Below are 72,089 nucleotides of genomic sequence, written 5' to 3' on the forward strand. Positions count from 1 at the left end.
TTAGTGAGTCCTGTGAGATCTCTAGATGACTCTCTTTCTACTCTATAACAACTGATTTAGAATAGCATTCATAATAGAATAAATATCCTAGGCATCTATGGTGGCTTGGCTAGTCTGCTAACATCCCTTCTACACATACTGGCTGGTAAACCTGGGCACGTTTCTCAGCCATGTTTTTGCCAGTTTCCTCACCTGTAAGATAGACATTATTATCACCTTTTTATAAGTTTTATTATAAAAATGAAAAAATATTTCTAATAAACTGGGGGAAAAAAACATATATATGCATAGGTCCCAATGTTTCATACCTTGAGTAACACAACCTGCATCTACTGCTACAATTATACTGAATAATAATGATGCAATCCAGGCAGTTGGATTCCAGAGTCTGAATCCTCAGATAATAAGCTATCTTCTTCTTTGGAAAGTTGAACCAATAATCATCATCTTTAATATACATAGCTTTGTTCCATACATATCCAATATCTTGGTGCAGATTGCAGGATTTCTAATATAGGATTTGAGCTAACCATAGTCTCTAAGTTACTTCTTTGGAAATAGTCATGGTATCAGACTGTTTATTATCTCTTGGTTCTCATAAAATTATAGAGCTTGAAATAAATTTCAGTTGTTTAGATTTCCAACAAATGTGATTTATTTCTCAGTAGATTCTATTAAGAAACAGAAGGATAAATATCATATCCTAACTTCTATTTCAGAACAAGCACTGTAGGTAAAGTAATTTCCTGTTGTTTGCCAAATATAAATTTGGAGTTCATGCAGTGAGTTGATGGTAGTTCTAGAGCTAGATTTGCAAATGTTGAACTGTCAGTGGGACAGTTAGAAAAACTGCAGCCTATTAAAAAAAAAAAAAAAAAAAGACCTATTAACAAATTTAATGTAGTTATTTCAGTCAGAATCCGAACCAGTTAAATGAATCTCCTTTAACTCAATGTAATGTTGGCTTTTATTTTACTGTTTTTGTGACCCCTTCAGTAGATATTTTAATTCATGTCAAAAAATGTGATTTTATTAGATATTATAACCTATTAATGATTGCAGCCATGAAATTAAAAGACACTTACTCCTTGGAAGGAAAGTTATGACCAACCTAGACAGCATATTAAAAAGCAGAAACTATACTTTGCCAACAAAGGTCGGTCTAGTCAAGGCTATGGTTTTTCCTGTGGTCATGTATGGATGTGAGAGTTGGACTATAAAGAAAGCTGAGTGCCGAAGAATTGATGCTTTTGAACTGTGGTGTTGGACAAGACTCTTGAGAGTCCCTTGGATTGCAAGGAAATCCAGCCAGTCCATCCTAAAGGAGATCAGTCCTGGGTGTTCATTGGAAGGACTGATGTTGAAACTGAAACTCCAATACTTTGGCCACCTGATGCAAAGAGCTGACTCATTTGAAAAGACCCTGATGCTGGGAAAGATTGAGGGCAGGAGGAGAAGGGGACAAAAGGGGATGAGATGGTTGGATGGCATCACCGACTCAATGGAAATGGGTGTGGGTGGACTCTGGGAGTTGGTGATGGACAGGGAGGCCTGGTGTGCTGCAATTCATGAGGTCACAAAGAGTCGGACACGATTGAGCGACTGAACTGAACTGGATAACCTGTTTGTATTAGGAATTATATTGAATGTTTGAATTGAGTATAGTGATGCATTAGCCACGGCATTCCATTTCTGGTAATATTGTTAGCTAATTAAAATGAATGAAAAAAGAAACTAACCTTTTCTAAAACAATGTATCCCATATAAAAAAAGATGTATGCTATAATAATTTTAACACATTGACTTGATGTCTTGTTCCAGTTCAGTTAGAATCAAAATCTTGAAAGTTTAGTTTCTACCATATAAGTTATTACATTAGTTTTAATTATGAAAAAACAAGGAAATTATGTCCAACTGAATAGCAGCATGTCAATCAGCTGCAAAGGACTAAAAATAAGAGTGTTTTACTCTTTCTTTCTTGAGTTTACTTTATGATTATAACTGGGGAATCATGACTACTTCAAAGATATTAATATATATGTAAGCATTCTATGCAAATTTAAAAACTTAATTTTTCCCCAATTCTACAATATGAAAAATGTAAGAATACTGAAGACCTGAGTTCACTGTAACTTCATTTGATTAAGAAAGAAATCATGAGAACCTATTATTTATAATGTGATATTTCAGTCATTTAGGGTTTTAAAGATTAATAAGATATATCAATTTTCCTCAGCAAGCTTAGAAACATGTGGAGATGATAGATATGTAGCTAACCAGCACATTCAGATCCTTTATTTTAAGCTTTTGAACAAAATATTTGGGACACATCTTTTGGATGTGCTAATGAAAAGAAAAATTTAACATGAAAAAAAGTGGATTAATTTCCTCTTCTTTGATTCTTAACCTAACTCCCTAGCTCATACCTTCACCCATGTTTTTGCTAACTTTACCAAATGGCAACAATTTCCTCCTAATCGTGGAAACTCAGGTTTAAGGAATGGTCCAAGTTTCCACTTTTCCTATTAATAAGCTTCCCAACAATTTAACTGAATCCTATCATGTTGGCTCTTGAATATCTCTCAAATTTCACTTCAAATAGCCATCTCTAGAGTTCATTTCTTACTTTACACAGGTCCTTTTCCTGAATCTCCAGAGACTAATGCAAATGCTTCCTAAGCAATCTCTCTGGTCAATGTATATCTTACCTCTTTCACATCAATTACTGGGAGAGTAATCAATGAAAATTACAAATTAAGCCATAGGTTTTCTTTCCATAAAACATTTAAGTAGAACATCTATGATCTAATTACTTTTATTTCTCTTGTCTACTCTACAATCTCTGTAATTCACACCTTCATTTGCATCTCAAACTTTAACTTGTTGAAAGGCAATGACAAAGCATGTTCAAAATACTGTACAATTGCACTCATTTCACATGCTAGCAAGGTTATGCTCAAAATCCTTTAAGCTATGCTTTAGCAGTACATAAACTGAGAAATTCCAGATGTACAACCTGGTTTTTCAAAAAGGCATAGGAACCAGATATCAAGTTGCCAACATCCATTGGATCATGGAGAAATCAAGAGAATTCCAGAAAAACAAGTATTTCTGCTTAATTGACTACGTTAAAGCCTTTGACTATGTGGATTACAACAAACTGAAAAATACTAGAGATGGGAGCATCAGATTACCTTACCTATCTTTTGAGAAACCTGAGAAAATGCAGGTCAAGAAGCAAGTCAGAACCGGAAATGGAACAACAGACTGGTTCAAAATTGGGAAAGGGGTACAAGGCTTTATATTGTCACCCTTTTTTATTCAACTTATACGAGAGGACATTATGCAAAATGCCAGGCTGGATGAATCACAAGCTGGAATCACTGCTGGGAGAAATATCAACAACCTCAGATATGCAGATGATACCAATCTAATAACACAGAGAGAAGAACTAAAGAACTCCTTGACGAGGGTGAAAGAGGAAAGTGAAAAAGCTAGCTTAAAACTCTACATTCAAAAAACTAAGATCATGGCATCCAGTCCCATCACTTCATGGCAAATAGATGTGGAAAAGTGGAGACAGTGGTAGATTTTCTTTTCTTGGGCTCCAAAACAACTTACAGATGGTGACTGCAGCTGTGAAATTTAAAAACGCTTGCTCCTTGGTAGGAAAGCTATGCCAAATCTAGACAGCATATTAAAAAACAAAGACATCACTTTGCCAACAAAGATCTGTATGGTCAAAGGTATTGTTTTTCCAGTAGTCATGTATGGATGTGAGATTTGGACTATAAAGAAAGCTGAGTGAGATTTGGACTGTAAAGAATTGATGCTTTTGAACTGTGGTTCTGGAGAAGACTCTTGGGAATCCCTTGGACTGCAAGGAGATCAAACCAGTCAATCCTAAAGGAAATCAATCCTGAATATACATTGAAAGGACTGATGCTGAAGCTGAAGCTCCAATACTTTGGTCACCTGGTGTGAAGAGCCAACTCACTGGAAAAGACCCAGATGCTGGGAAAGATTGAGGTCAGGAGAAGCAGGTGACAGGATGAAATGACTAGGTAGCATCACTTACTCAAAGGACATGAATTTGAGGAAATTCTGGGAGATAGTGAACGACAGCGAAGCCTGGTGTGCTGCAGTGTATGTGGTTGCAAAGAATTGGACATGACTTAGTGACTGAACACAGAAATAGTAGCCTGGGGTAGTCTCCTATTCCCCTAATGAGGGCCATGACAGCTGACACCAGTGCTCTGGAAGCTTTCGCCTGAGTACGAGGCCTCACTTGCACTTAACTCTCAGGCAATCCAAATTTTTTCATTATTCAAAGCAACTGAAGAAGTAAGCAGTCGGAAAAGAGATGTGTACAGGGTGCCATATCATAAACTCCTTTACAACTATTAATATATTGTTGATTTCAAAAATAATATGACCTGTATGATGAAAAGTTCTGGAATTTGAAGGAAAATCATCATTGACTAGTACTTGGGCCATTTTTATAAAGGTTCCAGATGTGCTCTATACAAATGTGGATCATCTATTTTTTGAATTTAGGGATTTACTATAGCAGACTTCCCAAGTGGTGCTAGTAGTAAAGAATCTGCCTGCCAAGGCTGGTAGATGTAAGTGACATGGGTTCAATCCCTGGGTGGGAGAAAATTTCCTGGAGTAGGGCATGGCAACCCAGTCCACTATTCTTGACTGGGAAATCACATGTACAGAGAAACCTGGTGGACCACAGTCTATAGGGTTGCAAAGAGTCAGACAGAACTGAAGCGACTTAGCATGCACTATTATATCAAATTTGACTTTGTTCTCCAAAGTATTTGTCTGCTGGATCTATGAATACTTATAAGAGCTGATTAGTACATTCCATTATGATCATGGATTACCCATTTCTCCATTCCTCTGCCCATGTTTTGTATATATTTTTATATTCATACACAATTATGGTTGTTACATCTTCTTAAATAATGTTTTTTAGCATTTTATCATTTTTTTCATTTTCTCATATCAGTGGGAATATTTGTCTGTAACACATTTTACCAGCATTCTTGGCTCACTTCTTTCACTCCAGCTCACTATTCCCTATCTGCTCACATATTCTCATTTTCTCAGTTTGAAGCCATTCTATTCTAGTGAGGTCTGGAGGTAGTGAAATTTCTTCTTCTTTGCAAATATATTTATTTCATCCTCACACTTGGGGAAAAAAGAAACTTTAGTTGGCTATAGGATTTTAGATTGAGAGTTGTTTTCCTCCTGCACTTTAGATACATCAATTTATTTCCAGCTGGCACACAGTTTTGCTAATGAAACATCTATTGTCTAGTTTATTAATAATCCTGGGTAGGCAGTTTATCTTTTTCCTCTAGAAATATAAAAATGATTCTCTTTATCCTGGTTAAACTGCAGTTTTGTAAGGTGAGACTTTTTTTTTAATTTGAAACTGCAAGTTGCCTTTTCACTTCCTTCATAATGCCTTTGAAACACAATGTGGCTTTATTTGAAGTTTGATGAGGATCAATTCATATTTTTTTCTTTTGTTGAGTGTGCTTTTGGTGCCACATTCAATAAATCATTGCATAACTGAAGGTCACAAAGATGCATGACTATGTTCTCTTCTAAGTGTTTATAGTTATGCTTTTAACTTTATGTCCCTGCTCTACTCTGAGCTAACTTTTGTATGTAGTGTGTAGTAGGGTTCCAACTTCATTTTTTTTTTTTTTTTTTTGGAATGTAGATATCCATTGGTCCTACAACTATTTGTTGAAAGGATATATTTTACCCATTGAATTTTCCTGTCAAAATGGTCAAAAACCAACTGATCATCAATAAATGAGTTTATTTACAGACTCTCAATTCTATTTTGTTGATCTTTCATCCATCTAATGCAAATACAATACTGTCTTGATTATTATAGCTTTGTTGTATGTTTCAAAATCAGGAAGCATGAGTCTTCCAAAATGGCTGTCATTTTTAAGTTTGTTACCTTATCTGAGTCCCTTTCATTTTCATATAAATTTTGGGAACAACTTGTCAATTTCTGCCCAAAAAATAGATGGGATTTTGATAAAGATTTCATTGAATTACTAGTGACCTACTGTAGAGTAGTACATCATTTGGACAGTATTGCCTATTAAGTCTTCCAATTAATCAACACGAAACATATCTCTATTAGGTCTACTTTTTTTCAACAATGGTTTGCAGTTTGCTTTTCATGAAACTGTTGTACATTTGTGTTCAATTTCTTCTTTTTGTTTTTTGATGCAAATGTAAATGAAATTTTCCTAATTTAATTTTTTCTTGATCACTGTTAGTTTATAGAAATACAATAGATAGTCTCTGGAAACACAACTGATTTTTATATCAATTTTTACTTATACACCTTGCTAAACTTAATAGGTCTAAAATTTATTTTGAGGATTATCTATGACTTTTATATAATATCATCTCATTGGTAAACAGAAATTGTTTTGATTCTTAGTTTCCAATATGAATGATTTTTAAATTTTTCTTGCTTACTTGCCCTGGCTACAAGTTTCAGTTCAATGCTGAAGAGAAGTACCAAGAGGAGAGATACTTGTTTTGTCCTTAGCTAAAGCTTTAGTCACTTGACCATTAAGTATGATGTCAGCTGTGTTTCTGTTTTTTTGTTTTGACCATAAATAATATTTATTAAAGAATGTCTCTTCTGTTTATACTTTATTGCCATTTCTTCTAATGATAAAATGGTTTTGGATTTTGTCAAGTGGATTCCATATATCTACTGAGATGACCCTGTAGTTTTCTTATTTATTCTATTACTCTTTTGCAGTACATTAATTGATATTTGTACATAGAACCACCTTTTCATTAAGGAATAATTGGTCATAGCATATCTTTATTTTTACATGTTGCTAGATTCTGCTTGCTATCTTAAAGGACTTTTGCATTCACATTCATATGACATATTGGTCAGTTGTTTGTGCTCATTGCACTGTCTTTCTTTTTTGTTGTTGTTATCAGGATGATTTTGGCCTCACATAATAAGTTGGAAAATGATTCCTCCTCTTCATTGTATTTTGTAGCTTGTGAAGAATTCGTGTTAATTCCTCTTTAAATGTTTGGTTAAATTTAGCAGTGAAGCCTGGGTTTGGCTCTGCATTATAGGAGTATGCTTTATTCTTAAATCAATAACCACCCACTCACTCAGCAGTTCATCCATTTGCAATGCGGGAGATGTGGGCAAGAGACTTGGGTTCAATACCTGGGTAGGGAAGATGCCCTATAGAAATGAAACGGTAACCTACTTAAGTACTCTTGCCTGGAAAACTCCAATCCATGGGGTCATGAAAGAGTTGGACATGCCTGGGCTACTAAACAATGACAACAATCCTTCATAATTGTAGGGCTATTCAGATTTTTTTGGACTTCCCTGGTAGCTCAGCTGGTAAAGAATCTGTCTGCAATGTGGGAGACCTGGGTTTGATCTCTGGGTTGGGAAGATCCCCTGGAGAAGGGAACAGCTACCCACTCCAGTATTCTGGGCTGAAGAATTCCATGGGCTGTATAGTTCACGGGGTCACAAAGAGTCGCCTGAGCAACTTTCACTTTTCAGATTTTCTATCTCTTAAGAAAGTTTGGATTATTTTGTATTTCCAGGAATCCATTTATTTAGATTATCTGATTTTTGACACACAACTGTTCATTTTATTTCCATAGAATGTCATTTTGGAAAAGTTGGAAATGGCTTTCCTAAATCTAACTTTTGGTCTAGTGAGAAGTTTATCAAACTGTTGATCTTTTCAAAGAGACAGCTCTTCAGTTCACTGAATGTTTCCACTAGCTATCTACCCTCCATTTCATTTTTCTTTACTATAAACTTCAAAATTTCCTTCTGCCTGCTTGATTTGAGTTTCATCTTTATTTTAGGTTCTTACTATGGAAAGTTAGGTTATTGAGTTGTCATATTCCTTCTTTGTAATATAGGCATATACAGCTACAAATTTCCCTCTGTGTACACTAGCATCCTCTCCAGAATTTTTGGTATATTTCTTTTATATTTTCATTCATAATTTTCCAATTTAATTTCTGATTTCTTCCTTGGGCCATAGAAAACTTAGGGCTATTGCCTAATTCTCAGGGATTTATGAATACCTAAACTCCTTTTAGTTTCACCACACTGTGGCTGAAATATACTAACGTGTATACTAGAGCATACTCTAGCACAATCAGTTCAGTCCAGTCAATCACTTGTGTCTGACTCTGCAACTACATGGACTGCAGCACACAAGGCCTACCTGTCATCACCAACTCCCAGAGTTTACTCAAAATCATGTCCTTTGAGTCAGTGATGCCATCCAACCATCTCATCCTCTGTTGTCCCCTTCTCCTCCTACCATCAATCTTTCTCAGCATCAGGGTCTTTTCAAACAGATCAGTTCTTCACATCAGTGGCCAAAGTATTTGAGTTTCAGCTTCAACATCAGTCCTTCCAGTGAATATTAAGGACTGATTTGCTTTAGTATGGACTGGTTGGATCTCCTTGCAGTCCAAGGGACTCTCAAGAATCTTCTCCAACACCACAGTTCAAAAGTATCAATTCTTCAGCATCAGCTTTCTTCATAGTCCAACTCTCACATCCATACATGACCACTGGAAAAACCATAGCCTTGACTAGACAGACCTTTGTTGGCAAAGTAATGCTTCTGCTTTTTAATATGCTGTCTAGGTTGGTCATAGCTTTCCTTCCAAGGAGTAAGTGTCTTTTAATTTCATGGCTGCAGTCACCATCTGCAGTGATTTTGGAGCCCAGAAAAATAAAGTCTGACACTGTTTCCACTGTTTCCCCATCTATATGCCATGAAGTAATGGGACCAGATGTCATGATCTTAGTTTTCTGAATGTTGAGCTTTAAGTCAACTTTTTCATTCTCCTCTTTCAATTTCATCAAGAGGCCCTTTAGTGCATCTTTGTTTTCTTCCATAAGGGTGATATCACCTGCATATCTGAGGTTATTGATATTTCTCCCAGCAATCTTGATTCCAGCTTGTGCTTCATACAGCCCAGCATTTCTCATGATGTACTCTGCATATAGGTTAAATAAGCAGGGTGACCATATACAGTCTTGACATACTCCTTTTCTGATTTGGAACCAGTCTGTGTTTCCATGTCCACTTCTAACTGTTGCTTCTTGACCTGCATACAGACTTTTTAAGAGGCAGGTTAGGTGGTCTGGTATTCTCATCTTTTTAAGAATTCTCCAAAAAAAAAAAAAAAAAAAAGAATTCTCCAGTTTGTTGCGGTTCACACAGGCAAAGGCTTTCGCATTGTCAGTAAGGGAGAAGTAGATGTTTTTCTGGAACTCTCTTGCTTTTTTGATGATCCAACGGATGTTGGAAATTTGATCTCTGGTTCCTCTGCCTTTTCTAAATCCAGCTTGAACATCTGGAAGTTCACGGTTCACATACAGCTGAAGCCTGGCTTGGAGAATTTTGAGCATTATTTTACTAGCGTGTGAGATGAGTGCATTTGTGCAGTAGTTTGAGCATTGTTTTGCATTGCCTCTCTTTGGGACTGGAATGAAAACTGACCTTTTCCAGTCCTCTGGTCTCCACTGAGTTTTCCAAATTTGCTGGCATATTGAGCACAGCACTTTCACAGCATCATCATTTAGGATTTGAAATAGCTCACCTGGAATTCCATCACTTCCACTAGCTCTGTTTGTAGTGATGCTTCCTAAGACCCACTTGAATTCACATTCCAGGATGTCTGGCTCTAGGTTGGTGATCATACCATTGTTATTATCTGGTTCGTGAAGATGTTTTTTGTACAGTTCTGTGTATTTTTGCCACCTCTTCTTAATATCTTCTGCTTCTGTTAGGTCCATACCATTTCCGTCCCTTTTTTCTTCATCTTTGCATGAAATGTTCCCTCGGTATCTCTAATTTTCTTGAAGAGATCTCTAGTCTTTCCCATTGTGTTGTTTTCCTCTATTTCTTTGCATTTATCACTGAGGAAGTCTTTCTTATGTGTCCTTGCTATTCTTTGGAACTCTGCATTCAAATGGATATATCTTTCCTTTTCTCCTACATAATGGTTATCAGCAAAAGTTTTGGAGTCAAACTGTTAGGCTTTAAAGACTGTCCCTGTCACATGGGAATTTTTAGCCAGGTGATATTTAACCTTTATATTTCTTACCTGTAAATTCTTGATTGTATTAGCAGTGACCACATTATACTGTGCTCAAGAATAAATTAGGTATATATGCTAAGTGCTTACAGTTTCACCAGGTAAAAGTCAATTAATAAATGCTAGATATTATAAATAGCATCCCCTCATTCAAAAATGAAGGCTGTTTCTCTGATACTTCTAGCATTACTTTTAGTTCTCCTCTAATGACAAAAAAGAATATATCTATACAGATTGAAGATAATTTTCAACTTAGCATGTCATACAGTTTCAAGTTACTCCTCAGTTTTTAATTTATAGTTTTTAATTTATAAATAAATCCCAATTAGTCTAAAACATTAAGGCATCTACCAAGATTTAAACCCTGTCAACCTAGCTTGATTTTTGGCTATGCATATAGATTGTTAATAGCATTTCTAGTTTTCCAGATATTAAGGATATTACAATCACACTTGTGACAGGCACATGAAGTAATGTCTTTTTCTTCAGTTGAACATTTTGTTTTGTGATAACCAAAGAGTAACATGCAGCTGCAAAAATAATACAGAGAAATCTCAAGATCCATTATCAAGGTACCCCCAATGACAATGCTTTGCACACTACTATAATCAATATGACATTAATATCATCAAGATACCTAACATTTCCATTGACATAAGGACCCTTCATTTTGCTGTTAAATCAATACACCCACTTTCCCCCAAACACACAGCTTCATTAACCTCTGGTAAGTACTAATCTGTCTTCAACTTCTATTATTTTATCTTTTCCAGAATATTACATAAGTGAAATCATATGGTATGCTACCATTGGGAATTGGCATTTTCTTCCCTTCTCATTCTTCTATTGCTGAGTTGCACTCCATGATATGGATAAACAGTCACATATTTTGGGGCCAACATATATACATTTCTGTAATATAACTCATCAAGAGTCCAAACACTGATTCCCGAAATAGTCACCTGTTTAATTTAAGAAACAGTCAAAACGTATTACAGAATGACTGTATCATTTTGCATTCCTATGACCAAGTTATACAGTTACTCCACATCCTTGACAGTATTTCCTGGTATCAATTACTTTTTAAATTATCATTTTAGTAGTCTTAATAAATATGTAATATCTCATGATAATTTTAATAATGAGTTCTCTAATATCTAATTATATTGAACATCTTTAACATAAATATTTACTATCTCTATAATCTCTTCAATAAAATATTGGTTCACTTCTTTTGCCTCATTTTTAAAAAACTGGATTGCTTTTTCAATGTTGAGTTTTATGAGTCCTTAGTATATTCTAAATTTCAGTTTTCTCTTGTATATGAGAATTGCAATTAATTTTTCCTAGCCTGTACCTTGAATTTTTATCCTCTTTACATGGCTTTATACAGCAGGTTTTTAATTTTGATGAGATCATTTGATCAACTTGTCTTTTTATGGGTTATGCTTTCATATCATATAAAAAATTCTTTGTCTAGTCCTAGATCCTGAATAAACACTTTTGCTTGTGGATATCTAATTGATCCAGCACCATTTATTGCAAAGGCTACCTTTTTTCCACTAAATTGCACTTTACCTCTGTGCATTAAAGTGATTGAAACATAGTTGTACGGGTCTATTTCTTAATTCTCTATTCTGTTTCACTGATCTATGTGCCTTTCCCTATGCCAATATTATACAGTCTTGGTTACAATAAGCCTGAAAATGGATAGAATAATCCTCCTTTCTTTTTCCCTTTCAAAAGAGTTCTAGCTATTCTACTTCCTTTGACTTTCCTTTGCATAGAAATCATGTTAATCGTCATCAATTTGGGGAGAATTGGCAATGCTGCTGTGTTTTTCAATTGACCAATCTGACCTCAGCTCTTGAGACCAACAAAGGAATGTGTCAGGCACTGGGCTTGTTCTCTGTCTAAACCCTGCTTACCTCCCTGTGCAGCCACAGGAGGCATGCCAGGTACTTTCTCTAGGAAATGGAAACCTACTCCAGTATTCTTGCCTGGAGACTCACATGGACTGAGTGAGAAGTCTGGCAGGCGCAGTTCATGCGGTCACAAAACAGTTTGGACGTGACTTAGCAACCAAATCATGACAACAAAAAATGGTCTTTGTTGAATCATGGTTCACCATTCAATACCCAGGGACCTACCTAACAAATGCTAATTTAACAAAAATTACAACACTGGCAAAGATACTGGCATAGTCCAGGGATCCAGATTGAGGCTCATTCTGGGCAGAGAGTACCTCCAGGTTGTCTACAATGGGGAAGCAGTGCTCATTAGGTTGGACACTTGTCCCTTGGTCCAAAAGAAGAGTGGCAGACAAGAGCCAGAATGCATCCCCTCAGACATGCCAGGCCTGGTTCAGAGCCACTAAGCTCTTCATGACCAGATCAAAGGGTTTCACTGTAAGATATAATGCTTGAAAATCAAATTGACTTATAAGAACTGTATTATATGGTTACTAAGCTGTTGATAAAGTGCTGGTGGCACCATTTTAAATTCCTCATATAAACTTTTGAGTCATATTTTTACATTTATTTCTTAGTTCTTTTTATTGTGTCAAATGTTCCTTCATCTTGCATTCACATAATTTAGCTCACAGATTTCACTACACTATTTTACTGAGCTAGGTGTCAGTGCTTCAGCAATTCCCGTAAAAGTACCTTTTCCAGGGAATCTGTAGCAATGCTTCATTTAGCTTAGGTATCTAAATAGTCCAACAAAACAACCACACCAAATGGTCCCATGAATAACTGAATTTAAATTACAAAACTGCTTTCATAACTGTTGGCTCATCTATCTGAAATATGGAAAATCATTTTTCTATAAATCAGAATTAGTACATATTCCTTAGTGAATGCAATGCCTTAGTGAATGACACTAAAATGAATGCTTTGTGTCATTAGAAAGAATTACTAAAAATCATGAAGAATAGCCTCAATGTTAAAAAAAATTAGCTAAACATAAAATATTTCTTAATATAATAGTAACTTAAACATATTTCATTTTCTTCATTGTAGGTGTGCTGAGAACAGATAATACTTGGCTACATATAGATGGTTCTTCCAGTTTATCAAGTTTAGAGATTACCATCTTCTAAAATGCCTCCCTAGTTCCATTTTATAATTAAAATTATTTGATATGCACCTGTGCCTTGGACAATGCTCTCCTTACTTCATTCAAATATTTACATTAATATCTTCATGTTTTCCCTAATGAGTCCCTTTCAATGCTATGTGATAAAAAAATAAAATAAAATGAATTAGAGATAAAAGAAAATGCTTGAGAATGCATGTTCACTCATTAGATCTAATCATTTGCAGTACTTTCATCAAATTAAAAGAAAACTAATACTTAAATACACAAAGTGCTTGGTTGCAATGCTATATTTCTAAGTCCTACAGTGCTAATTGGCTTCTTGTTGAGCCAAAGACACTTAGTTCTTAGAAGGAAAGTTATGACCAACCTAGACAGCATATTAAAAAGCAGAGACCTTTGCCAACAAAGGTCTGTCTAGTCAAGGCTATGGTTTTTCCAGTAGTCACGCATGAATGTGAGAGTTGGACTATAAAGAAAGCTGAGTGCCAAAGAACTGATGCTCTCAACTGTGTTGGAGAAGACTCTTGAGAGTCCCTTGGACTGCAAGGAGATCCAACCAGTCCATCCCAAAAGAGATCATTCCTCAGTGTTCATTGAAAGGACTGATGTTGAAGGTGAAACTCCAATACTTCGGCCACTTGATGTGAAGAGCTGGCTCATTTGAAAAGACCCTGATGATGGGAAAGATTGAAAGTGGGAGGAGAAGGGGATGACAGAGGATGAGATGGTTAGATGGCATCACCGACTCAATGGACATGAGTTTGGGTAAACTCTGGGAGTTGGTGATGGACAGGGAGGCCTGGTGTGCTGCAGTCCATGGGGTCACAAACAGTCGGACATGACTGAGGGACTAAACTGAACTGAACTGAGTCAAAGAAATTACCACAGGAATATCTATTAGTAATCAGCTAACAGCATTAAAAAGTCAGTATGTATTTATATACTCTATTTAATACTGAATGTAGTTACACAATAGATCAATAAGAGAAAAATTGGCAAAGCAGGAGTCAACATAAAGATCTTATTTTCACAGGGTCTTACTATCTGGTCACCAACCTGGCACCTTCAGAAGATACAATTTTCACGCTCACGGGGTACTGTTCAGTACACTTAAGAGTCACTTGATTACAACACTGAGTATACCCAGGATGATAAATGGGATGACTATCAAAGTGCCATCAAAAATGTGCACTATTTCTTATTCTTTAGTTGTCACACACTAAACCACTAACTTGAATGGAATCTCAGTGAGCTGAACTAGTTAAGAGAACCTCATGCTGCCCTGAAAATCTCCATTTTGGATCAAAACTAAGAATGCAGTTTAAAACTTCTATATAAGAGTGATAAACAGAAGAATAGAGCAAAGGACTGCTAATTTAATCATGAATTTCTCATCCTGTTTAAGTTTTACAGAAGGGATGCTACCTATCTGGTTGAACATTTTTCCATAAATAAGTCTTAAGTTTTTCAGGAAAACAGAGACATTAAAACCAATACCAGAAAAAGTAAGTGAAATAGATCCTATGATTAATATAATCTACAACCACATGACTGAGTAACAAGCAAAAGACTTTTAAACTTAATGGTGAAGAAATCTGTCAATAATTATTTCTAGTCTGACTCCATGCTGAGAACCAAAAATCATTATAGTGAAAAATGTAATAGGAAAAAAAGGAATACTTGAGCAAGCTACAAGAAAAAACAAAAACAAAAAAAAACTCCACTACGAGATGTGAAATTACTGATGCAAATGGAGAAACTCTTTAAGGTTACTCTTTTGTGATAGATATTTCAGGAGGAGGGCAGAATAGTTTCTAGAATATCTGCAGTGATTTTGGAGCCCAAGAAAATAAAGTTTCTCACTGTTTCCATTGTTTCCCCATCTATTTGCCATGAAGTGATGGGACTGGATGACATGATCTTCATTTTGAATGTTGGGTTTTAACCAGCTTCTCTCCTCTTTCACCTTTCATCAAGAGGTTCTCCAGGATGTCTGGGCTAGATGAATGATCCCACTATCATAGTTATCTGGGTCATGAAGATCTATTTGTTTAGTTCTTTTTTGTATTCTTGCCACCTCTTCTTAATATATTCTGCTTCTGTTAGGTCCCTACCATTTCTGCCCTTTATTGTGCCCATCTTTGCATAAAATGTTCCCTTGGTATCTCTAATTTTCTGGAAGAGATCTCTAGTCTTTCCCATTCTTTTATTTTCCTCTATTTCTTTGCATTGATCACTGAGGAAGGTTTTTTTTAATCTCTCCTTGCTATTCTTTGGCACTCTGTATTCATATGGTTATATTTCCTTTTCTCTTTTGCCTTTAGCTTCTCTTCTTTTCTCAGCTCTTTGTAAGGCCTCCTCAGAAAACCATTTTGCCCTTTTGCTATTCTTTTTCTTGAGAATGGTTTTGATCACCGCTTCCTGTACAATGACACAATCTTTGTCCATAGTTTCTTCAGGCACTCTGTCTATCAGATCTAAACCCTTAAATATGTCACTTCTACTGTATAATCATAAGGGATTTGATTTAGGTCAAACCTGAGTGGCCTAGCGATTTTCCCTACTTTCTTCAATTTCCATCTGAATTTGGCAATAAGAAGTTCATGATCTGAGTCACAGTCAGCTCCTGGTCTTGTTCTTGCTGACGGTATAGAGCTTCTTCACCTTTGGCTGCAAAGAATATAATCAGTCTGATTTTGGTGTTGGCCATCTGGTGATGTGCACGTGTACAGTCTTCTCTTGTGTTGTAAGAAGCGGGTGTTTGCTATGACCAGTGTGTCCTCTTTTCAAAACGCTGTTAGCCTTTGCCCTGCTTTATTTTGTACTCCAAGACCAAACTTGCCTATTATTTCAAGTATCTCTTGACTTTCTACTTTTGCATTCCAGCCCCCTGTGATGAAATGGACCTTTTTTTTTTTGTTTTTTTTGGTGTTAGTTCTAGAAGGTTTTGTAGGTCTTCATAGAACCGTTCACCTTCAGTTTCTTCAGCATTAGTGGTTGGGGCATAGAGTTGGATTACTCAGATATTGAAGAGTTTGCCTTGGAAATGAACAGAGATCATTCTGGTTTTTTTGAGATTGTGTCCAAGTACTGCATTTTGGACTATTTAGTTAGACTATGAGGGCTAATCCTTTTCTTCTAAGGGATTATTGCCCACAGTAGTAGATGTAATGGTCATTTGAATTAAATTCAGCCATTCCTGTCCATTTTAGTTCACTGATTCCTAAAAGGTCAATGTTCACTCTTGCCATCTCCTGTTTGACCACTTCCAATTTACATAGATTCATGGACCTAACATTCCAGGTTCCTATGTTCTTTTCAGCATCGTACTTTACTTTCACCACCAGACACACCCACAGCTGGGTGTTGTTTCTGCTTTGGCTCAGACTCTCCACTCCTGGAGTTATTCCTCTGCTCCTCTCCAGTAGCATATTGGGCACCTACTGACCTGGGGAGTTCATCTTCCAGTGTCATATCTTTTTGGTTTTTTTTACTGTTCATGAGGTTGTCAAGGCAAGAACACTGAAGTGGCTTTCCATTCCTTTCTCCAGTGGACCACATTTTGTCAGAATACTCCACCATGATCTGTCCATCTTGGGTGGCCCTACATTGCACAGGGCTCACAGTTTCACTGGGTTGACATGGTTGTGATCCATGTGTTCAATTTGGTTTATGCTCTGTGATTTTGGTTTTCATTCTTCTGTCCTCTGATGGATGAGGATAAAAGGCTTGTGGAAGCTTCCTGGTGGGAGGGACTGGCTGTGGGTAAAACTGGGTCTTGCTCTGGTGGACAAGGCCATGCTCAGTAAATCTTTAATCCAATTTTCTGCTGATGGGTGGGGCTGTGTACCTGTAACATTAACTGCATCTGAAACAACATGCCTTATTTCTCAACTACCTCAGGGCAAGATTTTGGTTTTGGTTTCTTTTTTGTTTTGCTTTCTTTGTTGGTTTTAAATCTAAGGCTAATTCCATCTTTTTTTTTTTCCTCTCTGGCTTAGGTCACTCTGATATCAGTTTCATTTTAAAGATGAGGTGTATTTAATAGCCTCAATCTCAATTATATGGTGTATATAAACATTTGCAATTCTGGCAGAAGAGAGACATAATTTTGCATAATTCATCTCAATAAAAGTTTGTGTGTCTAGACATAATAAAACATTGTGTAGGTTTATTTAATAAATGCACACATAGAAAGGGTAACATAAGAGAAGTATTTAAAAAAAATGATCACAATCTAAACTCATCTACTTATATTTTTGTTATAAATGAAAATTTCTATATACATATTACATTAAATAATTATCAATTATAAATACCTTGCCTTTCATTAAAATCTTCAAACGTTCATATACTCATCTTTTCTAACTATAGAACCACAGTCCATGATCCTTTTTCCTTTATTTGGAAAGGAACAATAGTGTTAATAATATATGCTGCACTGTAGTTTTCCCGTAAATCATTAGAATTAGGTGGCATGTTTTAAATATTCCTTTTAAAAGAAGGCAAGACTTATCATTATCAAATTACATCAGCTTTCTCTGGTCTCCAGTGATAATGAGGAAAATAAATTGTATTCTTCAAAACTTTTTGAAAAACAACAGAATTGTAAAAGTCCTGCTTTAATGTTCCATAAAATCAATTGTAATTAATTCTTAGATTCACATGTGATTTAAAGTTAAGTAAAATGTCAACAACTTTCCATAAAATGATTTGAAATATTTGACATAATATTAAATGCTTTTCCACTGTGTACAATTATATTTTTCTTAATGAGAGCTAATATTAATATGTTCAGTGTGTAGCTCATTACAGTATAAAAACTACACTTTTTAAGGGCAGAATATAGCTATTAACTTAGCAAAGGTTTTAAAAGAGAATACTGAGTACAGATTTTTGTTTCTCTTATTTCAATAATATTTTATTATCAAACACTAGACATGAATTCATGAGTTGGAATTTTAATTCTAATTTAAAGAAAAAAAAAATCTCTTGCAAAATTTCCTTTCAAAATTCCCAGTAAATGATTAGAAAGTAATATAATAAGATGCAAAGAATGAATAGGAAAACTGAGGAATAAGGAAAGATAAAGCAGAGATATCATCTTTCAGTACTAATTAAAGTGAAAGTGAAAGTGTTAGTCGCTCAGTCCTGTCAGACTCTTTGCAATCCCATGGACTGTATCCTGCCAGGCTCCCCTGTCCACGGAATTCTCCAGGCAAGAATACTGGAGTGGGTTGCCATTCCCTTCTCCAGGGGATCTTCCAGACCCAGGGATTGAACCTGGCTCTATTGCATTGTAGGCAGATTTTTTTTACCATCTAAGCCACCAGGGAAGCTACAATTAGCTAGTGGTTATTTTTAAGTAAAGATTTTGTATGTGTGTGTTTGTGTTTAGTTTCTCAGTCCTGTCTGACTCTTTGTGACCCTTCTGACTGTCACCTGCTGGATTCCTCTCTCCATGGGATTTTTCAGGCAAGAATACTGGAATGGGTTGCCGTTTCTTCCTCCAGGGGATCTTCCCTACCCAGGGATAGAATTTGTGTCTCCTGTACTGCAGGCAAATTCTTTACCTGCTGATCCATCAGGGAAGCCCCAAAGATTTTGTATACAAGTTAAATAAGCATCATGCAGGAATAATAATTTATCTCAATGTTTTTTAAGCACCCCCAACCCTAAAAAGAGATTTTATACTTTATTTAATCTACTACATATTTCATTTACATATTAAATTGTTGATTTATTGGTTTCTTGGAAAATTGCATCTTCTAGTATCCTTGCTACTTTAAATAGATTTAAAACAGATTTTTAATCAAATTTATTCAGGTACTCAAGTAGCTTAAACAGGCTAATTTTTAATGTCATGTATATCTGAAGCTACTCAAAATACTATATTATTAAATATTTAGTAATATCATTACAAAAATTTAAGTAATTCAAGGCCAGATTCTACAGGCATAGGGATCACCACTTCTGGTTCTCAAAACTTCAAACAAGTCCACTGAGATTTATGCATTTTTTTCCATAATTTAATAATGTGGCTTAAGTTGTTGCTAGCTTTGCAAAAATACAGTGTAATAGCACAGATGTGACTGTTAATTAAAAAGTCTCTTGTGAGAGAAAATGGGTTTCTGGGTGATGTTTTGAGTAAGATTATGCCATTTAGAAAAAAAAGTCTGAGTACACAAAATCCTGAGCTTATAAACAGTATGTGCCTATGAGACCACTACTTTTTTTTTTAATCCCTAAACACCTCAGCAAGTGAAGAGAACTGAGGTAATTTAAACATATACCTGAGTGTTTCTGTATTTACTTTAAGTGAATCACATTTTTGTCAGTGTCAAAATTTATCTTTATTTTTTTGCAATGTAGTTTTGTAACTTTAAAAGTGTGTTTGCTGTTAACCATATAGGTGACGGGCATACTTGAGTCTTTATATCACTTTTCACCTCAGTGATATTCAAAATGCCAAATTTCAGGAGAGAGCGAAGGACAAGGAAAATTGGCTTGCTGCAGTCCATGATGTCGAAAGGGTCAGACACAACTTAGTGAATGAACAACAAAAATTTCATAAGCAAATGACTGCATTTTACATAGTTTTAAATGTAAGATGAAGCTAATATGCTCTTCTAAATAATCAGAAAAATACTTAACTTTAAATATAACTGATTCAACTATTGGGTGGTACTAAGATATTTTGTCTATGATAAATGATAAACTATTTTCCTAAATTGATCCAATTTTACCAGATTTTTTTTTAGTTAATTTATTTTTTATTGAAGGACAATCGCTTTATAGAATTTTGCTGTTTTCTGTCAAACCTCAACATGAATCAGCCATAGGTATACATATATCCCCTCCCTTTTCAACCTCCCTCCCATCTTCCTCCCCATCACACCCGTCTAGATTGATACAGAGCCACTGTCTGAATTTCCTAAGTCATACAGCAAATTCTGGTTGGCTATCTATTTTACATAGATAATGTAAGTTTCCATGTTACTCTTTCCATACATCTCACCCCCTCCTCCCCTCCCCCAGATCTTTTATTTAAATCATGATGAATTATTACTTAATTCATATAAATTAAAGAAAATATATCAATAAATATGCATGCATTCAAAACATGCATGAGAGAATAGATGACTGTTAATATTATGTATAGGTAGGATAATTTAATAAGCTTCTAAAGCAATACATATATTGTAATTTCCCAGTAAAGACTTTCTTTTTTTTTTTTTTTTTGGCAGCATGTAAATGTTCCCAAGGAATAAATCAAGCAGCTTAGTAAAGTGCTTGACTCTTACAAAGAGTATATGGAGACTGACCCTATTCATTGATGGTAGCCATTGTAATAGACGTAAGGTGATATCTCATTGTGGCTTTGATTTTAATTTCCCTGATGAATAGTAATATTAGGAATACTGAACATCTTTTCATGTATCTGATGACCACTTAATGTCATCTTTGGAAAAAAAATCTATTCAGACATTCTGTCCATTTTCAAAATATTTTTTTTGCTATTAAGTTATATGTGAGATAATTTATATTTTGAATATTAACCCTTATTCAATAAGATGATTTACAAATATTTTTCTCCCACTCATAGGCTATCTTTTCATTTTATTGATTTTTGCTTTTGTTGCGCAAAAGTTTCTTAGTTTGATACACCCCTATTTATTGATCTTTGCTTTTCTTATTTATGCTTTTGATGTCATGAAAAAAATCACTGCCAAGACCAATGTCAAGATTTCCCCTATGTGCTTTACTAGGAGTTTTACATTTAAATTTATTTTTATATCCATTTCTAGTTAGTTTTTGTGGGTGGTATAAGATAGTAGTTTAATTTTTCTTTACATGATTATCTAATTCTCCCAGCACCATTTATTGAAGAGAATTTCCTTTCCCCACTGAGTATTCCCAGCACCATTGTCAAGTCTTATTACTTAGGCTCTCAATTCTTTTCCATCTGTCCAAGTGTCTGCTTTTATGCCAGTACTATGCCCACTTGACCACTGTAGCTTTATTTAAAATACATTAAAATAATAAAGAATATATGATGCTTTCAGCTTTGTTCTTCTTTCTAAGCATTGCTTTGGCCATTCATGATCTTTGGTTGCTCTATATGAATTTTAGAATTTTTTTCTATGAAACCTGTTATTGAAATTTTAAAAGATACGACATTTAATCTATAGAATATTTTAGGTAGTATGGACATTGTAACATTAATTCCTCTGATGCATGAACATGGGATAGCTTCACATTTATCTGTGTCTTCACTTCTTTTAACAGTCTTATAGTTTTCAGTGTATGGATATTTCACTTCCTTGATTAAATTTATTCCTAAGTATTTCATCATTTTTGGTGCTATGGTAAATGAGATTTCCTCTGCTTCTTTTTCAAATATTTTGTTGTTAGTGTATTGATTTTTTGTATGTTGATTTTATATCTTGTAACTTTAATAAAGGCTTCCCTATGGGGTCCATGGTAAAGAATCCACCTGCTAATACAAGAGATGCAAGTTCAATCCCTTGGTCAGGAAGATCTCCTGGAGAAGGAAATAGCAACCCATTTCAATACTCTTGCCTGGAAAATCCCATGGCGAGAGGATTCTGCCAGCCTACAGTCCATGGGGGTCACAAAAGTGTTGGAAATGACTGAGCGACTAAACAGCAACTTTCATGAATGTTGATTAGTTTGAACATATTTTTAATGGAATCTTTGGGATTTTCCAAATATATAAGACCATATAAAATCCCACTGGCTTTCAAAGTCAAATTCCCTGGGGGTTCTCAGTCCCTCTGCCAGATCCCCAGGTTGGGAAATCTGTTGTGGGCCCTAGAAGGTGTGCTGTTAACAGTGTAAAGACTTCTTTCGTATAATTGTTCTCCAATTTTGGGGTCACCTGCTTGGTGACTCTATAGTGGGACTAATAGCGACCTCCTCCAAGAGGACTTATGCTACACGCTGCCTCTCCCAGGACCACTGCTGCCTGAGCCCCTGCCCCCACGGCAGGGTACTGCTGACCTATGCCTCCACAAAAGACACTCAAAGGCAGGTCCTGCTCAATTTATTGTGGAGATCACTGCTCCTTTCTCTGGCTTTTGGTGTGCACAAGGTTTTGTTTGCACCCTCTGAGTGACTCTGACAGGTATGAGTTCTGATTTTAAACAAGTCTGCACCCCTCCTATCATCCTGTTGTGGCTTCTCTTGGCTAGATACTCAGCAGCGGCCACAGGACTGGAAAAGGTCAGTTTTCATTCAAATGTCAAAGAAGGGCAATGCCAAAGAATATTCAAACTAACACACAATTGCACTCATTTCACAAGCTAGTAAGGTAATACTCAAATCTTCAAAGCTAAGCTTCAGCAGTATGTGAACCAAGAACTTCCAAGTGTACAAGCTGAATTTAGAAAAGGCAGAGGAACCAGAGATCAAATTGCCAACATCCACTGGAACATAGAAAAAGTCAGGAAGCTCCAGAAAAACATCTATGTCTGCTTTATTGACTATGTCCGAGCCTTTGACTGTGTGAATCACAACAAACTGTGGAAAATTCTTAAAGAGATGGGAATATAAGACCACCTGACCTGCCTCCTGAGAAATCTGTATGCAGGTTAAGAAGCAACAGTTAGAACTCGACATGGAACAACAGACTGGTTTCAAATTGGGGAGAGGGTATATCAAGGCTATATATTGTCACCCTGCTTATTTAACTTCTTTGCAGTGTACATCATGTGAAATGCTGGGCTGGATGACTCACAAGCTGGAATCATAAACTGCTGGGAGAAATATCAATAAACTCAGATATGCAGATGATACCACTCTAATGGCAGAAAGTAAAGAGGAACTAAAGAGCCTCTTGATGAGGATGAAAGAGACCTTGCTGCTGGGAAAGACTGAAGCAGAAGAAAAAGGGGACAACAGAGGATGAGATGGTTGGATGGCTTACTGACTCAATGGACATGAGCATGAGCAAGGTCTGGGATATGGTAAAGGACAGGGGAACCTGGAATGCTGCAGTCCATGGGATCGCAAAGAGTCGGACATGAATGACTGAACAGCAACGATAAGACAATATCATCTAAAAAGTGAGGAAATTTTACTTTTTCTTGACTTATGTGCCTTTTCTTTCTTTTTCTTGCTTACTTGCTCAGTCTAGGTTGTCCGGTACTATGCTGACTAAGAGTGATGACAGTGGGCATTCTTGTTTTTGATCTGAACTTTCATCCTGCCACCATTGAGCACAGTGTTAGCTGTGGGCTTGTCATATGTGGCCTTCATTATATTGAAGCATGTCCTTTCTATACCAAATTTGTTGAGAGTTTTTAGTATAAATGGCTGTTGAACTTTATTAAATGTTTTTTCTGCATCTACTGAAATGATCATATGATGTTTACCTTTCATTCTATCAATGTGGTATATTAATTGACTTAAGTGTGATGAACTATCCTTTTATGACAGGGATAAATCTCACTTGATCACAGTCTATGAACTTTAAATTTCCTGTTGATTTCAGTTTAATTTTTGTGAGAAGTTCTGTATCTATATTCATCTATATAGCCTTTACATATTTCTCTTTTCTTATAGGGTTCTTATCCTGTAGCAGAGTAAAGCTGGCCTTATAAAATGAGTTTGGGAGAGTTCTCTCTTCTCTAAATTTTTGGAAGAGTTTAAGATGAATTGGTATTTATTCTTCTTTTAATGTTTGATAGAACTCACCAGTGCAATATCCAGTCCTGGGCTTTTAATTGTTGGACGCTTTTTCATTACTAATTCAATCCCCATAGTGATTATTGCTACGTTCAGATTTTCTGTTTCTTCCTGACTGAATCTAGAAGGTTGAATCAGTAAAACTCTGGAATCAAAGTATGATACATAGCAGAGGCGTGAAACTAAAGATAAATGCATGTCTACACAATGCATGGTGACACCCCTCTGCTCTCTTCTTCCACATATTTATCAGGATTATTTCTTGATAGTAGATAGACCAAATGTGCAAAGATAATGACACTTTAGGATTTCCCAGTGGAGTAACAGCTTCTCTTACTAATTATCCTATAAAATTCTTTATTCTATGTGACCTATCTAGAAAATGCCTCCAATTTCCTCTTGAGAGTCTCACTTTTAATTATAGTTATCCAGGAGAAGGAAATGGCTACTCGCTCCAGTATTCTTGCCCAGAAAATCCCAAGGACAGAGGAGTCTGGTGGGCCACTTGGTTGCAAAGAGTCGGACATGACTGAGCACACACACACATCCAAGGATCACCATATATGTGCCCATACCAATAGCAAAAATAACTCAGAAGAAACAGGCAGAACTTTTAGGTGGAAATTTCAAGTAGATCTTAAGATATTAAAAAGGAAAATGCATTCTTGAAAACAATATCACAATGCTATGCAAAAGGGGCATTCAGAAAACAAAAAGAACCATATCATCTGGCCCATGAGATATGAAGTTACTGGTAACGTGTGCCTTCTTATCACTGCTGTTAAAAGAAAGGAATCTTCCACTTCCTCTTCACCTCTTCTTGTTAGTTGTCATGTGCTCAAGGGGCTGGCCCAACCATGATAAACAATAAAACAGAAGCCATGTGAGGAAAATGATAGGGAAATTAGAGTGGCTAAACTAAATCTCTAACACTGTAGACTTATAATGCCAACCCTCAAATGACAATGTTTAGACAGGTATCTAAAGAGAGAAATATTTGTTTGATTTAAGGCACTATTATTTAGAGTCTTTCTATAGCAACCAAATCTCATAATTAATACATAGTTGATTTCTTTGGTAAGCACACTGATAACACAAAGGAAAAAACAGGAGGTGGCAAACTATTAAAATGAATATTGGGAGCAAATCCAAGTGACTGCCATAAAACTAGTAGCAAATACCTGCACTTTTGACAAAAATATCAGTTGATTCAATATTTTAACCAAAATATCTATCATCAGCATTAACCAAAATATCAAAGGATATAAATACCATTTAAGGAGGCAAGGTCTCAAAATGTTTACCTTTATTCATTATTATTTTTTTTCCCCAAGAAGCCACTGAAGAGTATGTTTCACAAAAATTATAAAAGCTAACCATGAAATGAAAATCATGTGGAAACCAGGAAACAACTATTCAAGATATGAAGAAGGCATGGCAAGAAGAAGGCATGAAGACTTCCCATGAGCATGATAAAAATATATTCCATGAGAACAGCTGTTTTGCGGGTCTAAAAAGCAACCCATTTAAACTACAAGTAGAAGACAAGAGTGTTTCAGGAACAGTCAGTTTAAGGAAAAAGGAATGGAATTGGTAGTTTACCTAACTATGTATTTGAACATTTTGAGGAGAGTTTTATAGTTCTCTTGGAAAGTCTGGGTTAATCAATTAGCAACAGGTAGAAAGACAATGTACCCACACCCAGATGAGGTAATAATCAGCACCAAGAAAACCAAAAGGTTGTCCTAAAAGGGAAATGTAATCATAGTAAATGATGGGAATCACTTTAATTAACACTTATACTCATAAAAATGTAATCACTAAATACTGCACCAGAAATTGAGACACAAAAGGATTGGGAAGAGTATAAGGTGAGGGGAATGGGTAAGAGGACATTGAATAAGAAGGTTATATTCTCATCTTTCATGGTAGGCAATCAACTGTTTTATAAATAGAAATGCCCAGAAATGGCAATAGGCTATAACAGTAATCAGAAATACAATGAAACATGCAAGAACAAACAGATGAATGAGTTGCATAGGTGTGCCTCGAGAGTAAAAATCATAGATATGAAGGGGTGAGGCAGAAACTGCTGTTCTCAATTACAGTACTATTTTTATAAACAACACTTACGTATTTAAAAATGGATAAAAAACCCCGTAATCTTCATATACTTCTTGCCTTCTGCCCTGTAAAAGTTTCCAAGGCAAAGAAGTGCAGATTCTTTACTTGCTTGGAAATAGAAGAAAGAGCAAGCCAGGAAAACTGAATGTAATATCAGTTGTAATTTGCCTACAGCACTTCAGTTTGGATCATTGCTAGTGTAATATAGAGCAAATAAGGAAATATTGTTTTCTGGTTGCCTGAGTTCTTGTCACCTCCATTTCCCCCCAATCACCTATTTCAGTAAGAAGAGGGTACTGAAGTGAGGCAGGATCTTAGATTTACTAACCAAATGTATTCAGCAGACTAAGTGTGCTGGTAATTTCTTATCTGAAATCCAAATAAGAAATGTATATTTCATATTAATTTTTGGAGGGATAAGACTAGTCTCAACAGAAATTAAATTTAAAAGTATCTATATTTTTAAATCTTCAACAAAGTTAAGTACATTGAATGATAATAAACAGCTCTCTCAGGTTAATAAAAGCATGCAGAAATGTTTCTACAACTTTAATAACTGTTGCCTTTTTGTGCAATGTGATTAGGAATAATGTATACCTTTGCTTTTTTCTCTTTGCTTGCTTGCTTCCTTCCTCTTCTCTTTCCTTCTCTTTTTAGACCATTTCTCAGAGAATAATTTTCTTTATCCTCTCCAGAAATACTGGATTACAGGCATATTGCTTTCAAACAACAAGAGCAAACCTCATCAGTTTAAGAATGGAGAGTGCATCATATAATGAGTTTATGTCTGTATCCTCTGTTACCAAATGGATCTAAAGTGACATCTCAGGCCTCTGTTAATGAGATTGTCTTATGTAAGGGAATCTGGTAATGGGATCATAACAAATCCAGTTATTTAGAGATAATGTTAACACAAATCAAATTAATTAATGTTCAGTTTGCCCTTGACAAACAAAAAAATTAAAAGAGTTAACCAGAAACACAGGGTGATACTAGTGATGAAATATCATATTTTAGGATCAAAGTCTAGACTTTGTAAATTGCAAAGTTGATAGAACAAAAGTAGCTGTGCTTTTGAAAAAGACATTTCAAAGAAAAATGTTTTCAAGCCCATCAACAACTGATTCTCCTTGATCATCCGAAGCTACATTAGGCAGTTCATTTGTACTTCCAGAAATTACAAGTACTATTTTATTTTCTAAAGTGCTCTTCTTCTATATACAATGTGTTTCTCCTTCAAAAATGACTAAAAAGCCACACCTAATATGCAGCATCCTTAGCCTAAATTTCAGTTGTTCTATGACAGCCATCACTACCTTTATTTAAATGCACTCTAATAGATGTTGATACATTTGTTTATACAATAGCTGTGCTATTGGTAATGGAAATGCATGTTATACAGTAATCATGTGACCATGTGGGAAAAACATTTAGATAGAAGTTCTTAGATAATTTTTCATACCACATAGAAATAAGTTGAGGTATAGTGTTAAGAGAATATATTGCTATGAATTATGTTTCTTTATTAAAGAACTGCTTATGATTAATGTGTACATGAAAATGAAAATATATTTAAAACACAGACTGAATTGCTTCTGATTCTATGTGTTACATCAGCATACCATGTTACATATTTAACTACTATTATATACATCTGTCTAATGCAAGCATGAAAGAGAAAAATGAATATTTATTCATATGTCATAAAATTGTTATTTTACTAGCTCATTCCATCATTTATTGAGAATTATGCAACAAGTTTCTTCTAAATGCAGCAAACATAGACATAGCGCATTACACAGACAAAATTCCTGTTCTCAAGGAACTCACTTATATTTATTTTGATGGAAAAACAAACAGAACAGGACACTTAAACATAGAAATAGAAAAGCAAACCAAGAATTGGACAAGGTATTTTCAGGTAGTGATGAATGCAATGAAAAAAACTAGGAGTAATGATGGAGATCATGCACACTTTGTTGCTAAATTTATCTAAAGAGATTCGTATTAGTTGAAACCTGAATGGGTAATTTGGAACTAAGTATTTTTAAATCTGGAGTCCAACCATTTCAGTCAAAGGAAATAACAAATGCTATGACCTTGTAACCAAGCCGAATACTTTTCCCTAGAATTCTTTTTCTCCTTCATTTAGTTAAAAAAAAAAAAAACCTTCTTCCTCTAAGTTTAAACAGGACACATATCCACATTTCCCACACTGTTACAGGAGACCCTGTGAAATAAGCAACTGGGGACTATGAATGGATATAGGCTTAATTCATAGGTCATGATCTGTAAGGATATGATCCCTGATTTCTTATTCCTGCGGGTTGAAACTTGTAAGTGATGCTGATAGCTAGTTTAATCAATGTAAACAAAGACAAATCTCTAAGAAGTTATGAGATCAGCAAGCTGGAGGGATCCTTTGCCTACCCTAATCTGTTACATGGAACAATAGACTGGTTCCAAACAGGGAAAGGAGTATGTCAAAGCTTTATATTATCACCTTGCTTATTTAACTTATATCACAGTACATCATGAGAAACACTGGGCTGGATGAAGAACAAGCTGGAATCAAGGTTAGGAGAAACATCAATAACCTCAGATATGTGGATGACATCACCCTTATGGCAGAAAGCAAAGAAGAACTAAAGAGCCTCTTAATTAAAGTGAAAGAGGAGAGTGAAAAAGTTGGCCTAAAACTCAACATTCAGAAAACTAAGATCATGGCATCTGGCCCCATCATTTCATTGGAAATAGATGGGGAAACAGTGGAAACAGTGACAGACTTTATTTTGGGGGGCTCCAAAATCACTGCAGATGGTGATTGCAGCCATGAAATTAAAAGACGCTTGCTCCTTGGAAGAACAGTATAACCAACTTAGCATAATAAAAAGCAGAGACATTACTTTGCCAACAAAGGTCCATCTAATCAAAGTTATGGTTTTTGCAGTAGTCATGTATGGATGTGAGATTTGGACTATAAAGAAAGTTGAGTGCTGAAGAACTGATGCTTTTGAACTGTGGTATTGGAGAAGACTCTTGAGAGTCCCTTGGACTGCAAGGAGATCAAACCAGTCCAACCTAAAGGAGATCAGTCCTGAATATTCATTGGAAGGACTGATGCTGAAGCTGAAACTCCAATACTTTGGGCACCTGATGGGAAGAGCTGACACATTTGAAAAGATTGATGCTGAAAAGATTGAAGGCAGGAGAAGAAGTGACGACAGAAGATGAGATGGCTAGATGGCATCACCGACTCAATGACTCGGAGTAAACTCCGGGAGTTGGCCATGGACAAGGAGGCCTGGCGTGCTGCAGACCACGGGGTCACAAAGAGTCTGGCAGGACAGAGAGACTGAACTGAACTGAACTGAATCTGTTCCATGAGAGAGAAACTAATTTGTTTGATGTGAATCATGGAATGTTATTTTTTCCATCAGTTTGGCCTGAACTATCCGTTACTTCTTCTACAAAGGAATAAACTTTGGTGTGTATAAGAAAATGCTAGGAAAAAAAAAAAGAAAAAAAGAAAATGCTAGAAAACAAGTATTCATGATATAGTGAACCTGAAGAAAGGTTTCAATAAATTATTTCTGAGAATTAGACTGTGATTGAAGGAGTCTTTTGGGCCTAGAAAAGAGAACAACAGTCTCAAAGGCCCCTTGCTGAATTATCTAACTTCGGAGAAAACAAAGCATAACTTTAGTTCCATCCTGATGCTCCAGGCCAGTTCCATCTATCCGGGACTTATCACACCCTGTCCGGAAACCTTCCACCCCCTACACCCGCTCAGAAGACTCATCACCCCCTGCCCAACTACAAGTGTCATCTCAACAAAAGAATACTCAAAATATCCCGCCTGATTGACGTTTCCCTTATCGCTTCCACAAACCTCCCTATAAGTATGAAGCCTCCCTGACCCCTTTCAGCGCTCAGCCTGGTCGTTAGGCCGACTGTCGTGCCTCCTTGCCTGAATAAAGGTAACCTACTTCTGTTGAGGTCGTCTTTCCTTTTCTGCCTTGCGGGAACTATGCCTTACAGTGATCAACTTCTCAATGGCCTTATCAGTCCTTTCAATTACCTCTAATATGAAATTTTTCAGAGGAAAGTAAATTAATTTAGCTTTCTTTTTTTAAAAGAGAACTTTGTTGCAAGCAAAATTGATTCCAGAGGATCAAATGCAAACAGAAACACAGTAACGAAACTATTTAAATCATCTAGTTGAGAGACTGCGAAAGGTGTGCTCCATGAAAAGTCTGAAAAGCATTTAGTTATATATTTGATATATGTAATTACTGGTAATAATATTCAAATACTCATTAAACACGTAATCATTAAAACTGCCTGTGTTTCACCAGCATGTCAAAAACTGGATAAATAATGATGAATGAGACATGATCCCTAAATTTATTGATGACTATAAATAATACATTATAGATATATAATTTGAAATTGGAATAAGTGCTACAAAGAGATACACGGTAGGATGTTTGGGGGATGAAAATAGAATTCACTTAATTTTAATTATGCCTCACTAAGGAAACACTTGACCTAATATGTAAAATATAAACAGTGGTCCTGAAACTGATCTCCGGTGGAAAAGCAATCCAAGTCCTGGGCACTGTCAAATGGTTCAACGTGCGCAATGGTTGAGGATTCATCAACAGGAATGACACCAAGGAGGATATCTTTGTTCACCAAACAGCTATTAAGAGAAACAACCCCAGGAAGTTTCTGCGCAGCGTTGGGGATGGGGAGACCGTGGAGTTCGATGTCGTGAAAGGAGAGAAGGGCGCAGAAGCTGCTAAGGTAACTGGGCCTGGGGAGATGCCAGTGAAGGGCAGCTGCTATGCCCCCAACCGACGCAGGTTCCACTGATTCATCCCCCGGCCCCGCCCAGCTGCCCCGCCACCCATGGTGGCAGAGGCTCCATCGGGTGGAACAGAGCCAGGCAGCGAAAGGGAGCGTGCCGAAGACTCTGGGCAGTGGCCCAGATGACGGCGCCCACCACCCTTCTTCTTTGTGCGGAGCCCTTGGCCCCCCAATCAGCAGCAGCCTATAGAGGGCACAGACAGGGTAGAACCCAAAAAGACAGCCCCACTGGAGGGAGACCAGCAGCAGGGGGATGAGCGGATACCCCCACTCAGATTCCGGCACAGGTACCGAAGGCCTTTCCACCCCAGGCCACCCCAGCAGCCCACCACAGAAGGTGGGGATGGCGAGACCAAGCCCAGCTAAGGCCCCACTGACGGCTCCCAACCTGAGCCCCAGCACCCACGAAACCGCCCCTACTTCCAGCGGAGACGGCAGCAGCCCCTGGGACCCAGGCAGTTCACAGCCCCAGAGACCTCAGCCCCCAACAACAGTGGGGACCCCCCAACCACCATACTGGAGTGATTCTAACTCAAAGGACACCCAGAGCCACCATCTGGTATCTGCCAGTTTTTCCAACTGACCTGTATCCTACCCAGCACCTCCCTCCCCTCTTTCCCATAATTCATGATATCAAAACACCTGATTTTCCCCCCATTCCTTGAGACTCAGGAGGGCCAAAGCAACAGCCTTTTGCTTTTTTTGTTTTTCCACAACAGCAAAGATTTGTGGAGAACTCTGGGTAGAGGAATGAACAAATGGTGTGCAAGTGTAACAATACATGACATGTAATGGGAAAGAACTGTATTAGTAAGGCAAAAACCGTAAAGACATTATATGATAAAAACAACATTTCTAGTATATACCCAATAAATTAAACAATGTATAAAATATTAAAGAATATCCCTATAGGATATCTGTATAGCCAGAATGATTTAGAAATCAGGAAGACAATATTTTGAGTCGCTATCATTAGCAAATACAACTTTGCTTTCTCTATAGAATGACAATTATAGCACAAAATTAGAATGCATTATGATGAGCAGATTTACCCTGAAATTTCTCCATTCTCTGACATGTTTCCACATAACTTGTCTTATTGGCGAATCTAATTAATGATGCCTTTCAACTAAGATTATCACCTATTTTACTGCTAAGTGTCATTAAATTATGAAATATGTCCTAACAATTCCTAGGAATGTTTTTCTTCCAAACTTCTAATTTTCCTTTGTACCCTTGGATCTCATCTGCCATGTAAAAAAGGCTGTGCCTTCTTTCTGTGTATGGAAGGATTAAAATCATTAAAAAATACCAAAGATATGAGGCAGATTAGCAAGTCTGAATGTCGAATTCACATTTTAAAGAGTTGGGATCAAACTGGATTTTTCAGAAATACCCGTTTGTTCTGTACTTGAAAACTCACAACTGAACTCTTTCCCTTGAAAAACATCATACTTTAATTTGAATTAACATTTGTTTAAAATCAGTTTTATATTATTACCTAATAGGAGAAAAATTGATTTTAATAATGTGACAACATATTTAGTTTATTTGACTTATTTTTTTCATGCCACATCTTTCTTATTAATAAGAAAGTAGCGTTTGATTTACCTGTTGGTATCATAGTCTTAATTTGGTACAAGCTACTGCCATTAAAACGTATCCTTACATGTAACTGAAAGTCCAATTCACATCTCACTCCCTTAGTTATACAGCTCACTGACAGCTGTGTTTGCTGGCAATGGATTTTTTTAAAAATTAAAAAAGATCTCTTACTTCATATCACCATTATGGTAAAATAATGAAGTTTTTGTTGTTGTTCAGTGTCTACGTCCTGTCTGACTCTTTTTTGACCTCGTGGACTATAGCCTACCAGGCTCCTCTCTTCATGGGGTTTTCCAGGCAAGAATACTGGAGCAGGTAGCCATTTACTACTCTGGGGGATCTTCCCCACCCAGAGATCAAACCCGAGTCTCCTGCATTGCAGGTGGATTTTCTACCACTGAATCACCAGGGAAGCCCAAAGTAATGAAGACAAATACCTATATTCACAACATGTGTACATTTAAGTTACAATTTAACAGACATTTTACTGGCTTTACTTGCTCAAAATTGTTCTTTCATATTTTTGTCCATCTCCTGACGATGCCCAGGTATAGTGCCATTGCAAAGTATCTCATGAACTTCCTTCTAGATTCACCTGACATTTCTAATCATCATGCTCAGGATTGTTTTTCACAAATGTCAGGGCAACAGTATATATATGTTTACATGTTAATATGTTGGTCTGCGAAAATCAAAGTGCTACTTTACAAGAACAAAGCAGGGCAAAACTCTAACGTTTGTATGTAAAGTGTTATACAACTGCTTCTGTCAACTTTTTTATTCAAGTCTTTCAGTAATCCTCTTATTGTTAATTTATTTTGTTTAATATTTTAGGTGTAAGCGCTGATTAAGTTTGGATGCTTTCATTGCTTCACCAGCCAGAAGAAAGTGAAGTCGCTCAGTCGTGTCCGACTCTTTGTGACCCCATGGACTGTAGTCTACCAGGTTCCTCTGTCCATGGGGTTTTCCAGGCAAGAATACTGGAGTGGATTGCCATTTCCTTCTCCAGGAGATCTTCCTGACCCAGAGATTGAACCCGGGTCACTAGCCAGTAAATCTCTGCAAATAACACATTAGATTTTAATGCTCTAGCAAGTTTTAGCAAGAAAACTGACCTCTATACTAATGAAGCCAGAACAGATATTTTCAGAGTTCTTTCCAATATTACCATTTGGTTTAACAACATTACTATTTAATAATATTGCACGGAATAATTATATCTTTTCAGGAAAAAAAATTTTAGAGAAGCTTGTGTCACCATCTCCAAACTGGGGCTAAAATACACATTTCTTCTTTAATAATGCTAAATGATAAAATTTTAAAATATATTTTATTAAAATTTCTTATTAAACTAGTATTTCTTGCAAAACATGATTAGCAGAATGCCACCATTTTATATGTAATCTAGAAACATATCAGAGAGTGGAGAAGCTTCAGGGTATATCTACTTATCATAATGCATTTAAGTAGCGTGATGATGGTTGTTCTGTCCAAATTAGGTCACTTTCCTCTGAAGATTTTCTTATTGAATGTAATTGAAATGATTGACAAGGTCATGCATAAGTTGATTTTAACATACCGTCAATGTGCTCACTTTCAATGATCAACAGGTACTTTTTTTTGGTAACTATTTTATTTTTTATGCCACACTTATTTTGATGTATCTATTGAAATATACTTTTATCTCTGCTAAATCTAATAATTATAACTTATGACATGTTTTATGTATTTTATTTTCATTGTTTAGAATTTCATTTTTATTGGATTTTTCAAAAGTATTTGCTTATGACACATTCGGGGAAATAGTCCTTTACCATACATGGCTTTAGGAGCATTGAGATAATTTATATTCCTACTCTACTTTCTTCCTGTAGTTTATGACTTTCAACACACTTTTGTTTTAAAGTTCATTTGTATTTTTCTTTCCCAGATGTAAAGTTCTTCAGGAAATTATATACAACTGTTTCTGGATCATAGTAGAAGCCTTATACATAGTATAAAAATCAGTAAGTAAATAATTGTGGTATTTATAACAGCACACTCATTCATATAGTATAAACCCTTCAACAACACAATATTCCTGTTCTTAAACTAAGTAATAATAAACATATTCTAATACTTGATAATATTAGAACTGACAGGAAAGTTACTGGATCATAGTAACTCATATACATACATAAAATGATTCTCCAAAATACCAATGGTGTTTATCATGTTAACTTCTGGCTACTAACACTTTCAGTGACTTATTTTGTTCCTAGTGGTCTGCTGTATACATATATATTTCCTGTTATTCTATAATATACAGGTGATAATTTAGCAATAATTACTCTAAGTCTCAGGTGGCATGAGTGGTTAAAGAACCCCTGCCAATATTCTCTGAAACGTAAGAGATGCGGTTTCAATCCCTGAGTTGGGAAGATCCCCTGGAGGAGGTCATGGCAACCCACTCCATTATTCTTGCCTGGAGAATCTCATGTATAGAGGAGCCTGGCGGGCTACAGCCCACACAGCTGCAAAGAGTCGGACACAATAGAGCGGCTTAGTATGCACGTACTCTAAGTTCAATGCAATATAGTCACAGTGTCCACTTAAACTTGGCATTTATCTTTATGTTGCATATATTTTATTTAAGTCAGTAATTATTTAAGATATTAGTAAGATACAAGTGTAGGTTCCTCAAGTGGTTTGTGTAAGAACCCCAATTAAATAAAACAACAAAAAATTATCCTTTTTAATTCATTGCTTATTCAACAAATATTTACTGATTACCTATTATATATCAGGAATGTCAAAAGTATTACATATGTAGCAAATAAGTAAAACAGGTATACATCTTTGCCCATATATGCCTTATTTTCTAGGTAGAAGAAAGAGTCCAACACTCACAGTAATTCTTTCCAAAATTATCAGATAAAGAACAAGCAAGTTCACATAACACATTTAGATAATCATCTTGCTGCATATGTTCAGTTCGCCATTTAAAATATCAGCTTCTTTGGTCTCTTCTAATATACAAAAAGCAAACTGTCATTTGAAGTATATCTTTCTTCACAATTACAATTATTCCTCTAACATGCAGGTTAAATTCACTACAGCACATTTCTTAAAATAGAAAACAGCGCATTGAGTTTATCTACCATCTCATCCATTATACTTATGTAGTATTTAAAGGAAAAAATTCATATGCAATGTCCACAGAAGATAGCAGTATGTATACCTTTTAGATATTCAAGAAATGTAATTATTATAACCTTAACAAAGGATTCTTTAGTGTTATATATTCCAACTAGTTTATTCATTTCATATCCTAATACTTTTCCCCCCACAGAAGCTACTTTATTGTTTTAAAGTAGTTGATTTATAAAACTGTCATCAACATAGTGCAAATTAATGATTCCAGCAAAATACATTTGTGATATCTTAGGTATGTGACAGGCAATTAAAAAAAAAATTGTATTGATTTGTCTAAAATGTTAAATGACATAAGAGCCATACAGTAAAGTATTGAATAATTTAAGTAAATCAATGTTTTCTGAATTTTGTAGGAGTACAAACTGTCTTGGGTGCTAAGGTAAATCAATATAATAAAATAAAAATGAAGTGGTTTATAATGATGAATGCATGGTTTGATAATAACCAGAGGTAGAATCTCATTTAGCCATTGTAACAAACTACTTCCAGGCATCTTTTGTGCACTATTCCCATCAGAAAACATGGTATTATATAGTCAATTGATTTTAGCACTTAAATAGCTTTTCATTTGCAAGACACCTAGCCTCAGTATAAACTAAACCTTTCACTGAGTGTCATTAGTTATGGCTTGATTTAGAATGACAATACATATTTACTACCATTAGAGCTATTTTATGCGCTTTATGTGGTTTGTAAATAACATTATATTTATGAAGATATGAGAAATGTTCATTTGTTGTGCTCCTATATATTTGTAGAATTTAGGATTTAGCATTTTAGTGCTTTTACTGATCTCTCTTTACTCTCATTCTCAATGGGAAATCCAATGGAAAATATATTTAATTTCATGTAGCTAGCTCTATATACAATTTTTAGTTTCCCATTTTGTTTACAAAATGAAGTGTGGTATTATATGTGTATGTAAGGACATGTTTTTCCTATATTATGTCTTTTGCGGTTTACAAGTTTAAGATATAATGAAATCTTCAGAACTTTACTACAGGAAAAAAAAAACAATGTATACATAAACACAAAGTTATTCAAAATTTAAGAGAATTCAGATTTACCCTGAATTCCTTTCACATTCATCCACAAAGGGCAAAAATTAAAACAATGAAAACAGCTACAATTAGCACTACTGCAAAAGTTAACATCAGTGTTGTAGCACTGATGAACGTAGATAATTGCTAAAATAAATACTTCACTCCTTATCCCCTTTCTAAAAATACAGAAGAAGATCATCCCACAGAAAAGGCCAGAGACACTAGAAAATCACCCAGGAAATACAGGTGGAGAAAAGAAAAATTCTTTCTGAAATGACAGCCCCAAAGTGGACAAAGATCTAATTCAGATTACAGAAAAGGAGAAATATATAATTGTCTCTCATTCACTCTTGATAGTAAATCATGGAGTATCAGGTATGGACCATATAGTCAAACAGTCTGGGGCTGGGTCAATTATTTTGCATTGTAAACTTGGTAAAATTATTTGGATTCCAATACTATCATCTTTAGAGGAAAGGAAAGATACACCCATTTGAATGCAGAGTTCCAAGAATAGCAAGGAGAGATAAGAAAGCCTTCCTCAGTGATCAATGCAAAGAAATAGAGGAAAACAATAGAATGGGAAAGACTAGAGATCTCTTCAAGAAAATTAGAGATACCAAGGGAACATTTCATGCAAAGATGTGTTCGATAAAGGACAGAAATGGTAGGGACCTAACAGAAGCAGAAGATATTAAGAAGAGGTGGCAAGAATACACAGAAGAACTGTACAAAAAAAGATCTTCACAACCTGGATAATCATGATGGTGTGATCACCAACCTAGAGCCAGACATCCTGGAATGTGAAATCAAGTAGGCCTTAGAAAGCATCACTACGAACAAAGCTAGTGGAGGTGATGGAATTCCAGTTAGGCTATTTCAAATCCTGAAAGATGATGCTGTGAAAGTGCTGCACTCAATATGCCAGAAAATTTGGAAAACTCAGCAGTGGCCACAGGACTGGAAAAGGTCAGTTTTCATTCAGTACTAAAGAAAGGCAATGCCAAAGAATGCTCAAACTACTGCACAATTGAACTCATCTCACACGCTTGTAAAGTAATGCTTAAAATTTTCCAAGCCAGGCTTCAGCAATACGTGAACCGTGAACTTCCAGATGTTCAAGCAGGATTTAGAAAAGGCAGAGGAACCAGAGATCAAATTGCCAACATCCACTGGATCATCGAAAAAGCAAGAGAGTTCCAGAAAAACACCTATTTGTGCTTTATTGACTATGCCAAATGCTGTGACTGTGTAGCTCACAATAAACTGTGGAAAATTCTGAAAGAAATGAGCATACCAGACCACCTGACCTGCCTCTTGAGAAACCTGTATGAAAGTCAGGAAGCAACAGTTAGAACTGGACATGGAACAACAGACTGGTTTCAAATAGGAAAAGGAGTATGTTAAGGCCTTATATTGTTACTCTGCTTATTTAACTTATATGCAGAGTACATCATGAGAAACGCTGGGCTTGGAGGAAGCACAAGCTGGAATCAAGATTGCTGGGAGAAATATCAATAACTTCAGATATGCAGATAACAGCACCCTTATGTTAGAAAGTGAAGAAGAACTAAGGAGCCTGTTGATGAAAGTGAAAGAGGGGAGTGAAAAAGTTGCCTCAACACTCAGAAAACTAAGATCATAGCATCCGGTCCCATCACTTCATGGCAAATAGATGATGAAACAGTGGCTGACCTCATTTTGGGGGGCTCCAAAATCACTGCAGATGGTGACTGCAGTCATGAAATTAGAAGACACTTACTCCTTGGAAGGAAAGGTATGACCAACCTAGACAGCATATTAAAAAGCAGAGACACTACTTTGCCAACAAAGGTTCATCTAGTCAAGGCTATGGTTTTTCCAGTGGTCATGTATGAATGTGAGAGTTGGAGTATCAAGAAAGCTGAGCGCCCAACAACTGATGCTTTTGAACTGTGATGTTGGAGAAGACTCTTGAGAGTCCCTTGGACTGCAAGGAGATCAGTCCTGGGTGTTCACTGGAAGGACTGATGTTGAAACAGAAACTCCAATACTTTGGGCACCTGCTGCGAAGAGATGATTTATTTGAAAAGACCCTGATGCTGGGAAAGATTGAGGGCAGGAGGAGAAGGGGATGACAGAGGATGAGATGGTTGGATGGCATCACTGACTCGATGGACATGAGTTTGAGTAGACTCTGGAAGTTGGTGATGGACAGGGAGGCCTGGCGTGCTGTGGTTCATGGGGTTGCAAATAGTTGGACACGACTGAGCGACTGAACTGAAACTGAACTATCATCTTTGGGCTTCCAAGGTGGCTTGGTGGTAAAGAATCTGCCTGCCAATGCAGGTTCAATCCCTAGGTTAGGAAGGTTTCCCTGGAGTAGGGAATGGCAACCCACTCTAGTGTCCTGTTGGGAAATCCCATGGGCTGAGGAGCCTGGCAGGCTACAGTTCATGTCGTCACAAAGAACTGGACAAGACTGAATGACTGAGTGTGCAAGCACTATCCTCTTCTACAAATTGGGAATAATAATAGGATTTATTTCAAAGAACTGATACAAGGTTGAAATGGTTAATTCTGTACAAGGTGCTTCAGTTTCCCAGGTGGCACTAGTAATGAAGAATCTGCCTGGAAATCCCACAGACAGAGGAACCTGGCAGGCTACAGTCCATAGTGTTGCAAAGAATCAGACACATCTGTAGTGAATTAGCACATACAAGGTGCTTAGCAGAATGCCTGGCCTAAACTCTGGAGATGCTCTTACTTTTGTAGCACCATTGTTTGCTGTGAGAATTGCTCTGAACTAAAATGCAGCAAATTTTGGGAAAAGAGAAAAGCTCTGAGATGCTTGTTTGGAGGGGCAAGCAGGTTCATTAGACTCTAGACCCCTCACTTACTTTTACTGAACAATAGGCAAGAGAAACATCTGGCTAGTGGAAGAGCAGAGAATGTGGGCCTTTTGGACAGAAAGCAGGAATAAATCCTGAGATGAAGGAAAAGTTTCCATGTCCATAATCACAGTCACACCCTCTGGCAAAGTATGTCACCAATGACACATCATCACTTAGGCAGGTACAGAAAGCTTACATAGTGCTCATGAAACAGGTCAACAGGAAATGAGAGAGTCAGGCCTCCATAAGATAACAGACTAGAGATTTTCAAAATGAAAACTTTTGTTGTGGGGAAAAATAAAAATCTTAGTAATGAGCTGAACCACAGGGGCAAGAATAATAAGAGGCATTCACTGAACAGAAACAGGATAATTTTCCCACGGGAAAAGGCAATGTTTATAGAGAGAGAAACTTTGAAAGAGGAGTTATTAGGTATAGAAGAAAAGAAAAGTCTTCTCAAGTGATGACTGTTCTCCATACATCTGAAAAGATCTTGAACCACTGACTGTGGATATAGGATAGGTTTCTTTCCTGCTCTTCATCAGCTCACTGAAGCCATTTCCTCCCAGATGTCCCTAAAACTTTAAAACTTTTATCGTTACTTTACATTACCAATTATGAAACTCACTGATGTCACTTCCCAGTACCTGGTTACTTCACCCTCCCACGTGCATGTGTGCTCAGTCATGTCCAACTCTTTGAAACCCAATGGACTGGAGCCTACCAGGCTACTCTGTCTTTGGGATTTCCAAATACTGGAGTGGGTTCCCATTTCCTCCTCCAGGGGATCTTCCCAACCCAGAGATCGAACCAAAGTCTCCTGTGTCTCCTGCATTGGCAGGCGGATTCTTTATCACTGAGCTACCTGGGAAACTCCAATTCACCCTTATTTATTGATTGTTTCAGTTTCTAATTCACTGCCATTGTCCTTACAAGTCACCTGTCTTAACTTACAATGTCACTATGTTTGCAGATAATGGTTCCAACATCCGAACTACTCACATCCTTGCGTGTTCTCCCCCACTGCTCTTATTCTTTACATAAGAAATTAACCAGATTTTGTCATTTCAAATATCTGCATACCTTTCATGATTTCAATTTTATGTATCCCATTGTAACCACTGCTGACTGGCATTGGCAATCACATCCTGCAAAATTCAGACTCCAAAAACCCCTCGACCCATAGGAACTGCAAATTGTGTTGCATTTCGCTGCCTCTCACCCATGTAGAGTTCTCTGGTCCTTTAGTCAGCTTAAAATACTATGGTCAGTATTTTAAGTTTCTTTCACAAAATTTCCTGACTCTCCTTTTTCTCACTGTTTAAACTCACTTTGCAAAAGCATCATTTTTGGCTTAAACCCAGCTGTTGATGTTTAGTCACTAAGTTGTACCCGATTCGTGTCTCCATGGACTGTAGTACACCAGACTCCTTTATTCCTGGGATTTCCCAGGCAAGAACACTGGAGTGGGTTGCCATTTCCTTCTTCAGGGGGTCTTCCTGACCCAGGAATGGAATCTTTGTTTCCTACATTGGCAGGTTCTTTACCACTGAGCCACCTGGGAAACTCTAAACCCAACTGTCAACCTCTGTTTCTGCATGGATGCATCTAATCAGCCTTCCTATGATGAAGGCACACACCCTTAGGCTACTCAACAGTCATACTTCTCCAGGTCTTCCATCTTATATATCTTCTTTATATCTTTTCTCTCCTTAAATTTCTAGCTCTTTTCTCTTCTCCCTAATGTCAGGGAATGTCCTGATTTACCCTTTGCTGGTGTAACTGCAACATTAGGAAAGATGTTCTACAGACTCCCACAATTACGTGTACCCACCTTTCATGATCTGCACCCCCTGTTCTGCCTCTCCAACTGTTATCTTCATAAACTGCCAATGTTATCATGCCAAGTCAACCCTCCCTTTATTTTCTAGGCACAATCATCTTGCCACTTATGTATATGGCTCTAGCAGTTTTCTGTTCTCACTGATTTTACATTTTGTGTTGCTTTCTTCTCAGGAGCATAAAAATATATTGCTTTTCACGTGCAAAGAAACAAAACAATATGAAATGAAAAACACCACAAACTTGCTTGACACCATTTCTCCCAAACAGCCACCACACGTTATTTTCTCTCCCCTGCAAAATGTTTTCTCATTTCTATTAAATTCACTCAAATATTGGCTCATTCTCACAAATTCACTAAAATATAAATACAAAGTTAGTCAAGGAGTATTTCACAACATCTTCTTTGAAAAAAATTTATGAGCTGGTGATTACATAATAAGTAGGCTGAAAGTCTGAAGGAGGAGTACACATGAGGAAGAAGTTTTGACATCGGAATAATCTGTCTCATTCATCATATAAGGTTAGGACGATTGGGAAGCAAATTACTTGATTTATGTCATACACTGAAACAAAGAATAATGACATTTGGGTATTTACTTATTTATTGTACATTGTTTCTTAGGGCCTTTGGAGAAAATATTGTGGGCACATTATGAAAACAAGCTAAGCAGTAACATGAATTCCTCAATTAATTAAATTATACCCAAGTAGGCAGGTGCATATGTATGTGTGCATACAGAGACATAAAAAGTAGTTCTAAATAGTGATCAATAAATTATCCCATGAGGTCAATGTATTTAAAATATGCAACAAATAATATTTTATATATAAACACATAACCATATCTACAGTGTACACATACTCCTCTCAGCTGCTACACTGCTCAGTTGCTTTGGGGTTTCCAACGACCTAAGCAGTCTTTCAGTGTCTAGAGATTTATTAACGTAAAGCCATCAATCAGGTCCTAGTATCATTTGAGAATGAAAAACATAGGCCCAAATCACATTTATTTACATATAAAGAACACTGTGCTTTTCACATTGTTATAGTCATGAGAAAGAGTGTGATATAATCAGTCATTTTAACTTTGCTCTTTTTCTCAAATTATTCAGAGAATCTAACGTTTTCTAACTTTGGAACTGAAAATACACTGATTATTTTAATATTAAACATTTGAAAAATGGCAAAAATAAAAGAAAAAATAATGAATCAATAACTTTATTATTTTTATTCTTATTACAGATGAAAAGAAAGTATAACTTATTAAAATATCTGTGTCTTCCTAAATAGCTTGTGAGTTGGAAATCATCCTGGTAAGTATTTTCATTTCTAAAGCTCTAGTCTTTATTAACATTTGTGTACATTTTTGAGGTTTTTAATGGGGGTGCATTGAGAACACATTTTAAATTTAATTTCTCCCCCAAATCCCATCAAAATTACAATTATTATGTAAAAAATAGCACACTTCTAATAGCACTGGTTATTGGAATACAGGTATTGGACAGAGATTAAGAATACAGAAAATGTCTATGGTAATTAATAAAATGACTATCATATATACCATTCAGTCTTTTAATTGAAAGGCACATTGAGTTCCCTGACCTAGACACAGAGATGTGTTGAAAATTTCAATGAAAAATACATAATTTGAGAAATAACCTATATGATAAAAATACAGGTTATCTACAGAGTAATAAAAAACTAAAAAATATCAAACTTGTCAACAAGTTTGTTATATAGTTTGCTAAAATAGCAAAATACATTTTTGCTATTTTTTTAAAAAAAAATATAGCTTGCTAAAATCAGTGTTGACTGGTAAATAAATATTCAACAACTGGCCCAATTTTAGCTTCCTGTGGTCTGAGAGAGATCTTGAAGGACAAACCAAAAAAACCAGTACAAAGAAGGTGAAAGTGTTCAGGTTAATTTTTATGTCCAGATGGGTGCTCTGTTTGGGGTAATTTGAGCAGGAAATTGACAAAAAGCAACAAGACTGAAAGCCTACATTTCCTTTTCATTTCTGAAAATGTATTGTTAAAGAGACTATGCTTCAGCCTGCAGAAGCCTGTGACATCTCTATCCCAAAATGCACCAACAAAAATTGAATTGCAAATATTCTGTAGATCTCACAGAAAAGGAAAGACCACTCAGCACAACCAAGGTCAATAGACAGTAGAGAATTAACTAACTTCTCCTAGAAAGCAGTACAGGGATGACAAATGGGCTAACTGGGGAAAACTGTCTCCTCACCTCAGCCAAAAGTCTTCATAATTCTGGCCAAGCAAAATATGATTATACCTATGAGAGAGTTGTTTCAGTATCTTTTCCGTTTCTTCAAATTATATGCTGTATTGTAACTACCTATTTCTGACAAACCATTTTATATTTAGTGTGTATGGGGGCAGGGTGTGCAAATAACCTGCCTTGGTTCTTTTTTTTTTTTTTTTTTAAGTTTACATTTTAAAAGTATCTGTGATCAGACTACATGGAACTACAATGGACCCTGAAAGAGGAGACCACGCATCAGCCAGAAATCCTGGAGTAGATGACACAAGGAAAAAGAACTTTGTGGATTCACTGTGTGAATTAAAAAAAAAAATGCAGGTATTTTTTGAACCATGGCAGAGACCCTAGCAGCCCTCTAATCTCTTTTTACAATGTAAGTGTGTTAATTTTTACAATGTAAGTGTGTGATCAAAAATGATCACACAGCTAAAGAGTTTTTCCAACTTTTCTGCAGAAAGGAGTGACACTGTGCCTAGGTTCTGACTATTGCAATGTAAATGTTAAAGATACAATGGGGAAAAGACAGTCTCTCCAACAAGTGGTGTTGGAAAAACTGGTCAACTGTATGTAAAAGAATGAAATTAGAACACTTTCTAACACCATACGCAAAAATAAAGTCAAAATGGGTTAAAGACCTAAATGTAAGACCAGAAACTATTAAACTCTTAGAGGAAAACATAGGCAGAACATTCTCTGACATAAATCACAGCAAGATCTTATATGACCCACCTCCTAGATTAATGGAAATAAAAACAAAAATATATAAATAGGACCTAGTTAAACTTAAAAGTTGTTGCACAATGAAGGAAACTACAAGCAAGGTGAAAGACAACCCTCAGAATGGGAGAAAACGATAGCAAACAAAACAACTGACAAAAAGTGGTCAGAAGACCTAAACAGACATTTCTCCAAAGAAGACATACAGATGATTAATAAGTACATGAAAAGATGCTCAACATCACTCATAATTAGAGAAAAGCAAATCAAAATCACAATGAGATATTATCTCATATTGGTCAGAACAGCTATCATCAAAAAGTCTACAAACAATAAATGCTGGAGAGTATGTGGAGAAAAGGGAACCCTCTTACACTGTTGATGGGAATGCAAACTGATACAATCATTATGGTGATTTCTTTAAAAACTAGGAATAAAACTACTATATGACCCAGAAACCCCACTACCACACATATACTCTGAGGAAAACAGAGCTGAAAAAGACACATGTACACAGTGTTTACTGAAGTAATATTACAATATCCAGGACATGGAAGCAACCTAGATGCCCATCAGCAGATAAATAGATATGGAAGTTGTGCTACCTATACACAATGGAATATTACTCATACATAAAAACAAACACATTTGAGCCAGTGCTAATGATGGATGAACCTAAAGCCTATTATAGAGAGTGAAGCAAGTCAGGAAGAGAAATACAAATATTGTATACTAATGCATATATATTGAATCTAGAAAGATGATACTGATTACCCTATGTGCAGAGCAGCAAAGGAAACACAGACATAAACAACAGACTTTTGGACTCAGTGGGAAAAGGAGAGAGTGGGATGATTTGAGAGAATAGCACTGGAGCATATACATTAATATATGTAAAATAGATATCCAGTGGGAGTTTGATGTATGACACAGGGAACCCAAAGGGATGACTTCGAAGGATAGAGTAGGGAGGGACTTGGGGGGGTATGGTTTAGGAGGAAGAGGACACAAGTATGCCTATGGCCATTTCATGTTGATGTATGGCAAAAACCATCACAATATTGTAAAGTAATTATAATCCAATTAAATAAATAAAATTTTAAAAGCAGTTCTCTGGGATTTTCCCTCAACAGAAAGAGAATCTTCCCCTACCTCACTGCCTTTCCCATTTCTTCCTTCCTTGTACATAGTGATGTAATAGAGAAAATTGAGATGGAAATATTGGACCATGAGAATGAAGTGTTGAAGATGACAGAGAAATCACACAACAATCTGAAAATTATGGAGTTTTTAACAGGTTAAAGACCACCACTTATGCAAGAAGTAAATTTTTTCATTTTATTAATTAATTTATTTATTTTAATTGGAGGCTAATTACTTTACAATATTGTGGTGGTTTTTGCCATGCATTGATATGAATCAGCCATGGGTGTACATGTGTTCCCCATCCTGACCCTCCCTCCCACCTCCCTCCCCACCCCATCCCTCAGGGTCATCCCAGTGCATCAGCTCTGAGCACCCTGCCTTATGCATTGAACCTGGACCGGCGATCTATTTCACATATGATAATATACATGTTTCAATGCTATTCTCTCAAATCATCCCACCCTCACCTTCTCCCATAGAATCCAAAAGTCTGTTCTTTACATCTGTGTTTCTTTTGCTGTCTCACATATAGGGTCATTGTTATCATCTTTCTAAATTCCATATATATGCATTAATATACTGTATTGGTGTTTTTCTTTTATTTATTTATTTATTTATTTTTTTAAATTAGTTGGAGGCTAATTACTTCACAACATTTCAGTGGGTTTTGTCATACATTGATATGAATCATTCATAGAGTTACACGTATTCCCCATCCCGATCCCCCCTCCCACCTCCCTCTCCACCCGATTCCTCTGGGTCCTCCCAGTGCACCAGGCCCGAGCACTTGTCTCATGCATCCCACCTGGACTGGTGATCTGTTTCACCATAGATAATATACATGCTGTTCTTTCGAAACATCCCACCCTCACCTTCTCCCACAGAGTTCAAAAGTCTGTTCTGTACTTCTGTGTCTCTTTTTCTGTTTTGCATATAGGGTTATCATTACCATCTTTCTAAATTCCATATATATGTGTTAGTATGCTGTAATGTTCTTTATCTTTCTGGCTTACTTCACTCTGTATAATGGGCTCCAGTTTCATCCATCTCATTAGAACTGATTCAAATGAATTCTTTTTAACGGCTGAGTAATATTCCATGGTGTATATGTACCACAGCTTCCTTATCCATTCATCTGCTCACAGAAATAAACTCAAAATGGATCAAAGATCTAAATGTAAGACCAGAAACTATAAAACTCCTAGAGGAGAACATAGGCAAAACACTCTCCAACATAAATCACAGCAAGATCCTCTATGACCCACCTCCCAGAATATTGGAAATAAAAGCAAAACTAAACAAATGGGACCTAATGAAACTTAAAAGCTTTTGCACAACAAAGGAAACTATAAGTAAGGTGAAAAGACAGCCCTCAGATTAGGATAAAATAATAGCAAATGAAGAAACAGACAAAGGATTAATCTCAAAAATATACAAGCAACTCCTGAAGCTCAATTCCAGAAAAATAAATGACCCAGTCAAAAAATGGGCCAAAGAACTAAACAGACATTTCTTCAAAGAAGACATACAGATGGCTAACAAACACATGAAAAGATGCTCCACATCGCTCATTATCAGAGAAATGCAAATCAAAACCACAATGAGGTACCATTACACGCCAGTCAGGATGGCTGCTATCCAAAAGTCTACAAGCAATAAATGCTGGAGAGGGTGTGGAGAAAAGGGAACCCTCTTACACTGTTGGTGGGAATGCAAACTAGCACAGCCACTATGGAAAACAGAGTGAAGATTTCTTAAAAAACTGGAAATAGAACTGCCATATGACCCAGCAATCTCACTTCTGGGCATAGACACTGAGGACACCAGATCTGAAAGAGATACGTGTTTTTCTTTCTGACTTACTTCACTCTGTATAATAGGCTTCAGTTTCATCCACATCATTAGAACTGATTTAAATGCATTCTTTTCAATAGCTGAGTAATAGTCCATTGTGTATTTGTACCACAGCTTTCTTATCCCTTCGATGGACATCTAGGTTGCTTCCATGTCCGAGCTATTGTAAACAGTGCTGCGATGAACATTGGGGTACAGGTGTCTCTTTCAATTCTGGTTCCCTCAGTGTATATGCCCAGCAGTGGGATTGCTCGGTCATATGGCAGTTCTATTACCAGTTTTTTAAGGAATCTTTACACAGTTCTCCATAGTGGCTGAACTAGTTTGCATTCCCACCAACAATGTAAGAGAGTTCCCTTTTCTGTGCACCCTCTCAGAAGTAAACTATCTTTAAGTCACTACTATTTGGAGTCATTCTGATTCAGTCAACTTCAATATTCAAACTAACAAAAGAATGGACTCCAGGAAAATAAAAATAAGAATCAAAGAAAATGACGTCAAAGGAGGCTCCATGAAGAATGACTTATCAGCAAAATAATCATTACATTTAAATTATTAAAAGTTAGAAGATAAAGATGTCTTTTGGTCAACAAAATGGTATTTCCCAGTTAATGAAATGTACATTACAGAAAATGCAATGACTTGTCTATATACAAAGAAATATTAACTAGAGTCCAGGAAAGCCATAACACTGTAGAAACAGTTATGGTACGATTATAAAGCAATCTAACATATGACATAGCTTTGAGAAATTAGTAGAGTGAAAGAAAGAGAAAGCATTGAACTTGATGGTCTGAACATTCTCCATCAAGTAGTTTAAAGAAAAAGATCTGTATTTTCTTACTTGAAAGTCTATCACCATGCTTAATTGGGCTTCCCTGGTGGCTCAGCAGTAAAGAATCCACTCGCAGTGTAGGAAACCCAGGTTCTGTCCCTGGATCAGGAAGTCCCCTGGAAGAGGGTATGGCAACCCACTCCAGTATTCTTGCGTGAAGAATCCCATGGACAAAGGAGCCTGAGGCTACAATCCAGAGAGTCGCAAAGAGTCAGACACGATTGAGGTAACTGAGCATGCACTCATGTCATTTATAATATTTACAATAACCATGATACTGATTTGTAAATATATTTGAGTGGTATCATAACCAATCTTTTAAGCATGCTGGTAGCTATATATGAATGCTACATATGAATTTCCTTCATTTATAATGTGTTGAGTTTTAGGAAGTTTTCTAAAATCTCTCTATACATCAGGGTTCTCATTTATAAAATGGAGCTTTAAGAATAGAACCCCATTTAGAAAGTGGGTTCTAAAATTAGGACTGTTCTCCCAGGGTTGGTTTGATCATAAATTGAGATCATTTATCTCCTATACTTATACTTAGCACAGGGCCTAACACAAAATAAGCCATAACTGTCAGCTCTAAGTAGTGTTCAACACTATTCAATATATAGAATTGGTCTTTAGATAAAGCAATGTATTAATAGACTGTTATAGTACCAATGTTAGAGGCTTTAATGATGCTAGAGCAAAAATAAATCAGAGAGTAAAAGAAGTACAGCAATGCTACTTTCCTTACATTTGAGGATAAGGAACCGATGAATATGGTCAATATGCAGATGACACCAACCTTATGGCAGAAAGTGAAGAAGATCTAAAGAGCCTCTTGATGAAAGTGAAAGAGAAGAGTGAAAAAGTTGGCTTAAAGCTCAACACTCAGAAAACTAAGATCATGGCATCTGGTCCCATCACTTCATGGCAAATAGATGGTGAAACAGTGGCTGACTTTATTTTTCTGGGCTCCAAAATCACTGCAGATGGGACTGCAGCCATGAAATTAAAAGACGCATACTCCTTGGAAGGAAAGTTATGACCAACCTAGACAGCATATTAAAAAGCAGAGACATTACTTTGCCAACAAAGGGCCATCTAGTCAAGGCTGTGATTTTTCCAGTGGTCATGTATGGATGTGAGAGTTGGACTATAAAGAAAGCTGAGCGTCGAATAACTGATGCTTTTGAACTGTGATGTTGGAGAAGACTCTCGAGAGTCGCTTGGACTGCAAGGAGATCCAACCAGTCCATCCTAAAGGAGATCAGTCCTGGGTATTCAATGGAAAGACTGATGTTGAAGCTGAAATTCCAATACTTTGGCCACCTGATGTGAAGAGCTGACTCATCTGAAAAAACCCTGATGCTGGCAAAGATTGATGGCAGGAGGAGAAGGGGACGACAGAGGATGAGATGGTTGGATGGCATCACCAACTCAATGGACATGGGTTTGGGTGGACTCGGAGTTGGTGATGGACAGAGAGGCCTGGCATGCTGCGGTTCATGGGGTTGCAAAGAGTCGGACACAACTGAGTGACTGAACTGTATATAGTCAATAAATATATCTAAATTGAATGGATCAAAAAAACAGTTACATCCTATTTTAAATAATAATAGTTAACAGAGAATAACCATGAATTGCATAAATGAATAAAAATTTGGGAAAGGAAGCTGAAGATAAAAGAAGTCAGTTAATTGGGTATGTGATTCATATCTTTCAGTTTCCTCTTATGACCAATAATAACATGATGTGACTATTGTGCACAATTTTGAACTTATGCATATTAATTTAATGAATTTTCATACTTATAAGAGATATACCATTATTGTTCTATTTTAAAATTACAGAATGTAGGCAAAGAAATTCATGAATTTTTCTGAAGACCCTAGACTGTCTGCAGAGGCTGTATCCCTGTTTACTGCCTGTAAGAACAGACGGCAGGATATGAAATCTCAAATTGCTGTACTGCATTTTAATTGTATTCATTAGAGTTGGGCTAGTAATAATCAAATTAAATAAAACCAGATATTTCAAGGAGTGATGAGTTCTAGAAAACAGGCTGCCACTTGGCAGTTATGAAGGAAGTGTGTCACAAGCTACATAATTTATTTTTGTACAGCTAAAGTTTTCTCTTTTATCACGTGAACATATTACTTCTTTCAAAACAAGAGTTAAACTGCTATATTTTTATATTGTGGAAGCTGTGAAAGTTTATTTCTTGACACACTGATTTTTGTAATTATATTGTATTACCGACTGATAATATTATTAACAATTTTTGAGCTTCCTGTTCTACCTTTCATATGCATAACAAATACTTATATGTGACAAATTTTCATTTAATTTTATAATTGTTCATATTAAATTATAATCAAGTTACAATTTTGAAAACATTACACACTTAGAAATGGTAGTAGTCTTTGCTTTACAGTAAACCTATTGTTCATATTCTAATGAAAATATATATATTTTTTTAATCAGGGAGGGGTTTATTTTAGTCAAAGACTGATCCTTGTAGGTTGGTCCCTCAAAAAAGAGCTTGGTCTCTCATAAAGTTCCTTGAAAAATGACCAAGGCCAAGATTAATAAAAATAATTTAATCCCAACCAAGTACTGGTCACATCAAGGGTGAGGTTTTGCGACTAAAACTAGGAAAGTTGAGGTTCCAAACCATGCAACCAGTTCCCTGCCCGAGCCGCACAGGTACAACTGCTATGCTGGAAACCAGGCCCGAGCTCAGCGTCACGTCAACCCCGAGGCCCGGGCTGGCTCTGCTGGCCACGTGGCGATGGCCCCATGCGTGGTACAACCAGGGAAAGGACTAGACGACCCTCCTGCTCTCATGTCCCAAGACAGAACACAGAAGCGCAGCTCAAGTCCACTCCTCGTCCTGCCCACTCCCGCCTCCTGGACTCCCAGGAATCCGCCAGAGGATGTCGGGGTCCTGAGACCACCGCCCGGCCGCCCACAGTAGGCTGAGGGCCAGTGGCTGGTTGAGCGACTCCAGCCTGAAGCCTGGGAATCACCTTTGAGGGCTGGGCTACACCGTCAGGACCGCGGGGCAGAACGCCCTGCCTCAAGCCTCCCTGAGGAGCCGAGAGACCCGAGGCCAAGGACTCACTCCCAGTGCCCGGGGCCCTGCCACCTGAACTGGCCGAGTTGTGACCCAAACGTCCACCTGTTCAGAGGTGACGAGAGGCTGGCCCTCAGGGACGCCCCTTAACCCACCCCAGGGCAGCCGGGGAGTCGGACCGCGCAGGACTCACCTGAGAGCGACGCTCCTGTGCGGAGGAGGCGACACTCTTGTTTAGAGGTGACACTCCTGGACGGAGGTCACACTCCTGTGTGGAGATTACACTCCTGGGCGGAGGAGACGCTCCTTTGTGGAAATGACAGTCCTGGGTGAAGGTGACGTTCCTAAACACAAAGTCTTGGGGGCACGGTGACCCCGCCCCCGCAGTGAGCCGGCCTCGCCTGCCTCAGAATGACGATGCAGATGAGGAAAGCTTCGCCGGTTCAGTTGGGTTTCTAGAACTGTCCCAGGGGGGATCCGGTGCCCTGTGGGGCTTCCCATTTAAGGAGCCATCGCTCTGAGAGAATGGTCCGTGTACCTCAGATTGGACTCACTGCGGAAGAGCGGCCCTCAGACAGGTGAGCGCGGCCCGGAGACCTGCCCGGCGCGCATTGCGCACGCGCCGCCTCGCGAGAGGTCGGGGTGTGCAGGTGAGCAGGGGCCGATGGGAAACGGGCGTTCGTGTTCTGCCTGAAGAACAGGTGTGATGAGCTCCACGTGGGGCACCTGGACGTGGGGAAAGTCACGGGCGGCTTTGAGCGGAGAGTCTACCAGGCGATAGAGGAGGCTCAGAAAGAGAAGGAACCTGACAAAGTCAATATCCAAAAGTTCAGAAAGAAAAAGACCCACTACTGCAGGACTGGACTCCGGGAAAACTCTTTCTCTGACCTCTGCAGGTGGTCTGAGAAACAGAAGGCCGGGGTGGATGCCTCTGGCCCTCCAGTGATCCTCTGCAGGGGACTGAAGGAAACAGGGACTCAGCAGAATCCGTAATGACATCTTTTCCAACTTGGAGAAGCGCTGACGTTTAAGCCTCTGCCCAGTCTTCCATCCTGTCTGTCTGACTCTCTGTTAGGAGGTTTCATATTCTTGTCTCTTAACCTCAACTGGTTTTTAAACTATAAAGCTTTAAAAAGAAAACTAAATATTCCCCAAATGCAAGGCCATCTAGGAATCTACACATCCACCCACTATTCTTTTGTCCATGAGGTTTGCAACTAAATGCTGCTCCAGCTGGTCTGGTTGTCGGCATCATCCAGGCGTCTACTCTTGGGAATAATGATATATTTACACACAGGTGGAAAAAAAAATCAGAGGAGAAAACGTGATTTGTAAAGAGAAATTAAAAGTAGGTATCAATTTGTTTGCAAAGTGGAATCCATCAAAAGTAAAGATCTTTTGGACCTGGGTCCTTAGATTCTTTAATCAGTAGAAATTAGCAGAAGGACAGACAACGAATTCAAGTGGGACTTTATTGGGACTCGCGCTTCAGCAGAAGAGAGGCAGAACAAGAAACAGATGCTCATGCTCACTCTGTGAGGAAGGCAGGCTGGTACCTTAAATAGGGTGAGGGTAGGGGTGGACTGGTGGGTCCGGAGGGGTGAGTGGCTTACTGTGGTCTGCCCACCCCTTCCAGGGTGCTGTATGTGGGGTTCATGCCCATTACCCTGCTTTTGCTCTTGGCACTTAGAAGCAGCAGTTGGGTTTTGGCCTTTTTGTATTTAATTGTTCATAATTTGTCCTAGCTGCACATGCATGCAGTTATTTTTAGCCCCGTAGTTTCTTTGTATTCTGCTGCTTGAGGAGACCTTTGTCCAAGTGCAGGTATGACAATGCAGGGTCCAAGTCCTAGCCCACATTAAACATAGCTCCATCAGCCTGTCTGTCTATGGGACTTCCCTGGTGGTACAGATGGTAAAGGCTCTGCCTGCTATGCAAAAGACCTGGGTTCAATCCCTTGGTCAGGAAGATCCCTTGGAGAAGGAAATGGCCATCCACTCTGGATTCTTGCCTGGAAAATACCATGGACAGAGGAGCCGGGCAGGTTACAGGGGTCGCAAAGAGTCAGACAAGACCTAGACCACATGAAGGGTACTCCAGCAGCCTGGCTGTCTATAGATACTGAATATAGCTCAGGATTATAGGAGAACCCAGAATGGATCACTTTGAAACCAGAAAGGGCACAGACATTAAAAGAAGCAAAATGATACAATAATTCATGGTTTATAACCTAAATAAGTCACTGATGTAAATTCATGTAAACATTGTATATTGATAGCAAGTGGGCAGTAATGGAACTGCCCAGATGAGGTGGTAGCAAAGAATACCCCTGCCAATGCAGGCGACACAAGTGACAAAGGTTAAATTACTGAGTCAGGAAGATTCCCTGGAAAAGGAACTGGCAACCCACTCCAGTATTCTTCTTTGAAGAATTTCATGGACAGAGGAGCCCAGTCTATGGAGTCACAGAGTCGGACATGACTGAACATGTAAGGATACATGACAATAATGTAAATTATATTTTAGGTGAAATAGTAGTTTGCTAATATCTCAAACTGGGAGACCTGTGACTATTTTGAAAGTGAAAGTCTCTCAGTCGTGTCTGACTCTTTGTGACCCCATGGACTATACAGTCCGTGGAATTCTCCAGGCCAGAATCCTGGAGTGGGCATCCTTTTCTTTCTCCAGGGAATCTTCCCAACCCAGGGATTGAACCAGGTCTCCCACATTGTAGGCAGATTCTTTACCAGCTGAGTCACAAGGAAAGCTCAAAAATAATGGAGTAGGTAGCCTATCACTTCTCCAGTGGATCTTCCCAACCCCGGAATCAAACCAGGGTCTCCTGCATGGCAGGTGAACTCTTTACCAACTGAGCTATCAGGGGAGCCATGATTATCTTAAACATCTATTTTTCTGAGATTTGCCTTCCTGTGTTTTAGTTTGAATTAAATTTCTTTCTTTAGAAATAGAAGTGTAACATCTGCTTAATTCATCTAAATACTGCTCAGATAGCATTGGCCATCAGTAATGTTAATTTTTAAGAGGAAATAGTTTATCATTCTTTTGTTCAAGTTGTTTTTGTTCTGTATATATGACAATATATTGATCAATATCATTACCCTTTCATGGAAATTTTAATAAAGTTTAGATAAATGAGTAGCTTCAAAAACGTTTTAATCCCCCATTTATTCCCTTTAAGACTGTGTATAATTTTGTAACTGGCACTTGACAAGGCAATGAGTCTTCCTTCCAGCCTGCTGTTAAAATATTACTTTTGCATGAAATTCCCATTGAAATGATATGTCAAGCAATATGTTTCTAAATTCCTTTTTTTGTGATGGAAAAATTGCATAGTTTCAAAATATTTAGCTACACAGAAGATGAGAAATTAATTTTTAAAGAATCTACATTATATTGAGAAATCAGAATATCAATGTGGTACAGGATGCTCCCAAGTTTTTATTATAATTGGTTGTAGTAAAATCAGATTATATACTATAAGGGCTGTGTGAGTGTGTGTGTGTGTGTTTTTTTTTTTTTTCATTGTTGCTTCTCAGACATGCTTTTGGCAAACAAAACATGCTGTTATGCATGATTCTTATCGACTTGGTTGTCTCCTGGATGTTTTGTGGTGAAGACATTGCTGTGACAGGGGATGAAGACATAACTAGGTGAAAAGTTGAGAATCTCCTAATTATAACAAAAGTGGTTTTAATAACAAAAAAATTAAATAACCTGAACTAGTTTGGAAGTAGAAAAATGATATCTAACTTTTTTCAGGGGACAGAAAAGAAGCTAATTTTCTTGTATGAAAGGACATTAGTTGATTCATTCTGCCTCTGTCTGCATGTAGGTAATTTGTGTATGATCCATTGGTTTTAGAGATCCCAACAAACCTGACAAGGTAACTAGGAGGGTGCTGGTACAAAAAAGGAAAGAATGAGAGTAACTGAATGCAATGCCCTTCATGGTGGTCTGAGGATCACCTGAATCATTCCTATCCATGCTTCCCTGTTAAGCCACTTCAGTCGTGCCCGACTCTTTGCAACCCTATAGACCGTAGCCTGTCAGGCTCCTCTGTCTGTGGGATTCTCCAGGCAAGAATACTAGAGTGGGTTTCCATTTTCCCCCAGGGGATCTTCCTGACCCAGATATCGAACCCACATCTTCTATGCCTCCTGCACCGGCAGGCAGGTTCTTTACCACTGGTGCCATCTGGGAAGCCCATTCCTACCTAAGACCCTTTATTAAAAATGCAAAGTCTTGTCCTCAACACAGAGCTACAGAATGAGTAATTTTCTAGGTTAGGATCCATCAAATGTTCACTCCTTGATTCTTGTGCATTCTATTCTTCTTTGAGATTTGATGACGAGCTTTGGTCCTTCCTTATCCAGATGGTGCTTCTTAGATTTGTACGGTAATTACTACATCAATGACTTTACATAATATGACCATAATTTAATCTTGCAATAAAATTCTATGGAGAAAAAATATTGCTGGTTCACTTGGTTCAAGAAAAAACAATACTAACAGCTATCAAATCTTATTTTGGATGTCAAGCACTGCCTAATGAACTTATCTGTATTAACTAAATTCACCTTCAAAACTACTGTGATCAACTCCCTATTTCTCAAATGAGGAAACTGAGGCACTGGAATAGTAAGAAACTTGCTCAAGGTTATAAAAAAAAAGCAAGTGTCAGAGATATGCTTTAAACGTAGGTACTCATTCTCTAGACTGTAACCCTAAGTACCACACTGTGGTATAAAGTGAGTGTTAGTCATTCAGTCATGTCCAGCTCTTTGCAACCACATGGATTGTGCCCTGCCAGGCTCCTCTGTCCATGGAATTCTCCAGGCAAGAATATTGGAGTGCGCTGCCATTCCCTTCTCCAGGGGATCTTCCCTACCCCGGGATCAAATCCAGGTCTTCAGCATTGCAGGCACATTCTTTTCCATCTGAACCACCAGGGGAGCCCACAATATGATACATGAAAAAGTCGGTATAGTACTTATACTGGAGATCTAAGAATGCAGTTTCTAGGGTTTATCTGGTCACAAAATCCTCCAAGTCTCAAATGTAAGCTGTGGTTCTTCTGCCCAGAGAAGTGCACAGATGCAAAGGCAAGCCTAGTTTGTCTGTGACTTCAACAGGCTCACCTCCCTTGGAGCCCATCCACAGACCAGGTTCACTGATTGAAGCTTATACCTGGGTGTCCTTAGGAGGAACAAAGTACCTGTTTTGATACAGGCTTTATTACACATAAAAGTTTCCTTGCATCTTTCTTTCTGAATTTCAGATTTGGAGTTATATTTACTTATTGGAATGAATAGGACTTCTTGAAGTTGCAGGCAAACTAGGCTTGCCTTTGCATATGTGCACTTCTGTGGGAAGAACCACAACTTGAATTTGAGACTTGGAGGTATTTGTGACCAGATAAATCCTATGAACTACATTCTTAGACCCTGAGTATAAGTACTATACTTATTTTTTCATATACCATAGTTTGGGCTTCCCCAGTGGCTCAGTGGTAAAGAATCTGCCTGCAATGCTGGAGACTAGGGTTCGATCCCTGGGTCAGGAAGATCCCCTGGAGGGGGGAAATTGCAACCCACTCCAATATTCTAACCTGGAGAATTCCATGGACAGAGGAACTTGGTGGGCTACAGTCCATGGGGTCACAAAGAGTCAGACATGACTAAGTGACTAACTCTCACTTTCATTCATTCCAAACTGATACAGTAACATAGTTCAGAGAATTTATAAAATTCCTAAAAATATTCTCTCTATAGAGTGGAAAGAATCAATTAGATGTAAAACAGAGACAAGGGCACATTTCTTTTCCAGAGTCAGAAAACTGAAGGCAGTCTAGACCCACCCTCCTGCTCAGGCCTGTCTCAGTTCTGCCACTCTTGCCTTCCCTCTCCATCACTCTCACTGGCATTACCACTGTCTTCACTCAGCTCTCCATTTCTTCCCGCCTGGACACCTGCCCAGACATCAGCTCTTTTCTTTGGCAACAAACCCTCCTACTTACAGCTCCACCAGCTGCCTGCTGAACTTTTTAAGATGATCAAAGCCCACTCCTTGCTTCTGGTTTTTGGAAAGGGCTTGTCTTCCATTCTTTCAGTAGAAAACAGGGTAGCCAAAGGCCAGGCCAGTTCTGCTGCTTGGTAACTGCGTGGCCTCGGACAAGTTCCTTAACCTCTCTGGGTCTACTCAGATTCAAAAGGAGTGTAATTGCAATACTTCCCATTTACAGTTGTCAAGAGGGTTAAATAAACAATATTTTAAAGTGCTCAAAGCAGTGCCTAGTGTCTAGAAAGCATGTGATCATGTTGGTTCCTTCATAGAGCACATGCAGTCCAGAAATAAATGGTCATACAGGTCAAGGAACCAAGAGTACCGCTTTCCACAAGAACAGGCTGCTGAAGCTTTGAGAAAAACACAGTATTTACACAAATAATCTGAGAAAAACCTGTCAACGTATTATATAAATCCACTTAGGGACTCTCTAGAAAAATAGGGCTATCATACTTGAAACTAAACTCAGCATTAGAAAGACCACTTCTATCCCTGGGGAGAAAGCAGAGTGATGCTATTTATTTCTGTGTTAATCTCAGAATAAATATAATATCAAGGGCGTATTTACTAAAAACAAAAACAAACAAAAAATTTTAAGAAACTATTTAATAACTTAGAACATATATTTAAATATATTGAGCATGGGATTCTCCAGGCAAGAATACTGGAGTGGGTTGCCACGCCCTCCTTCAGGGTCTTCCCCATCCAGGGATCAAACCCGCATTCTAAAGTCTCCTGCATTGGCGGGTGGGTTCTTTATCACTAGGGCCACCTGGGAAGCCATATTGAGCAGAGTCAACTTTTATAAATATGTAATATTTAAAGCAATGGAAAATAGGGAACCATCCTGACAATAATGCTAATTGTTAATATTATGTAGATAAAACAAATTTTAATGTTTCTGTAAGTTGCAAAGCAACTTTAATTCAGTGCTTTGAAAGTCAATAGATACGATATTGTTTAAAATTTAAACTTCCAATATCCAAGTTCCTTAAAGACTATGACTTTCTTTCTGCCTATGGAGATTACTTCAGGCAAGAACTTTCGGTGAGGGAAGGTAGGTAACGTGTTTGCTGTTTTGGGGTGCTCCTCTTTTACCTCCCCATTCTTAGTAGCACATTTTTTCATCTTTTTTTCTCTTGAAAAAAAATGAAAAGAGAAGCATTAAACAGAGCCATTATTACACTGCCTTTGTGTTCTCTGCACTGGGAACATTTGATTGCATGGGCCATAATGAGGGCCTTTTTCATTCTCAGTGTAAATGAGAAATTTTTTAGAGATGTTAAATTGATTTTCAGAAATGTCTTGAAAATTTGCATCTTGGTCTGGACTTTTTTACCTACTGTGTCTCTGCTTCAGTGAAAATGTCAATATTTAAATCATATGACATCCTGGTTGTTTTTCACATCCTCTGCCTTATCAATATAATCTTAATCTTATTTTGAATTTTATCCATGTTCTAAATTTCCTAATTTTTTTTTTTTTTAAGTTGTGACATGTGAGCTCTTAGTTGTGGAATGTGGGATTTAGTTCCCTGATCAGGAATCAAACCTGGATCCCCTTCACTGGGAACATAGAGTGTTAGCCACTGGACCAACAAAGAAGTCCAAAATGTCCTAGATTTTTTAAGCACTTATTTATTTATTTTTTTTAATCTTTTTTTTTTTTCAGTGGGTTTTGTCATACATTGATATGAATCAGCCATGGAGTTACATGTATTCCCCATCCCAATCCCCCTCCTACCTCCCTCTCCACCCGATTCCTCTGGGTCTTCCCAGTGCACCAGGCCCGAGCACTTGCCTCATGCATCCCACCTGGGCTGGTGATCTGTTTCACCATAGATAATATACATGCTGTTCTTTCGAAACATCCCACCCTCACCTTCTCCCACAGAGTTCAAAAGTCTGTTCTGTACTTCTGTGTCTCTTTTTCTGTTTTGCATATAGGGTTATTGTTACCATCTTTCTAAATTCCATATATATGTTAAGCACTTATTTTTAAGGAAAATAGAAGTATAACTGTTTTCCTTATGTGGATATATGTAGGCAAGAGTGAAGGGCAAAATCATCTCTTTGCCCACTACCTCTCCACTGAGAACAAAGGTCTAATGTTTTTTTTTAATCTGATTTCCAGAGGGGAGATATTACTTGGTCTTACAGATCAAATTTATTTGTTTGGGCAATATATTCAAGGGAAGGATATAGAAAAAGATGAACATCTAATATAAACATATTTTATAAACTAATTACTAATTAATACACTTACTTTGCATATTCTGGAAATATCTCACATATGTATCTACCTTCTTTTTATTTGGACCAAATGTGTCTTTGCTGTCAGGATTTCCTGGTGGTAGCATGAATGCATTGGGTAGGGCTCCTCTTGCAGTATGATACATTAGACTCACATTTCAAAATCCTAGGGATTTCACAGAGAACAGAAGCCTGGAGGCTGTATTCATTTACAACTTTTCAATTCTTACTATTTAAGAAATGTAGCCCATACCATTTGACTATTTCTTAAAATCTCTGCTGGAATCACAATCTAAAAACGTGTTACTTAGCTTTTCTCTGCATTCTTGGTTGCATATGCCTCTCTTTTAGATCTGACTCACTTGTATGACTGATGACAGCAGAATCTAGGTAATATTGGATTTTATGGTTATGCATTCATTTGGGAGTAGAAGCAGCAATAATGATGTGTTACATGCCTTATGCCAGCAGTTTCAATAACATAATATATGCAAATATTTCCATAACTATTTTAAATATATTTTTAGGTTATTCAGTATGTATGCTTTGATACAACTACCATCCCCTTCCAAGCATAATTTCTAGGTTTCTTCCCTGGGAATATCATGTTTTTAGAGAAAAATATAAATATCATAAAAAGAGAGATCTCTTTAAGGATGTCAAAATAGAATATCTTATACTGTACTAATTTCTATATTTTAATACTATTTGCTTTTGTATTTCCCTTTAACTGATTTGGGAAAATGGTTAGACTTTAATATACAAACATAAAACAAAATCTAATAAGCAAAGTTTTGTATGTATCATTTTACATATAACCATCAAAAAGGAAAAATCTTGCCAATTAGATTTTGACATACTAACCTTTTCAAGACAACTTAATTCACAAATGTTAGTTATGTGAAAGTGTGCAGTTGATAAATTGATAGAATATTGTATTTTTTAACAACTATTAATTAGAGATATTTTCCAGATCATTTTCATGAGTTTTCATAATGAAAATGTTAGCTTTTTTCAAGAATATAAAATCTAGTTTAAAACCTTGGAAAATAAACACACATATAGCCTATTAAATCATTAAATTATTAATTGTATGTTATTCAGAAATAATGCTACTCAAAAGTTAGATATGATATTTTATAAATTATTAAGCTCCCATTCTTTAGTAAATGTTGCAAACTAGAGAATGTTACAGAAAGTCACTATCATAAATTAAGTTAAACAGTAATTGAGTGTATATCAACAATGTTGTGTTAAGGCATCAGTAACATTTGGCCCGAATATAGAAAGAAAAACTGCTAAATATCTCCTCAGCTTCTCTAATTCAGAAAGACATGTCTGGTCTCACCTCTTAACACTTCTTTTTCTTCTTCCATTGATAGTGAAAATTTTAAGGACATTTAGAGGAAGGAGTCACAGTTTATGTTAAATCATTCCTGTCTCATTTGCCATAAGAATTGTTCTGTTACCTCTGATGTGTTTGTGTAGCTAGGTTACTTCAGGCCTGTCCGACTCTTTGTGACCCTATGAACTGTAGACTGCTAGACTCCTCTGTTCATGGAATTACCTCTGATGGTTGCTCTGAATACATACTATCTAACAGTGACATAGAAGATCTAGACTATGGAAAACGTTATTACTAAGGATTTCCAAGTTTAACTTCTTTTTTTTTTCTTCTAGAAAATTAAAACAGTAAAACTTGGACCTTCCCCAGGACATGCTTGAAAAACAAAGGAATGTTACACTCATCTATATCAATTTGAGAATCTTCAATGCTACAATCAAATATTCTAAGATAAATAAACAAGTGGGAAAATATTATGAAGTCACTCAAGAAAATCACTGCTAGAACAAGTGAACAAAACAATGTAACCTCAAGAGCTTACATTGTAGTGAATTGCAAAAAAAAAAAAAAAAGAAATACAAAATCAATTAACAATAAAAATATAATATGCCAGGGGATGATAAATTCCATGTGGAAGGATAAATAGGTTAATAAGATGGAAAGAAATGCAACACCAAAAACAATTTAGAAATTGCTTCTCAAACAATGCAATGTTATACAATGAGGAGTATTTTTATCTATGAATTTGGCAAAACAATGTAAAGTATTGAATACATGCCTTTGCTAAAAAGAATGAGGAAAACATAAATTGACATGCAAATACATCAAATGGATTTTAAGTAAAAATTAATACAAAAAAATGTAAATGTGAGAAGATAGCTCACAAAATAGGAGAACATGTTTGTAATTGTTTATCTAAGTGCTTACTATCTGGAAACATACAAAGAACATATACTACTCAATAAAAAGATGAATAACCATAACTCAATTAAAATGGGGAAATGATTGAATACACATTTCTTATTAAAAAATAAAAGAATCATCTCTGCCTAAGAGGACACAAAAAGACTAAAGGGGCTGATGTTGGAGAAATACCCTTCACCCAGTTCGCACAAAACTCTAGCAGTGTCTTTTCCCCCAGGATCAGGTCTTTGCTAATGGAGAGGCTCTGGGAATAGCCGCAATGATTCCCTTCTCCTTTCATTTTCCAGAGGCATGAAGCTATCTCAGATCTTCACTGTGAGAAACTGGCGGGACTCCTGCAGGTAAAACCCTTGTAAGTGTGGGGACCTTCAGGACTGCACTTCCCAGAGATGACTCAGTCTTGTTAGACCACACTCAGCCTTCAGCACTTGACCAAATTACTATTTGAGTGTTCTCAGCAGCCTATGGCTCTAGCAACTACTATTCCAGGTAAGCAGATCTTGTTTGTAATTCTCTGGATTTTTCCTGACTCTTTTCAGATCTCAAGGTTATGCTTTTCCCTGTAAGTTCAGTTCACCAAGGGGTATAAGAAAAGTCATTGACTTTTCAGTTTGTCTAGATTTTTCTTATTGCAAAGATGGATGTGATGACTTCCAAGTTCTTTACACATCAGAGTTGAAACCAAATGTTGTTGATGGGCTTCCCAGGTGGCTCTAGTGGCAAAGAACCTGCCTCTCAATGCAGGAGACATAAGAGACTCGGGTTCGATCCCTGATTCAGGAAGACCCCCTGAAGGAGGAAACAGCAACCCACTCCAGTATTCTTGCTTAGAGAATCCCACGGTCAGAGGAACCCGGTGGGCTACAGTCCACGGAATCACAAAGAGTCGGACATGACTGAAGCGATTGAACATGTACATCCTGAGATTTGGATTTTTGGTGGTAAAAAGACTAAAAAGCTGTTTTTACTCTTTTTATCACTTGTCTATACACAATATACATCAGAAGCTGATTATTTTCTGTCAGTTTTTGAGCACGTGCAAAAGAAAATATATTTTTCTATAATCAGGTAATAACATTGTTTTACATCTAGTGTTATTATGCAGTAGTGTGATTTGACTGACAAATACCGACAGCAAACTTTCAATTTTTAGACTGTGCAGGTCAATAACCATTGGGCTTTCCTTGTGGCTCAGCTGGTAAAGAATCTGCCTGCAATGCAGGAGACCTGGAGACCAGGGTTCGATCCCTGGGTTGGGAAGATCCCCCTGCAGAAGGGAAAGGCTACCCACTCCAGTGTTCTGACCTGGAGAATTCCATGGACTGTATAGTCCATGGGGTTACAAAGAGTCAGTCATGACTGAGCGACTTCACTGTCAATAACCATGGATGTTTATAAAACCTCTTCATAGCATTGATTTCTCTTAGGGACTAGGATGAAATAACCCTCAATTTTTAAATATTGTATTGACCCATTGGAAATATTTATGTGCAACTGCATAAAATGGATTTTACATATTAAGTTTCTAGCAAATGTAAATACAACTACAATTTATATACATTCATTATATGAATTTATGGCACTAATCTCAAAAATTTTATGTTCAGTTCAGTTACTCAGTCATGTCCGACTCTTTGTGACCACATGGACTGCAGCACACCAGGCCTCCCTGTCCATCATCATCTATCGAAGCTTACTCAAACTCATGTCCATTGAGTCGGTGATGCCATCCAACCATCTCATCCTCTGTCATCTCCTTCTCCTTCTGTCTTCAATCTTTCCCAGCATCAGGGTCTTTTCTAATGAGTCAGCTCTTCACATCAGGTGACCAAAGTATTGGAGTTTCAGCTTCAGTATTAGTCCTTCCAATGATTTGGACTGATCTCCTTTAGGATGGACTGGTTGGATCTCCTTGCAGTCCAAGGGACTCTCAAGAGTCTTCTCCAACACCACAGTTCAAAAGCATCAATTCTTCAGCACTCAGCTTTCTTTATACTCAAACTCTCACATCCATACATGACTCCTGGAAAAACCATACCCTTGAATAGATGGACCTTTGTTGGCAAAGTAATGTCTCTGCTTTTTAATATGCTGTCTAGTTTGGTCATAACTTTCCTTCCAAGGAGTAAGCGTCTTTTAATTTCATGGCTGCAGTCACCATCTGCGGTGATTTTGGAGCCCAGAAAAATAAAGTCAGCCACTGTTTCCACTGTTTCCCCATCTATTTGCCATGAAGTATTGAGACCAGATGCCATGATCTTAGTTTTCTGAATGTTGAGCACTAAGCCAACTTTTTCGCTCTCTTTCACTTTCATCAAGAGGCTCTTTAGTTCTTCTTTGCATTCTGCCATGAGGGTGGTGTCATCTGCATATCTGAGGTTATTGATATTTTTCCCGGCAATCTTGATTCCAGCTCATGCTTCATCCAGCCCATTGCTTCTCATGATGTACTCTGCATATAAGTTAAACAAGTAAGGTGACAATATACAGTCTTGACATACTCCTTTTCCTATTTGGAACCAGTCTAACTATTCTTCCAGTTCTAACTGTTGCTTCCTGACCTGCATACAGGTTTCTCAAGAGGCAGGTCAGGTGGTCTGGTATTCCCATCTCTTTCAGAATTTTCCACAGTTTATTGTCATCCACACAGTCAAAGGCTTTGGCATAGTCAATAAAACAGAAATAGATGTTTTTCTGGAACTCTCTATGATCAGGCAGATGTTGGCAACTTGATCTTTGCTTCCTCTGCCTTTCCAAAAACCAGCTTGAACATCTGGGAGTTCATGGTTCATGTACTGTTGAAGCCTAACTTGGAGAATTTTAAGCATTACTTTACTAGCCTGTGAGCTGAGTGCAACTGTGCACTCAGCAAATTCTATGTAAGCATAGGACAATACTTGTAATAGGTCATATATTTAAATGGATAGGTTAAATTGGCACACACATGGAACATATGGTCTTCAGGTTAAAAACCCCTTTTCACCCCAATTTAGGGTAATAATTATACTAAAATTAATGATCTGAATTTTTAGCCTGAGAAAGATAAAAAGGTGGAACACTAAGAATCAGTGTCTTTTCCAGTAACTACTTGATTATTTAGTATTGTAAATTAATGAAAATTAGTATTACCACACATTTTATTTTATTTTATTTTATTTCTTTCTTTATTAGTTGGAGGCCAATTACTTCACAACATTTCAGTGGGTTTTGTCATACATTAACACGAATCAGCCATAGAGTTATACGCATTCCCCATCCCGATCCCCTCTCCCACCTCCCCCTCCACCCGATTCCTCTGGGTCCTCCCAGTGCACCAGGCCTGAGCACTCGTCTCATGCATCTCACCCGGGCTAGTGATCTGTTTCACCATAGATAATATACATGCTGTTCTTTTGAAACATCCCACCCTCACCTTCTCCCACAGAGTTCAAAAGTCTGTTCTGTACTTCTGTGTCTCTTTTTCTGTTTTGCATATAGGGTTATCATTACCATCTTTCTAAATTCCATATATATGTGTTAGTATGCTGTAATGTTCTTTATCTTTCTGGCTTACTTCACTCTGTATAATGGGCTCCAGTTATTACCACACATTTTAGCAGCAAGCAACAAATGTACTGCTTGATTCAAAAATGATTTGCTATTAACAATATAGTCTTACAAACAGAAACCTGTTATCCTCTCATTTTTAGAAATCCATTGGCTGGAAATCTTGATTTTCAAAAAACTTGACCTTGTTGATAATGGATACTGAGAAGATTTTAGGTCATGTAGCTAGTTTTGCATGTCTTACACACCCATCTGCTTCTCCATCTGGCAGCAGACACAGACGTGTTATATACATTCTTCTCACCAGCACCCCGATTGTCTGCTTCCTGCTGATAGCTCTAGTGTAAGCTTCATTGGGTAATTATTTCAGGCAGAAAACAACCAACCCACATGTTAAAAGGATAATCACTAGTTCAATTAACTAACCAGAAGCGGGTGATATTTTAGTGTCCAAGAGTAAAAATAATTTCAAGTTCTGCATCACTTCGTTGAAAAGATTTAGATAGCAGATGTGCTATTTTGTACTGTAAGAATATAGAAACTATAAATAAATATGACATATATAACAATATAACTTTACAGCAAATAATTAATATTTTTTAAAAGGAATATACCTCTTTAGCTGTTTTATTTTATAATAAAAGAACACATGAAAAACCACCACTATGACATGTTATAAACTGTTTTTGCCTGCATTAGAAATCATGGGAAACCTTGAAAATAGAAAGACAAAAATATCACTATCTCAAAGTGATATTTGTTTTTTACCTATTTTTCTGTAATGTGTTTTAATCTTTGAACCTATTTCATTTAACATTAATTTTCGAGTATTTTTGATGTCAAAGAACCTTATTTATAACAAGATTTTCAGAAACTACTTATAAACTCAAAATTTTTTTGTCTTATCCCATAATTATTTTACAATGTCTCTGTTTTAAATGCATGATTTCAAACTAATATCTTACTGATATAAATAATACTACATGTACATGAATAGTTTTATAGCTTTCTGAATATCTTTAATGATTTCTCTGAAATATATTTCTAAATGTAAGTTTATTAATTCCACTGGCCTTTAATTTTTCATATAGTTCTCATTGCATTCTGCCAAATATCTTTGAAAACACTGCAACAACACAGTCTCCAGCACTGTATAAGTATATCTTTCTCTGTAGTTTTTTTTTTAATGTGGTAATATAAATAATATTGGAATAAGTAATATGTGGAAATAAGTAATGAGGAAATGCGACTCATATTTATTTGACATTGTGGGATACATGAAATGCTTTCAATGTAAATGGAGACAGATGATCTCTAGTATTATTCCATATAAGAAGGTATGGGTTTTACTCATAGGAAAAATAGAGAATTTAGAATTTGAAGAGAAAAAATGCAATCTTTCTGCAGAAGAAATATAATTTGTATAATCTTAATAGTAAATGGAAGCTGAAACAAATTGCCTTGTTTAGCACAGGTCGGAAAAGTCCTGAGCTAAACAATCTGACAAAGCATATCAGCAATTCAATTGCTCAGTCATGTCTATTTGCGACCCCATGAACCACAACACACCAGGCCTCCTTGTCTATCACCAACTCCTGGAGTTTACCCAAACTCATGTCCATTGAGTCAGTGATGCCATCCAATCATCTTATCCCTGGGGCTTCCCCTTCTCCTCCTGCCCTCAATCTTTCCCAGTATCAGGGTCTTTTCAAATGAGTCAGCTCTTTGCATCAAGTGGCCAAAGTATTGGAGTTTCATCTTCAACATCAGTCCTTCCAATGAAGAACCAGGACTGATCTTTTTTAGGTTGGACTGATTGAATCTCCTTGCAGTCCAAGGGACTCTCAAGAGTCTTCTCCAACACCACAGTTCAAAAGCATCAATTATTTGGTGCTCAGCTTTCTTTAAAGTCCAACTCTCTCATCCATACATGACCACTGGAACAACCATAGCCTTGACTAGATGGACCTTTGTTGACAAAGTAATGTCTCTGCTTTTTAATATGCTGTCTAGGTTGGTCATAACTTTCCTTCCAATGAGTGTCTTCTAATTTCATGGCTGCAATCACCATCTGCAGTGATTTTGGAGCCGAAAAAAATGAAGTCTGACACTGTTTCCACTGTTTCCCCATCTATTTCCCATGAAGTGATGGGACCAGATGCCATGATCTTAGTTTTCTGAATGTTGAGCTTTAACCCAACATTTTCATTCTCCTCTTTCATTTTCATCAAGAGGCTCTTTAGCTCCTCTTCCCTTTCTGCCATAAGAGTGGCATCATCTGCATATCCGAGGTTATTGATATTTCTCCCAGGAATCTTGATTCCAGCCTGTGCTTCATGCAGCCCAGCATTTCTCATGATGTACTCTGCCTATAAGTTAAATAAGCAGGGTGGCAATATACAGCCTTGACGTACTCCTTTTCCTATTTGGAACCAGTCTGTTGTTCCATGTCCAGTTCTAACTCTTGCTTCCTGACCTGCATACAGGTTTCTCAAGAGGCAGGTCAGGTGGTCTGGTATTCCCATCTCTTTCAGAATTTTCCACAGTTTATTGTGACCCACACAGTCAAAGGCTTTGGCATAGTCAATAAAGCAGAAATAGGTATTTTTCTGGAACTGTCTTGCTTTTTCAATGATCTAGTAGATGTTGGCGATTTGATCTCTGGTTCCTCTACCTTTTCTAAAACCAGCTTGAAAATAAATAAATAAATAAAACCAGCTTGAACATCTGGAAGTTCATGATTCATTTATTGCTGAAGGCTGGCTGGGAGAATTTTGAGTACTACTTTACTAGCATGTGAGATGAGTGCAATTGTGGGGTAGTTTGAGCATTCTTTGGCATTGCCTTTCTTTGGGACTGGAATGAAAACTGACCTTTTCCAGTACTGTGGTCACTGGTGAGCTTTCCAAATGTGCTGGCATATTGAGTGCAGCACTTTCACAGCATCATCTTTCAGGATTTGAAATAGCTCAGCTGGAATCCCATCACCTCCACTATAACCAAGCATAATTACCAACCATGTCTGTTGGTGGGCTTCCCTTGTAGCTCAAACAGCAAAGAATCTGCCTGCAATTCAGGAGACCTGGGTTAAATCCTTGGGTCAGGAAGATCTCCTGGTGAAAGGAATGGCAACCCACTCCAGTATTCTTGCCTAGAGAATTCCATGGTCAGACTATGGGGTCACAAAAAGTCAGACGCGACTGAGCAACTAATAAATATATTAGCTGATGTGTGTCAGGTAGAAAGTGACTTTGCCCCTAAATGAAAAAATAATGACAAAAAGAATACTATACATTCATTGACTTATGAATTTTTCTAAAGGGCATTTAACCAGAAAGAAAGAAAATGAGTTGTGTAATCTTTATCTGAAGTGTAGGGAAAAAATCTACTTGAGATATTTTATGCTTTGTTGATTATGCCAAAGCCTTTGACTGTGTGGATCACAATAAACTGTGGAGAATTCTGAAAGAGATGGGAATACCAGACCACCTGACCTGCCACCTGAGAAATCTATATGCAGATCAAGAAGAAACAGTTAGAGCTGGACATGGAACAACAGACTGGTGCCAAATAGGGAAAGGAGTACATCAAGGCTGTATATTGTCACCCTGCTAATTTAACTTATATGCATAGAACATCGTGAGAAATGCTGGACTGGAGGAAGCACAAGCTGGAATCAAGATTGCCCAGAGAAACATTAATAACCTCGGATATGCAGATGACACCACACTTATGGCAGAAAGCAAGAAGAACTAAAGATCCTCTTGATGAAAGTAAAAGAGGAGAGTGAAAAAATTGGCTTAAAGCTCAACATTCAGAAATCTAAGATCATGCCATCTTGTCCTATTGCTTCATGACAAATACATGGGGAAACAGTGGAAACAGTGACAGACTTTATTTTTGGGGGCCTCCAGAATCACTGCAATTGGTGACTGCAGCCTTGAAATTAAAAGATGCTTACTCCTTGAAAGAAAAGTTATGACTAACCTAGACAGCATATTAAAAAGCAGAGTCTTGTCTTTGCCAACAAAGATCCATCTAGTCAAGGCTATTGTTTTTCCAGTGGTCATGTATGGATGTGAGAGTTGGATTGTAAAGAAAGCTGAGTGCCAAAGAACTGATGATTTTGAAATGTGTTATTGGGGAAGACTCTTGAGAGTCCCTTGGACTGCAAGGACATCCAATCAGTCCATCCTAAAAAAGATCAGTCCTGGGTCTTCATTGGAAGGACTGATGTTGAAGCTGAAATTCCAATACTTTGGCCACCTGATATGAAGAACTGACTCATTAGTAAAGACCTTGATGCTGGGAAAAATTAAAGTCGGGAGAAGGAGACTCCAGAAGATGAGATGTTTGGTTGGCATCACAGACTCAATGGACCTGTGTTTCAGTAAATTTCGGGAGTTGGTGATAGACAGGGAGGCCTGGTGTGCTGTAGTCCCTGGCGTTGCAAAGAGTCGGACAGGACTGAGGGACTGAACTGTCTATCTGTCTATGTTAGGGAAAACTGAAAACCAATAATGTATAAAACAAAAAGTATACTAAGTAAATCAATTGTTAAATATCTTTCTTTAAAATATTTCTAAGTAAAATCACCAACCATTAATCTTAAATCACCAAAAAGAAGAGAAAACAAACAGGTACAAATATGAATGAAGTTTTATGATAATGAAGAAGAATGTAGACCTATGAACCTAGATATGTAGGAGATTAAGTAAATACATGTATGGCACTATATCAATTTTCTGAATATGTAGAAAAAGCAAACATTTCTAGTAAAATGACAATTTTATAAATTTTGATTGAAATTTATTATTTTTATGATATTGGTTACATACTTTCTTTCATACCTTAACTCTAGAGTCTTTTACTTAATCATTCAGATGATATCCTAGTTTTACATTCTGCCATTGGCGAGAATTTGATCAAGTGACTTTGGTTCTCTGAACCTCAGTTTCCTTGCCTGTAAATAGAGATCTTGATACCAAATTAGAGAAAGATTTTGGAGACCTCCAGTGAACTTCTGTAATCAGTCTGCTACATTTCTGGAAATGTTTGCTGTAGAATAGTGTAGGCTAGGATGATTTGTGGACTTTTCTGGTGGCTCAAATGCTAATGAATCTGCAGGATATCCAGGTTAGATCCCTGGGTTAGAAGATCCCCTGGAAGAAAGAATGGCTACCCACTACATATTTCTCACTCACTCTGCTTTTAACAAGGGTTACATTTTGCTTATTTAAATTAAAATGTTACTTATTTTTGTAGAATACTAATTATTAGTACTAATTATTAACATAAATGAAGTAAAATAGCATAAAGAACTTTTTTAAATGCTTGGAAAAAATAGCACAAATACAGTTTGGTCTGCAAATTACATTTCTCTATACTACCTATAAACTCATTTGTTACAAAGTGATCTCTGAGGGCCTCTGGAAAGTCCTCTGAATAGCCTATGTGTTCCTGACCTTTGCTATGTATAATTCAATTTAAACATTATTAACATGATACAATTGAAATTTGCCCTCCAGGCACAATGTAGGAGATTTTTTTTCCTACATGCCATGAAACCTCAAAACCAATAAAATGGTCATGAAAATTTAAAAAACAAATAATAATGATAATAAAATTTAAAAATATATGAAATTTTATGTGGAACTATGTGAGAAAGTGAAAAAAAAAGCCAACCCTAGAGTTAATGAAGAAAAGGCAAAATGATAAGAAAACAAAAACATTAAGCATCATTGGAGAGATAAAGTAAATAATAAATAAAAACAACAGAGAATAAACTAAGAAACAGGAGAAGAGAAAAAACAAGTCCAAACAAATTCTAATATGTTGGTTTTAAAATGTAAACAATGTTCCAAAATTCCATATTTATTGCTGTAATATATTTTAAAAATACAAATTCCTAAACTCAAGTAAATTGCAATTAGAGTTAGAAAATACTGCACATGAATATTTTAAATGAGAAAAACATATTTCATAATGGCAATAACAATGTTCATTAAACATTTGCGAGGTGCCAGGCGTATAACTGTTCTGTATTGTTCTCATACATCTGTCCTAGCAACTCAATGTGATATATACTGTTATCTATAGTAAGAAAAATTTATGGAACTTAGTAAGAATTACTAAGTTCGCATACAGTAAAACGAAACTCCAGAGTTCAATTTCAGACCTGTCTGACTTCAATACCTGCACTCTCTTAAAACCACATAAAATACTTCCAAGTATAAAACAACATGATTATCAAATGACCTTTTAGGAAGAGGGATTTAAAATTTTAGGAGAGATACAAAGAGGCATAATTCTATTGTCTGAATCTTTTTCAATAGCTTGTTCCTATGCTTTGTTTGTAAATGATCCTGATGAGAAAATAAGCTATAAAAAAAATAGGAGGAAATGTAGTATCAGTTCAATTCAGTTCAGTCGCTCAGTCGTGTCCGACTCTTTGCGAACCCATGAATCACAGCACGCCAGGCCTCCCT

General features: G+C 37.1%; 1 pseudogene; it reads left to right on the forward strand.

Annotated features, from left to right (window-relative positions):
- The first annotated feature begins 3,073 nt into the window (after positions 1-3,073).
- LOC136176368 (Y-box-binding protein 2 pseudogene) lies at positions 3,074-31,506 on the forward strand (annotated as a pseudogene).
- Positions 31,507-72,089: the final 40,583 nt, after the last annotated feature.

This window comes from Muntiacus reevesi, chromosome 10 (assembly GCF_963930625.1).
Source record: "Muntiacus reevesi chromosome 10, mMunRee1.1, whole genome shotgun sequence".
Classification (NCBI taxonomy): Eukaryota; Metazoa; Chordata; class Mammalia; order Artiodactyla; family Cervidae; genus Muntiacus; species Muntiacus reevesi.